Raw genomic sequence first — 72,089 nt, 5'->3', positions numbered from 1 at the left:
TTACAGAAGCCCTAGCAAACTAATACAGATATAGAAAACTTGAATAACACTAACAACCAACTTGATCTAGTTGACATCAATAAAACACTCTGCCTAACAAAAGGCAGAATATACATTCTTTTTAAGTGCGAACAGAACATTTTCTAAGATGGACCATATTCTGGGCCATAAAACCAAGGACACAGGTTATACAAAATATGTTCTCTGACCACAATAGAATGAAACTAGAAATCAATAACAAAAAGTCTTATTTTTTCTTTTTCTTTTTTGACAAAAAAGTTATGATTCAATACTTAACATATATTGTAGCATACAATGTTCAGATGATCATCTTGTAGATTTAAAATTATAGATTTAAAATGAAGAATTGGCAGCACCAGGGTGGCTCAGTTGGTTAGGTAGCAGACTCAATTTCAGCTCAGGTCATGATCTCAGGGCTGTGATACTGAGTCTCACATCAGGCTCTGTGCTCAGTGGGGAGTCTGCTTGAGATTCTCTTTCTCCCTCTCTCTGCTCCTCCTCCTATGTAGTTTCTCTCTCTCTCTCTCTCAGAGAAATAAAATAAAATAAAATAGTAAAATAAAATAAAATAGAACTGGGGAGAGGCTAACAAAAGTTTCTTCCATTTGAGATAGTGTCTAGGCAGAATCTCTTGTAAACTGCATACCATGTCAACCAGAAAAGTCAGGATTAAATTATACAAATACTGGAAGGCATATGCACTCAAAAAATGCATTACAGCCTTGTTTATAACCACAAAAAATAGAAACAATTTAAATATCAACATTAATTATTTTAGTAACAGAAAAAGGAACATGAGAAAGAAAATGTAATCTGAGTAAGTTTTAAGATGTTAATTCCTTACCAGTACGGTAAATCCACAAAGGGCTTACTTAATACTCCAGGAAATTCTTCATTAACTAACAAACAACTTTGAAGGGTGAATGTTACATCAATTTTGGAGAAAATATAAAGTTGAAAAAACTTTTTTTTTTCAGGATTTATTTATTTACTTCAGAGAGAGAGACTGTGTGTGCATGAGCATGCACCTGTGGGGTTGGGGCGGGGGGCAGAGACAGAGAGAATCTTCAAGCAGACTCCCTGCTGAGCATGCAGCCCAAACTGGAGCTTGATCCCATGACCCATGAGATCATAACCTGAGATGAAAGCAAGAGTTGGGTGCTTAACTGACGGAACCACCCAGGTGCCCCAAATTGATAAAAAATTTAATAATCCCTTTATGCCAAAGGATAGTAATAAAACTACTTTAATTTTACTTTTACATAGGAACTCCAACTTACAAAGTAATTTTTCATAAATTACCTGATGAAAGTTTCAATATATCCATAAAATAAACAGGATTTGGGATATGCTGAGTTTTCCGAGGAGGAAGTCAAGGCACAGAGATTAAGAAAATGTAAATGTTGGAGCTAGGAATCAGTTCTTTTAATGCCTAAACCATTCAGTTACTCAAGTATATATAATTGACAATGAACATTTTTTATCTATTTTGATTTTTATATGAAAGATTAATTTATCAATACATTTTATCCCATAATCAAAAATGTATCAAAAGAAAAAAATTACTCCAAATTACATTTGGAAAATTGAATGATATCTTTGTTGCTTATTATGGTCCCAAAATGAATGATTTACAAAACTCAAAACAAAAATCACAATGTCATGTCCAAATGTAGGACAAATAGCTGGCTAATTTTCTCTCACATGCACCTATCTAATTTTCTCTTCCATTGTTAGGGTCCCTGAATCTCATTACAGTGTAATCAATGTAATGAATGCAGAAATAAATAAATAAAATGAAGCAGGCTTTGCCTCACAGCAGATATTTGCATTACATCCATGAGAATTTGTTGTTATTTTTAAATTAGCTGCAGGAGAGCTTTTTTATTGATTCTTAAATGCAAAAGAAATAGTCAAACCAAATAAAATTCCATTTTTAATAACCAAATATTACACTAACAAAAGTCAAGCATATCTATTTCTATTATTACATGTATGCAGATTTTGATACAGGGCAACCTTTAATTTTCAATTAAAAATGAAAACAATGCTTGCCCTACATTTTGACTATTCAGATCTCCCACAAATACAGAAGGTATTAAAACTGCATTATACTTAAGTCTGCATAATAAAGAAAATGATAAACTCAAATGGTTTAATGGCGTATCATTCAGTTTTTCTGACTACTTTATTGCTTACATTAATACCCCATTAACCAAAACACCAGCCAAGAGCCAAAAAGTAAACCATGTATTATAGTGGGAAAAAAATTGAACTTTGGAGTCAGATGAAATGATCTTGAATCCCAACATAATCACTTACTAGCAAGGTGATTCTGAACAAGTTGCTTAGCCTCATTTATAAAACAGAGGTAATGATAGCTATTTCTTATGATTGTATGGCTTAAATAAGAAGTGAAAAAAGCATGTGGGATGGCTTCTGCACATAATAAGTACTCAGTTGTTATTTTTGTCATTAAGCTGCTACTTCATAAAACTAAAATTTTACTCACAGGAAAACCATGGAGATAATAACCAAGGACCTGTTTTCTCTTGTACACACGGCTCTAAATATCTTACATTTCCTAATTCTCAGTACCAATTTTTCATTCACTCATCCAGTAAATATTAACTAAACTCCAACTATGTGTCAGGCATTGTTTTAAGCATTGGGGGGTACAATAGTATTTGTTTATGATACAAAGCAAAACAAATTAAATCTTTGCTCTCATGGGCAATACAAAAGGTACATAACTAAAAATTACAATTTGCTAAATAATAATAAAGGCTAACAGGAAAAAAGAATAGAAACTGCTGTGATTGGGTGTGAGGGTCCAATGTGATCTAACCTGAGAAAGTATTATTTAAGTAAAGACATTTAGGAAGCAAAGGAAGAAACTATGTAAAGTGGTCAGATTATAGTTATATAAGGCTCATTAAGATCTTGAAGGATCATTTAGATTTGGGAGTATATAGAAATTCAAAGAGCATCAAGGACTAGGACCCAGGCCCTCTATCATTTAAAAATCAGAGAAACGGGGCCGGGGGGTGGGGGGGGGAGGAAAGCAGCAAAGAAGACTAATAAGAAAAGGTCAGTGGGATAGGAGAAAAGTTAAGAACAGTAGTTGTCTAGAAAGCCAAGCAAGAAAAATGCATCAGAGCAAAGGAAAAGATCAGTGGTATTAAATATTTTAGAAGTATCAAGTAACATGAGAACTGAGATTTGGATTGTATTTAACAATTTGGAAGCCATTAGTGACCTTGATAAAAGATGTTTCACTAGAGTGGTAGAGCAAAAGATAGACTAGAACTAACTTAAGAAAAGAAATTGAGGGCGTCTGGGTGGCTCAGTGGTTTAGGCCGCTGCCTTCGGCTCAGGTCATGATCTCAGGGTCCTGGGATCGAGTCCCACATCGGGCTCTCTGCTCAGCGGGGAGCCTGCTTCCCTCCCTCTCTCTGCCTGCCTCTCTGTCTACTTGTGATCTCTCTCTGTCAAATAAATAAGTAAAATCTTAAAAAAAAAAAAAAAGAAAAGAAATTGAGGCAGAAAGTATAGAGAATGTTTTCCAGAGGCTTCATAGCAAAGTTAAGGAGAAAAACTAGTGGTGATAGGAAGAAAATAAATTAGGAAGAGTTTTATTGTTTTTAAGATGAGAGAAGTTCCAGCACATTTTATGCTGATGGAAAACATCTCAATGTTTATAGCAGCACTATCAACAACAGCCAAACTATGGAAAGGGCCCAAGCATCCATCAACTGGTGAATGGCTAAGGAAGATGTGGTGTATATAGATATGCAATGGAATATTACTCAACCATCAAAAAGAATGAAATCTTGCCATGTGCGTTAACATGGATGGAGCTACAGTGTATTATACTAAGTGAAATAAGTCAGAGAAAGACAAATACCATACAATTTCACTCATATGTAGAATTTAGGAAACAAAAGAGATGGATGTGTGAGAAGGGGAAAAAAAAAAGAGGAGAGAGGGGGAGAAAACCAAAAGAGACTCTTAAGGACAGAGAACGAGGTGAGGGTTGATGGAGGAAGGTGGGTGTAGGGATGAGCTAAATGGGTGATGGCTATTAAAGAGGGCACTTGTGATGAGCACAGGGTGTTGTACGTAAGTGATGAAACACTAAACTCTACTCCTGAAACCAATATTACACGATATGTTAACTAACTAGAATTTAAATAAAAATTTGGAAAAAAAATGTATTGAAGGCATATGCTTTAGATCAATTAATAATTCAGAACTGTAATTCTTAGACTTCATGGTGACTTGGTAGTAGGTCTTCCTGAATCGGCCTGTTCACAATTTTTTAACTGAAAAAAACAGAAAATACCTCCCCCTCCAATATAATGTACATGATGACTGTAGGTAACACTGCTGGATGGTATATTTGGAAGTTATTAAGAAAGCAAATCCTGGGAGTGTCTGGGTGGCTCACTTGGTTAAGCATCTGATTCTTGATTTTGATTCAGGTCATAATCTAAGGGTGATGAGATCAAGCTCTGTGTGGGGTTCACACTGGGCGTGGAGCCTGCTAAAGATTCTCTCCCTTCCTTTCCCTCTGCCCTTCCACCCCATACTTCCCCCCCTTGCTCTAAAATAAAAAAGTAAAATCTGGGGCGCCTGGGTGGCTCAGTGGGTTAAGCCGCTGCCTTCGGCTCAGGTCATGATCTCGGAGTCCTGGGATCGAGCCCCGCATCGGGCTCTCTGCTCTCTAGGGGGGCCTGCTTCCTCCTCTCTCTCTGCCTGCCTCTCTGCCTGCTTGTGATCTCTCTGTCAAATAAATAAATAAAATCTTTAAAAAAAAAAAAAAAGTAAAATCTTAAAAAAAAAAAAAAGTAAATCCTGACAGTTCTCATCTCAAAGGAAAAAAAAATTGTATCTATTTAAGATGATGCATGTCAACTAAACTGTCTGTGGGGGACAACTTTATAATATACGTAAATCAAGTCATTATGCTGTACACCTTAAAGCTAGACAGTGCTAAATGTCAAATACATAAAACAGGAAAAAGATTAAAATTTTTTAAAAAGGAAACCTGATGATGTAGGCAAAAGAGAGGACAACTGTTATGGCAATGACCTTGAGTAGTTATAAAAAGGAAAAGTAAGCTGGTGCAAAATAGATGGTAATGAAAGGTGGGAAAACAGTGTATGTCAGTGCTAAGGCTCATTGGTAGATATGGCACTGGAATCTTACAGACATTCTTTCTTGAATGCTTCTAATTTCTCAGTAATATAAAAAAGCAAAATCAATAGCTAAAAGTAAAGTCTTTTGGATTTGAAAAAGTAGAATAAGATATGAAATAACAGTCTAGGAGACAGAGTAAAATAAATGTGGGAAAGGAGTAAGACAATTTGACAGAATTGAGTCTCAAAGGCGATAAGTGATAACAAATTTAGGAAGAAATCATGAATGGATAAATAAAAAATGATATATACATACAGCCCTAAAAAAGAACACAATTCCACACAATGCTACAACATGGGCAAACCTTGAAGACTTCATGCTAAACAAAATAAGCCAGCCACAAAAGGACAAATATCGTATGATTGTCCTTACCTGAGGTACCTAGAATAGTCAAATTCATAGAAACAGAAAGTAGAATGGCGGTTGCCAGTAGGTTGGGGAGTTGAGGAGTGAAGAGCCATTGTTTAATGGATACAGATTCTAGTTTGGGAAGATGAAGAAGGTCTGGTGATGGATGGTGGTGGTGGTTATATAACAGTGTAAATGCACTTAATCCCAAAGAATTGTATACTTCAAAATGGTTAAAATGGTAAATTTTATGTTAAATATGTTCTGTCACAATACAAAATGCAATTTGTCAAGCAAAAATCATAAAATAAAATGAAATCAAACAGCATGGTTTTTTTTGCTTCTGCAGTCATGTTCAGTCATGCAGACATAGAGCAGGGGGAGAGTCGGACTAAACATGATTTTTATGATCAAGTAAGAAGTTATTATAATGATAAAGGATGTGATTTAAGACAAAAATGAGGGAACTGAAGGCACAGAGGTTACAGGCACTAAAATGCTGGTAGAATTATACCCAGTAGGACTGAAAAATTATTGGAGCTGAGATAGTCAAGAGCATGAGAAAAAAGTAGGAGCTGGTATTCAGGGAGCTGAAATTGAGATGATGGAGGAATTAAATTATATGTATTGACAGCATCAAAAACATGACCATGGGAGTGAATGATATAGGCAGGGCTAAAGACAAAAGTCAACAAAGAGGAGAAAAATCAAGGACTGAGGAACCAGGGTATTGGAAGTATCATCTACACAGATACTGAAGTCACTAAGAATTAAAACAACCATATTGTGGTAAAGAGTGCCAATAAGCCAAGAGCTAAACATTTCAGGGAATAGAAGATAGCAGAGTAGGGGTGAGGCAGATGATGGCAATAGATGATTACCACAAGGAAGGGAGAGGGCAGTAATATAATCTGATGAAATAAGATTTAAAAGTGAAAGTTTGTAAGGAGAAGAATGATCTGAAATCAGCCAAGAGGACATATAGTCCATCTGTAGGCCCAGTGGTATAAGATACATGAAAAAATATATAGCTATTACTTTGAGGAGGGCTTCAGGTGAAGAAGTGAGCAGATCCAGTTAGAATATGATATTAATGTTATGTTCAGAAAAGAGGTTAGTGATAACGGGGATTTGTCAGTAAATCATGTTACACTTTAATTGGCCAAAGACGAGGAGGAACAAACCTGTAGTCCGATAAAATCAGATTTAATGACTTGATGCAGCAAGGGAAGGTACTGCAGAAGAACCATGGAATTCAGCTTTTAACAAGAGGGAGGGGAAAGCATGCTTTGTAAGGGCTGGGTTCCTGCTTGAAGGATTCTAGGGAACATCTAATGGAAGCAAGGATCAGTTCTGGATTGGTTGCAGTTTCTGAGGTAAAATTTGGAGAAATAAGAATTAACTACGTATTAAATGCTGTTATGAAGTGAGGGTGGCTTAGCGAATGCTTGTCCCCAATAATAGATGAGTATGGCAACATGGATCTAAAATGTAATAGTCACTCAGAAAGGGGAATCCTTCTGGAATTTTACAGTTGCCACATGAACTCTGCAAACATGCTATGTCCTACTAACTCTGTAGCTACATTTGCCCCCAGCTGACCTCCCAAATGGCAGGGTTGCTTTTCAGTCTGAGTCAATAGTCGCTCTCTCAGCCCCAGATAGACTTTGCCTCCTTCATCCATGACTTCCAGAAGGCACATTAGAGGAGATTCAGAGGTGAGAGATGGGGCCAAAATGGACATATCTTGGACAGAGAAGATTAAAGCGTAGGAAATGCTGGAAAGCATTGGCTTCTTGTCCCGATCATTAGTTCTGACTTTCCTGGGACACACTCTGGGGGCAAGTTTCTGAGTATCTAATGGAGTGGAGAAGGTTGGAGGTTTCTCTACAGCTCTCAGAGTCCTGGAGTGCCCGACAGCCTTCTTCTGAGGGAGCCCTATAGAGAGGTGGATCTATTTGGAAAACACTGGCTCTCTCTTGACTTCTATGAGGAAGTAATAAATAAGCAAAAAACAAGGCTAATATAGGTATTACCCCATAGTGAAGAGAAAAGACAGCAGAGGAGGAAATAAAAATTATAAAACAAATTTCAAAATGCAGTTTGAAGTTAGAGGATATAAAGGCAAATAACCCAATATGCAGTATATTCCCTGAAGTCATTATAGTGTTATAGCAGAGTGTAACTGATATTCATAATGATGCCCCTGAATTACTAATAAAATGGAAAATCATGGTGACTATGCTCTTTACAAGGCAATCAGGTAGAGCCAGAATATATTTTATATTTCCTTCTGTTCACAATAAATAATCCATCAATCCTTTTTCACTAACTCCTTCAACCTTTAAATATATTTTTAAACAATTTCCATCAAGAATATTTTTTAAGTGTTGAGACAAAAGATTAAATCCTCAACTACATAGAAAACTGGTCTCTATAGACAAACTGTTACCCCAAAGGTTGTCCAGTGAGTGGACTGGAACATGATACATTCCCATGTTCACATTCTACTTCTCAACAGATTGTAACAGAACAATGTCTTCTACCAATACCACCCTTAAAAAAAAAAATACTGGAGAGTTCAGCATAAAACAGTCCTTGCCTACTGGCACAACGTAACACAGATTTATAGCATTAAACTCACCTTTGCATAGTGTTTGACAGTTTACTTACTGCTTTCATAGGCATTCCACCACAGAGTTTTATAAATACCCTGTGAAGATGTGTAATCTCATTTAGGAAGGGCAGAAACTGTGCTTCAGGGAGTTTAAGAGACTTGTACAAGATCCCATTTCTAATGAGTGGAGGCTGGACTTCCATTCACATCTCAACCTTCATATCCAAATAACCCCTTGGGCAAGGGGAAGAACAGGCAGAGATTATATGAGTACTTTGGAAGGGCAACCAAAACCCAGCTCCCATCATACACCCAGGGTAAAAATGACAGATAGGAGAGAGCAAGAGAATGAGAAGATGTCTGCACTTCAAACATAGGTCAGATACGGGGAGCAGCCCAAGTAGGCTAGGGCAAGTTTCCATCTTTTTTTTTTTTTTTAAGATTTTATTTATTGGACAGACAGAGATCACAAGTAGGCAGAGAAGCAGGCAGAGAGAGAGGAGGGAAATCAGACTCCCTGCTGAGCAGAGAGCCCGATGCAGGGCTCAATCCCAGGACCCTGGGATCATGACCTGAGCTGAAGGCAGAGGCTTAACCCACTGAGCCACCCAGGCGCCCCAAGTTTCCATCTTATTTTGAGCAAATTCCAGCCCTGCAACTGATCTTACTCAGGCAGTATTCATCTGAGTTTGACCTTGGAATATTCCTTCTATTGGTCTGATTTGACTTGAACCATGGTCCCATATCTAAATTTAGTGTTTTCACATTAACCAAATTATATAAGTTCATTTATATACAAATTGGATACTGTCCAGTATGTCTTGTGTGGAAATCCTGCCTTTATTTTCACTGTTCTCATATTTCATTACCTTACTCATCTGGCAATGTACTGGTTGTGTCTAAGGCAGAATAAGATCTCCATTTAAATAAAAGATCCCTAAATATTATAAGCATACCTCCCTGATTCCTGTAGAAATTATCTTCCCAAATCACTATAGGCAAATACACTAATCTACACATCCAAATGCATATTTAAGAAACCTAAGGACACCTTTGAAAATATGAGCAATAAATAGATGTTTATTAATGGACATGGAGAACAAGTGGAATTGAAATGAAAGCATTACAGTCTATAATGTGCCTCAAATATGCTTCAAATACTGTATCATTTATTGCTTTGCTTAGATAATAGTAAGCATTTGTTGTATACCATGTTCTGCCCACATGTGGTTTGCAGGAAGACATATCCATGTGAAGAAACATGACATGAATTCTATAGGGTATGGTAGGAACACAAAAAATAAAATGGCAAATTATATACTAGATTATTGGAAAAGCTGTATCAGCAAAAACACCTTATAATCTGAATCCTGAAAAAGGATTGCTATGGAAATTGAGAGGAATGGAAGCTACCAGATGAGTGTGTTCATGATAAAACTGCCTATGACAGGAATCCAAAAATGTGGAACAGAGAGGAGAGCTAGGTTAGGAGACAAAGAAGAAAGACCATGAAAAACTCTCTGTGTCATAAAAATGAGGTAGAACTCCGTTCTTTCAACAACATTCTTACCAGTCAAAAGCAAGCTAACTGTTATAACAACTCTCAATTTCAGTATTTTGAAAGCAACTTCATAGCAATATTGTAACTGACACAAATGTAATAATACATGTGTGGGTGGTAGGGTAATGTTTGCAATGGCATGGTAATGAACTAATTGTCAGATCTTACTCATTGTCCGTATTTTTTATTTGCTTGATGATTAACACTTTTTCCCACAGGCCAGTGATTCAAGATAATTACATGGTTCCATGTTTGTTAAGTATCCAAGTTCAATAAGTATGTATGGGAACTGAAATATTTATTCTACATCTGTTGGAAATACTTTATAATAATTATTGAGCATCTAATATCCTCTAGGGTCTGAGCTAAGTGCTTCGTATATGTGTAATTTAAATACTTGTATTAGGTAAAACCATTTTTCCCATTTCTCAGATGAAGAAACTGAGGCTCAAAAATAGTTCCTCCAGGTTGAATCACTTTATGAATGGCACATTTGAACTTGAACCCAGGTTTCAGAGATAACAAAAACGGTATTCCATAAGCATTAAACTACTACTAGAAACACAAATATAATTATAATTCTTTCCCTCAAGGAGTGCATGATTTAGTGGAATGAATAGTCAACTGCAAAATAGACAATAGAGGCACACTATAAAGGCACATTAGATAAAAACCTGTCACAGAACTGAGCCACTGAGGAATGTCTTCCATGGAATGGGACCTGAAAAATGAAGTATAAAAAGGAGAAGGATATTTTAGGGTAAATGGAGAGAAGTATAAAGTCTCTGAAAAACCAAAAATAATTCCATGTGACTTAGAGGGCCTGATGGATGGCATCAGAACCCTGCATTAAGACACATCCTGTTCATAGACGGTTGGAGCCTCTCTGTTGGGGCCATTAGACATACTCTACCTGGCAACAATTTAGTCCAAAAGAATATAAAGCTAGAGGTCAATGACCTGCTAAAATCCCTAAAATATGATCTGTAAGAAGAGCCTCCAGTAAAATAAGATCAGGAAAGTATATGGTTTCTAAGAGCGGTAAACTTCTGCTGGTATGTACCATGAATGGGTTGGTCTCTGTCTAGGGCAATAAGTACAATTTACCCTTTAATACCTCTAGGCTTTCACCATTAGTGGTCAGGCATTTCAAGTTAAGAGCTCCAGCATAACCGTAAGTTAGTAAAGTTTGTAGAATCATCAGAAATGATCAGAAGGGTTTTCGAAATTATAATTTTCAGGATTGCAGAATACCATTCAATGTTATAAATTCTAGCAAAAGGGACAGAACCAGAAAAATGAGTGCAGCTATTAAGAGAAATAAATAAAGTTCAACAGGGTTGTCTAGATCGTGGAGTAATGGGCTAGTTAAGTATGATTCAGCACTAACTTTAAAAAGTTATTAATTGGGACGCCTGGGTGGCTCAGTTGGTTAAGCAACTGCCTTCAGCTCAGGTCATGATCCTGGAGTCCCAGGATGGAGTCCTGCATTGGGCTCCCAGCTCCACAGGGAGTCTGCTTCTCCCTCTGACCTTCTCCTCTCTCATGCTCTCTCTCACTGTCTCTCTCTCAAATAAATAAATAAAATCTTTTTTTAAAAAAAGTTATTAATTGGGGCACCCCATTGGCTCAGTCAGTTAAGCATCTGCCTTTAGCTCAGATCACTATCCTGGAGTCCTGGGATGGCGACCAGCATTGCACTCCCTGCTCAGCAGTGAGTTCGCTTCTCCTTCATCCTCTGCCCCTCCCCTCAATTCTCTCTCTAACTCAAATAAATAAATAAAATCTTTTAAAAAATTTAAAAAGTCATTAATTTTTAAATTTTAAGTTAACCTTCAAGTAACCTTGAATAAATCCTCAAGACTAAGACTTTCAGCTTTACAAACTTGTGTCACCAAAACAACTCAACTCCCTCCCCCCCAAGCACCACCATCAATAGGAGGAAAATTTCCATGTGGCGGTTGCTATTTTGGGCCCAGGTATTTAAACCCCTCCCCCAACATGCTCCTGTTTAGACAAATGAAACAGAGATTGAGCAAAGAACTGTACCATACTAGAGCTCAGAGAGGCTACTTCATCTGTCTCTGAAATAGAGACCAAGAGCTGTGGAATCTCCAATTACTTATGTTTCTCACCCATTGACACACACACCTGTACTTTTAATGTATCTAAACTTTTTTAAACCCCTGATGTCAAAATAATGAAGATACAACACTTGGAACAAACAGTTTGCTCCATTTACAAGTTAAATTTAACCTCTCAGATTAAATTTTGTATTATCCTACAAGTACCTTCCTAATTACTAGCAACATTCTACAACTAAAAAGCCAAATCTTTCACAACTATCCCTTTATCTGTTTAGTTCCATAAATCCGACTTTAACTGATCAGTTATAAATCAAGCTACACAGAGAGGCAGAAAATAGGAGGAAAAAAGAGACTTAGTTGATAAATGAAAGAGAATGTCATAAAAGTTGAGGTATAGGAAAATCATAAAGGATAAGGCAGCATTACAGGACTCATTTCTCTGGCATATATTACTTCTCAACTGAAATTGTAACTAAGCTTCAACAAGCCATTCCTCCATGTATAATCCAGCTGCTTCTATTCATTAGGGCACATGATAAACCAGTTAATTCCATAGAAATTAGCACACTGTCACACTTCCTTTCTTGTCAGATGAGTCCTCTGATTGGAGGCAATGGCATGAAGAATACCAAGGCAATGGCTCAGGCAACTTTAGCATGCTATCCCATAGCATAAATGCACCAACAGTGGTGCCAGCAGAAGCACATAGGGCAAGAAATACAAATCCATACCCAGATCATGAAAAACTAAGCTTTGTCCCCTCCATGATGATCATGCAAGTATCATGCAATCGGCTTTCGACCAGGTAACTGGCTTTTACCCCCAGAGAACAGTCCAGGATGGGTACTGTATACCAGTAGCATTTTCTGGGTCAGCCTTGTTGAGAGGATGTCTTATGTCATTAGCATCTCCTTGTGAGACAACAGATACCATCATCAAAAGTATTTTTTGGTAGTGTAAGGGTAGTTCTTTCAGATAAAGGAGAGATTCTGGTTTTGCCAGCATATAAGGATTTGGGTCAATCTTGTCTACATCTACCCAAATCGTTTTTTCCCATATTTCAGTACCCCCATGCTTCTCCTTTATTGTTCTTACTTTAACTAACAGACCTGACAATGCTGAACATTTAATTGGGGCTAAACTCCTGTGCCCTATTATGGCTAGGTCCATTACTTTGTCAGGTTTTTTTTTTTTTAAGAGTTTATTTATTTATTTGACAGAGAGAGATCACAAGTAGGCAGAGAGGCAGGCAGAGAGAGAGGGGAACGCAGGCTCTCCGCTGATCAGAGAGCCCAATTCGGGGCTTGATTCCAGGACCCTGAGATCATGACCTGAGCCGAAGGCAGAGGCTTTAACCCACTGAGCCACCCAGGTGCCCCTACTTTTGTCAGTTTTATCTGACCTGCCTATTTAGCACTCCTAAACAGACTTTGAGGCTGTTTGGCTTTTCTATACAAATCCTAAGGTTTAAATTCTCCATTTCCATGTATACACTCTCTACGACCCTAACTTCTATCATTATTATTGCCATGATAGGAACTAAGTTCACAGTTGATCTCTCAGTGACTTGCCTTACCTGGACCTAATCCCATGCCACTACTATGAATATTGAGATGATCATACTGCTACTGTAGGACAAAATTTATCCATGTCCCATACCCCCTAGCAAGAACATTCTCTTAAACTAAGTGAGCAGTTCACTCCCAGTATCCCTTCTAATCCCTGGTTCCAATTACTGGGCCAAAGATAATGAAGTCTCAAATTTGTTATGTGAGGAGAATTTCATGAATGGGTCTGTTTACAAAGGTGTGGAGAGGTTGTAAGGAAACCATAAAAAGTAGTGCAGTATCCTGGGGGCCAGTAACAATGGGGTAATGCTAACACCTGCAGGCCTGAGCAATGAAGGTCATAAGGAATATCTACTATAAACTAGGAGACAGAAACAGAGAAATACACACACAGAGAGAGAAAGAGAAAGAAGGAGGGAGGGAGAGCATTGTGTAGGCAGGACTACCTAAAAGGAGTTGTAAATTTTGGACAAAGGATACATTCATTTTCTGGCACAATGCCACAGTGTAAAAACTAGAGGAATAATTTTTCCTCTCTCTCTCTCTCTCTCTCTGACCTATACTGCAGGTGCTCCCACTGTCCAAACCCTAACCAAAGTCGGAGGACAAGAAACCCCATCAAGACAGTCTATCCAGTGTAGCCTCTCAGGCCACAGTAAATGGTTTAAGAAGGACAGAGTGGATTTGGATGGTCAAAGGAAAGATCTTGCATAGTAGCTGAAATTCTCCATTCCAAACAAATTCAATCAGATGTAAGAACCAAGCAACACACATTGTTTTTCCCACTCATTCCCCTCCCTAGCAATATTTTCACCTACACATTTGCAGATCCTTAAGAAGTAAGTCAAGCTATGTACTTAGAATAAAAATTATCCATACTGTTATGCTTTATTATTAGATGCTGTGCCCTGAGTACAAATAAGAACAAAGCTTAGATCAGTAAACACAAAATCATGGTAAATACTATAATCAAAGTACTTTCACTCAGAATAATTTTTCATCTTCTAGCTAAATAAAGAGATAAGAATAAAAAAAGATCTGATATTTATATCTCATGTATTTCTATAATCATTTACTATTCTTCCATCTTCTCCACATTTTTCTTCTTTTGAATAGCTTTATTTGTGGTCTATTTTAAAGATATCTTCTTTCACTGTAAACATAATACCTGTGTTTTCAGTAAACAGAATTTATTTCAATTTCTATCCCTAATATGTAGATCATTTTGATCTGTCTCATAAAGGCACACATTCAATGTTCATAAACACAAGAGCAAATAAAAACTATGAAAGGTTAGCTGGTAGTTCCAGGTAATATAATTCTAAAATATACCTAAAGTCTCTGCCTAAAAAATAAGTTAATATATAGCACATTCATTAGAGTATTAGTTGATGAGATCTCTTTTAAAAGTGATACATCCGGGGCGCCTGGGTGGCTCAGTGGGTTAAGCCTCTGCCTTCGGCTCAGGTCATGATCCCAAGGTCCCGGGATCAAGCCCCGCATCGGGCTTTCTGCTCTGCAGGGAGCCTGCTTCCTCCTCTCTCTCTCTCTCTCTCTCTCTCTCTGCCTGTCTCTCTGCCTACTTGTGATCTCTGTCTGTCAAATAAATAAATAAAATCTTAAAAAAAAAAAAAAAAAGTTTAAAAGTGATACATCCTAAAGATGGCAGATAAGTTATTTCTCAAAGGGAGCATTGTTCTGATTAAACTAAGTGTTTAAGTAATCAAAATTAGCATCCTGATTTTATAACATTAATTGGATATCCACCATGTGACAGATACTATGCTAGAAGGTCCTAATCTAGTTGAAGAAACTAATTTTGAAGCAAGTACTTATAAATCCATGTGAACCAAGGAACAATCTATCAAATCATGCCTCTAGCCCTTCCCAACAATTTGCTTTTTCACAACTGTGTAACTTGACTCTTATCTGCTCTGCTGACTCTTCTCCATCTTCCCCAAAAATATGTTCTCTTTTTTCTCTCCAATCATATTTCATCTTCAAAGTTTAACTCAAGCTCTGTGTGATAGAGACTGCCAACTCACCACCAAATTAATTTTTACCTTCCTGCTGGGAATATATCTTTACCAAATTTCTCTATCTCCCTTGCTCACAGTTGGGGCCCTAAGAATGAGGACTGGCCAATGAAATGCGAGGGAAGTAGCATGAGCCACTCATGGATATAACCTATTAAGAGTCTTGAAATCACTGCTTCATGCTCTTTCCTACAACCAGGAGACCAGGATGGTGATATACAGATTAACTTTAGAAGTCGTGTATTAAGTCTGCAATTTCTGACACTAGCCTGGATTTTTGATAACTATATGGAATCAAGAAGCCCTTGGACTGCTACATGAGCAAACAATGAATTTCCATTATGTTGAAACTTATATTTGGGGTTCTTTTCATTACAACAGTTCAATTTAATCTACATCTTCCATTAAATTACTTATGATTATTCTCATTCACACACATCGAGCCCTTGTATATTATACATCTTACAACACTCATTTATGACCTCTTTTTTTTTTTTGGTATAACATTTTATAGGTAGCCTTCTTGTATTTTCTACTTCCTTAATTCCTTAAACCAGGAATAATCTTATCCATGAGCATAAACCAGGAGTTCTACCATAAAGGGACATGATTATAAGGAAAAGCATTAAGTAAAACTTTACTGAGTAGTGAATTATTAATTTCCCCCAAAAAAAGATCTGCCCAACTCCTGGGAAGTAACTTTTAAACTCTTAGAATATCCTGAATGGTAGGAGTGTCTTTGGTATCCAGATAGTTTATGCAACCTGGTAGACTCTCGGTGAGTTTCTAGATAGATTATCTTAAAGAGATGACTCAAGATGTTAGCTGGAAACATCAGAAAGACTAACCATGTGCTCTGAGCTGGAGTTTTGAATCATGTGATAGCAGCCTGACAACCAAGGAACTGAAGGGGTTGGAGACGGAGTTCAGCCATATGCGTAATGATTTGATCAATCATACCCAGGTAATGAAGCCTCAATAAAAACTCTAGACACAGAAGCTTCTGGGGTTGGCAATATGGCATGTGTATATTGTCACACACTGATGCAAAAGTAACATGCCACTAGGGACATGGAAGTTTCAGGCTTGGAACCCTCCAAATGGACATTTCTTCTACATGTCTCTTCCTTTGTCCCATTCTGATTTGTACATTTTTCTGTAATAAAACCATAAACATAAATGTAGAAGTTTCATGAGTTCTGTGATTCACTCCAGCTAATTTTCATTTCTGAGGGAGTCTATGGGGGCTCTAAAGTTGTAGCCAGCTGATATGAAGTCAGGATGGTCCTGGGGACTCCCAAACTTTCAGCTGGGGTCAAAAGTCTTGCAAAGATGTGGCCTCTAGACTGGAGGATTATGCCCTTAACTTCAGGTTTAGCTAACTCTTAGTACGTGCAAATTCTAAATTTAAATTAAAAAAAATCAGTATGAACTCACAATTTTTTTTTACTCTTAAAAAATAAACTTTACATGTTTTCACACTTTATCCACTGAAAAGGCCTAGAAAAAATGATTACCTAGTAGTAATAATTCTTCTAGTTCCCAGATCATGATTTTTAAATAACATTTCTGAGTAGGCTTCTTTGACTATTCCGTATCTAGAACATAAGCATACACCACAGATTGGATCACTTTGCTGTGCCAGAAAGTAAAAAGCTATCAAAGACAAATGGGGTCAATATCAAAAGGACATAGAAGTCAATATAAAGGGGCTCACAATAACCTCAAAATGGGACAATTTGAACATCAAAAGGTATAACAACAACAATAAATTGAAACACATCAAATTCAATTATGAAAAACTTCATGACTTTATATTTTTCTAAAGAAACTCAGTGATCACTATTAGATATTGCTAGGGCACCAACTCCTTATTCTGAACACTGAAAAATAAAGGGGCAAATTAAGCATTTTTCTTCTTTTCCTTTACAAATATAATTCTGCAGAGCAAAGTAGTTGAGGTAATACTTTTATTTAAAGGAAACTTCCAGGTAAAAATGACAGAAGGAATAACAAATTTAGAAAGTCATCATTCTTATTATTTCTCTTGCCTTTCCTTCCTCTTCCCCTTTTCCTTCCATGTCCCTATCCTTCTCTTCCCTCTCACATCATCCCCTTTCTTTACCAAACAATCCAATCCAGAGTCATTAGTCTGGCAATTGCAAGTAGGCACCCAGACTTGAGGGCGAGGGAGACCCAGGCTGTTCTAGAGTGGAATGTCCTAAGCAGGTTAAGTGTTTTCATTGTCTTTTGCTACATAACAAGTGACCTTAAATTGAGAGACTTAAAACCACACATCTATTATCTTACAGTTGCTGTGCATCAGGAGTCCAGGCACAACTTAATTGGGTCTTCTGTTTACAGTCTCACAAGGTTGATAGACATCAAGCTTTCAGCAGGAGCTGTGGTGTTATCTGACTAGAGAAGGATGCACACTCATCTCACTCAAGTTGTTAGCAGAATTCAGTCCTTTCTAACAGTGTAAAGGCATCAGTTTCTTGCTGGCTATTGACAGGAGGCCACCATCAGCTCCTAGAGATTTTCCACAGTTCCCTTTCACACAGAATTCCCCAACATGGACACTTGCTTCCTTATAGCCAGGAAGGGACTGAGACTCCATCAGGATGGCCCTACAACCTTAAGCAATGTAATTAGGTACTCATATTCACACAATAATATACATCCCATCACCTTTGCCATATTCTATTAGTTTGAAACAAGTCACAGGTCCCAACCACACTCAAGAAGAGTGGCTCACACAAGGAACTAGACACAAGAAGGCATAGAACATGGGGTTACCTCAAGAGTCTGTCCACCACAATAAGGATAATGTTTGCATAAGAGGGCTGTTGTATTTGGAGTGTCAGAACTCAAACCACATGCAAATGAGTCACCTGTTACAGGGACTCCAAGCCTAAGAATCCATCCTCACATGGTGGGGATGTCAGAATCTAGGTAAAGTGTAGAGGACATCCCCACACAGGAGGGACAACAGGGTCTAAGCAGAATAAGGATGACATCTTTATACAGTGGGGATATCAGAACCTGAACAGAATCAGAGGATATCTATCCACTGGGGTGGACCACTATGGGGACAGTGAGCATGAACGTTGTGAGGGCAACTTCAACACTCAGATGGTAAGTCATGGTGTATCAGACTCAAGGAGATTGAGAAAGTTGTCCTTTGGAGGGATGGCTTGGGAAGAGCTGTCAGAAATGGTACAGGGTAAAGAAGATGTCCATGCAGATTCTCAAATTGACTAAAATGTCAGAGCTCAAGCTGGGGGAGAAGCATCTGCCCAGAAAAGGGTTATGGGAGTAATGAGCAATTGGGCATATAAGGAGAAGTAATCAAAAAAGTTTAAAAAAAATTTTCTCTCAGAGAAAAGAGGGAGGAAACTAGAATAAATCCCATACACTAGATGACAGTAGAAGTATTAGAGTGATTTTCAATATATTTGGATATAAAGAGAAATAAATGTTGATGCAAATATGTGTGTATACATCTATGTAGGTATGTAGGTCTGTTCACTGAGAGGAACCTGGGCACAGTGATGTTCCACTAGCATTGAGCAACCCCAGTATCCAATCTTGGTTTTTAAATACTAATCTCCACAAAAGGAACCAGAGATCCTAGGAGAAATAGCTGCTTCCAAATCTGAGCAATAAAAGGCCATGGTATGCCTGGATCATCTTATATCAAAAAGTAGGTAAGTACTTGAAAAATAACATGAGCATGTCAAAAGGACATGGGGCCAATTTTCAAGGAACTCTAGTCCAATGGATTTGACTATAAAAATTTAAAAATATTCATGGATTATAGCTCATTGAGTAAAATAAGAGATTATGTTTGAGTCCATATTGCTATCCCTTAATAAATGCATTTAAAATTTCATGGAAGAGTACAATATTTAAAGTTTCAAAGTATCTCTCATAAAATATTAAGTAATTGTAAAGGATTAAAGAGTAACTTGACAGTGGAGAAACTTGACAAACCCCATCTTCCTTAATCAAGTAATGAAAGATGACATCATCAGCAATGGGGCAAATCAAAATCATGAGTCACCAGATAGGATGCAACAAGAACATCATCGCTTTTGTAGTATTTCAACCAAAGATGCATAATCTGAATCTGCTCACCAGGAAATATCAGTCAAACAAAAAGTTGAAGGACATTTGACAAAATAAGTGGCCTATGATCTCCAAGAAAGCCAAGGCCATGAAAATCAAAGTGTGACTAAGAAACTGTTCCAGATCAAAGAAGACTAAAGAAGCTTAAAGATAACCATGATCCTGAACTGGATCCTTTTGTTATAAATGACATTACTGAAATATTTGGCAAAATTTGAACGAGGTCTGAGATTAGATGATAGTAATATGTCAATATTAATTTGCTGATTTTGATGATTCAGCTGTTACGTAGAAGAATGTCCTTGTTGTTGGAAATACACACTGAAGTATTAGGGAATGGTTGGACATCACATCATTTAGCAAACTTTGAAAGACATAGGAAGAAATAATCTTCTGTACTATACTTCCAATGTTTCCATAAGTTTAGGATTTTTTGTTTGTTTGTTTAAAGCTTTTAATAGGGCGGCCTGTGTGGCTCAATCAGTTGAGTGTCAGACTCTTGGTTTCAGCTCAGGTCATGATCTCAGGGTCAGATGGAGCCCTGCCTCGGGCCCCATGCTCAGCAGGGGTCTGCTTGAGATTTTCTCTCTCTCTCTCTCTCTCTCAAATAAATAAATAAATCTTTAACTTAAAAAAAATAAATTACAACCACAATTAAATGATGAATCAGGACAATAACTATCCACAGGTGCTAAAACCACAAAGTATCTTATAACTATAGCATTTTACAATTTAAAGTCCCATACGATCTTCTGTAAAATGGAGGGTTTAGGCTAACTCCACTGACTAATCTGAGTGTCATTAATCATTAATCAACAAAGGAGACCAGGCTTCGTGATATGATGTAGTACAAAGCACATAGTAGCCACTATGAAGTATTCTTCCCTCACAGTTTAGATCTGAGTCTCATACTGCCTCTAGTTCTAATGACCAGTGAGCAGGAAATAGGGAAGAAAGTAGATTTAATAACACCACAAGGAAATAATCAAATCCTGAACGTGGAACATTTTACTGGACAAATCAACCGGTTTCTCCAACAAATCAATTATTTTTTAAAAAGTGGTATATAAGGGAAGACTTTTGTACAGTAAGACTTTATAGACATAATAACTAAATGTTAACTATGGACCTTTTTTTAACTTTTATTTCAAAATGACATCACTGTGGTCACAGAAAAACTTAAAGACTAGATATAAATGATTTGAAGCAATTATTATTAAATTTGTTAGAAATGATTACTATATGAAAGCTGCATTTTAAATTTCTCTTTATGTGTCAAAAATGCAGAGCAGTGTATGTGTATATAGAATGGTATGGTGTTTCAGATTAACTTTAAAATAGACTGACAAGATAAAAGGTGATAAAACATTTGGCAAATGTAGATAATTTTTGAAGAGGGGTATAGGCTCATTATATTAGTCTCTTCTCTTCTGTGTATTTTTTAAAATTTACATTTTGAAAAAATTAAATATCTGTGTAAAAAATTAGCCTGTTCTTTTTCTTAAAATGCCTTGAATATAGTTATTCTCCTTTAAAGATATATACAGGACATCAAATGTTCCAATGGAAATTTGGGCAAAAGAAGAAAGGACACAGGGAAGTTTTGGATTGTTTTAAATGGCTCAAAACTTTGAATAATATGGACTTTAGGAGGTTACATGGCATGGATCAATGGAGAGGAAAACAGCTAGCAACCTGAAGACAGAAGATATAAATTTGCATTACACATATATACCCTTCCTGACAAAAGGACCCCTTGTTTAACACTGGGAAGAAGCATTTTCGGCGATATCTTGCTAATGGAAGACTAGTGGAGCAAGATTATGGTGGGATATACTTTAGATTCGATTAAGTCCAACCTGTGTATAGGAAATAACAAGGTGAATAATGACAGCCATAAATCACACACCTGGCCAGCCTTTCAGAGACTCTTGATTCTGCACATAATGCTTCAGTCCCAAACTAAATCAGAAATTCCGAGAAGCTCCTTTGCTTCCAGCCCTAATATACAGAGTACCAGCAGACTTTTCAGAAGGCTTAGAGCAGAGGTTATTACTATCCCTGAGAGAATAATTCAACTATTATAGCATGAAATTATTGTGAGGATGTCCACAGATTTTCTACAGGTCCAGATTTTGGAACAGATGGCCTCAGAGGTCAGGGATGGGCTATCTGCTAAGGAAATTAGTTATCAAGACTACTGGAGCCATAGGATTAAATTCTTTATATTCTAAAGAGTTACAATGTTCCAGCAAGGTAGGGAATAAATTTTTTTTGTCAGAAATCAATTAAAAATTTAGAAATATGTTTCATCAAAAAACAAAATTACTGAATAAACCAAAAATACTTTTTAGACTTTCTCTCAAAAACTTGTTTTACTCTGGGAGCGCCTGGGTGGCTCAGTGGGTTAAAGCCTCTGCCTTCAGCTCAGGTCATGATCCCAGGGTCCTGGGATCGAGCCCCACATCGGCTCTCTGCTCAGCAGGGAGCCTGCTTCCTCCTCTCTCTCTGCCTGTCTCGCTGCCTACCTGTGATCTCTATCTGTCAAATAAATAAATAAAATCTTTAAAAAAAAAAAAAAAATTTGTTTTGCTCCAATCACAAAACTCATTTTTACAGTGGAACCTGAAGAATATCTTTAACACAGTAACCACCCAATAACTGGTCTAATATAAATGAAAGCAAGATTGCAAATAGAAGGGCATAGAAGCTCAAACCATGAATATTTCCAATTTAAAAACAGCAACACAAAAATCCCTATTGAATTCTTTCATCAACAATGGACAGGGATCATTATGCCCAATCTAAAACTGCTAAATCTGAATATCAAAGAGTTTAATGTAGCTTGCCCCAAAGCACTCAACGGTTACTACTTAATAGTAAAACAAACAGCTGCAAATTAAAAACCAAAGTTTCCAGCAGTCTTTGTGCTAAACCTTTTCTTTTCTCGCTTTTCCCTTAAATGGCCAAATAGGGGAATAAAGGTAATCTCTGGAAGTGAGATAGATGGACAGAGCAATTGAAAACAAATCTAGAGCGCATCAAGTTTCCTGCAGAGGAAAGAAACATTACAGAGATAACACTGTGTGTAGAATGAATCTTCTGGGCTTAATATTTCATAATAACTTTTTTTCCAGCTGAAATTTATTTTAGAAAATTCAAGCTAAAAACATGTCTTTTGGATCCAGGTGTGTCCTTTACCTTTGACCTCAATAGGAGTTCTACACATATGAAAGTAGAAATTGGCTTTTTACAGTAGATCGATAAAAGCTCTCTGGGAGTGAGCAGCATGCCTCCCAGAAATACTTCTGTCTTTACATCTCATAAAATGACCTTGATATCTGAAAGGAAAAATATTCTATTTTCCCATCCACTTCTTTTTTTCCCATATCACAGAAACTGCAGATTGCTTATACTATGCAGTACGCCATGACAGCTGGGAGAGAGATTTATCACTTTCTGATACTTGTCAGTTTAGAGAGGACTTGCTGCTGTTCCATTTCACTTGCATGCATCTCAAGAATAGAGAAATTGGACTCAAATATTCAACGTAAGTAGATATTCCATCAGGGAAGTCAGTAAATATGTCCTCTGTCCTGTTTTCTCATCTTTCCTGTCTTCATTTCCATCTTTCCTTCTCATTTAATTCTCTTTATCACATAATTGCACAAAATTGGACATACTATATTAACAAATTTCACAACTGTCCTCACCAAATTTTAACTATCAGCACTTATTATGGATAAAAAAACATCTTTGGGGGCAAGTCGATACAAATAATGTACAACTTTCAAATAAATTACAGTAGATTTAAGAAAAACATTTTAGATCTATTTTCACAAATCATAATTTCCTGGAAACTATTTAGACTCAAAGATTGCTGTCCCTGGCTTTCCATGAAATAAATAATTTCATTATTTAGCTAGCATGCCATGGCTGCATGAAATAAGTAACTTGAGGAAAGCTTATGTAATGGGAATTTGAATGTCTGGATCCACATAATCTCAGAATTATATTTTTTTAAAAAGCCAGTAACTGGGACTTAAAAGGGAAAACAACATAGACCCCAGCTTAAAAATCTTGACTGTCTCCTTTAATTTTCTCAATTAAAATTCATTTCAAGGCCATGCGTGTGTATACAGCTAGAGCAGTGCTATGGCAAATCCAATGCAAACTTGGCTTTTTCCAGGTGGGAACATGAGGATGTACACCTTTCCTCAGCTTTATTTTAGATTTTATACTACAGTACTTCCATGTCAGGCACTTTAGTTAGTGAGTTCAGGCATTTGCTAAGCCCAAAACTTAGCCAGCTCATTCTTATATCTAAATATTTGTTTATACATCCTTATGGTTGAATTATCTATAACTGTGCCCTCAATATGGTGGCCGTTAGCCACATGTGGCTATTTACATGCTCATTATAATTAACTGAAATTATATAAAATTAACTTTATATAATTAAATATATACATATGGCTCCTGGGTACCGTACAGGCTGCCATTATAGAATTCTTCCATCATCGAAGAAGTTCTGTTGGACAGAGAGTATCTACATTGCTTTTAACTTTGTGCATACTACCTCTTTCTGTCTCTACAAACACAAACTCTCTCCTGCTAAATCTCATACATCCTTCAGAGCTGCTACTCTCCTGATGACTCTCTTATTTCAAGGCTACTTGTTATTCCAATACTATCCTGTATTACTAAGCTCTTCTGTATAGATCTTTTCTTATCCATGATATTCATTCAGTCTTCAAATACTTATCAAATACCCTACATGGTAGGTACTGTTCTTAGTTCTGGGAGATGATATTTTAAAATAGACAAGGACATGAGCTTCTTGAAACCAGAGCCAATACTTCTTTGATTTCTCTGATACTTAGAACAAAGTAAGGACACAATAAGTGAATGAAAGAGATACTTATTAAGCAGTTATAGAAGTCTAAGTGTTAAAAAAAAAAAAACAACAAAACAAGAGAACAATAAAAATAAGGAATATTTTGACAGGAAGAAATCTGATGCCTTCCCACTGGGTCTACATCCTGAATGTTCATCCTTCCCACTGAGTCTACATTCTGAACCTAGGGTATCAGTTTCAGCAGGGGAACTTCTTTTAACATCACTGAATTACTGAGGCAATTGGCAACCATATACACTAGACTATATGTTGAGCTCTTTCACAGAAGAGAATATTTGTTTTAATCATAACAGGTGCTGTATTTTAGTTACACTAAAGGCTAAGGTACTTTACCAAAGAGATTTTCAAAAACCCATGGTTATATGAGATATAGTTTATTTCTCTCTCATATAATAATCTCAAGGGGAGCATTCAAGTTTGCTGGGATAGCTCTGGTCCACAAGGTCCTTTGGGATTATAGGACCCTTTTATCTAGTTGCTCCACCACACTCCCCTAAGGTATTATTTTCATCTCCATGCTTGAAACTGGATCAAAAACACATTATGTTGATACTCAAAACAAGGAGAAAAAGAGAGGAAATCTGGATTATTTTTAATTATTTTTTTTTTTTAAAGATTTTATTTATTTGACAGACAGAGATCACAAGTAGGCAGAGAGGCAGGCAGAGAGAGAGGAAGGAAAGCAGGCTCCCTGCTGAGCAGAGAGCCCGATGCGGGGCTCGATCCCAGGACCCTGAGATCATGACCTGAGCCGAAGGCAGAGGCTCTAACCCACTGAGCCACCCAGGCGCCCTGGATTATTTTTAATTTTTAAGAAAACAAGGCAGGAGTTGTCCATATCACTTCTATTCCCATCCCACTGGTGATGTAGGAACTCTCAACCAAAAGAATTCTTAGTCATGTAGGAACTCTCAACCAAAAGAATTCTGGGAAATGTAGTCTCTAGCTAGATGGCTACATGCTCCCAAAGAATGGAATGATAGGAAGAAAGGGAGTCTGCCAGTGAAATTACTTTAGCTGTACTATCTAGACAAACTTTTCTCCTAGGTTATTATTCCATTTACACATAACACATTAAGGAAATACCAAAAGAATAATTCTGAACATGGTGAAGAAAGCGCTATCATAGTCTGTTCAGGATTCACATTGGCATTTTCTGAAAGTTTACATATACCCTGGAATAAAACTAATAAAAGGAATGCTTACTAGTTAATAGTAGGTTTTAATAAATGCTGTTGACTTACTATATTACTATTTTCTTAAAATATGTACAATATATGAATTCAAAGAAGACCAGCAGAATGCAGCATATATAGAATCGTAAGCACACAACTCATTTAGCATAAACTCGGATAGAACTATGAAGTACACGATATAGATCATCTCTTCTTTTTCTCTATTTCAATATTCACCATCTTCCCTAGAACAACAACTCTTTCTTGAAAGGCTCTTTAAATAAAAACACCGATGCTTTGAAAATTCTTCTCCCAACAGAGGAAAGATTATATCTGAAAATCCTTAATACCTGAGCATGAATTTGTTCAAGTGATATTCTCCAAGGAATATTCACACTTTCATGGAGGGCAGAACATGGAGAGGAAAAGAACAACTCAAACAACCGATCTGCGGTGCTTGTATTTTAGGATTTAGACTCCTATCTGAGAGAAGTACTTAAGGTAATCTGATCCTTACTGGCTCCAAGTCACGCAATATAAGGATTACATAGGGAATATAAACCATTATAATCTACAAAGAGCTTGACCTGCCTGTATTCACATTATTGGTCTAGTAATGACTGCATCCCCTATTTCTTGCACAGCTTCAAGTCTGTTTTTCCCTGAGTACAACGCTTTCCCACCAACTCTATTTTGACACTGCTACCACAGACAAACTATTCAGCTTCACGTTCCCTTAAACTACATTATTATGTTCTTAGAATTCTGGTTTATGACAATGACCCAGACACCTATAAGCATACTGCCTGCGGCCAACCTTGAGAAATATATCTTACTGAACTCAGTCCTTGGCAATGTCACTCAGCCTCAAATATTAATCTACCCACTTGTCCCAGCTGGAAGCAACATTGCAATTAACATAAATAGATAGACAAATAAATAGACAGATAGATAGAGAATAGAAAGCAATATGATTCATGTTCACTTCCCGAAATTCAAAGACTGTTCAACCATATCCAAAGGTTGGTAAAACCTTGTGATAGTACTAGGAGCTTTTTAGGAGTAAAATCTTAATAAAGAAAAATATGATGCTCCAAGTTTTTATCATCCCATAAAACAACAATATATTATCATGTCTCATATTTCTGACTTGACTGGAAAAGCCAAACAGTTTTTGCTTGAAGTATCTCATTGATTATATCCAGAAAGCACCTGGGGCTAAAGTCATGTAAAGGATCGATTGGAACAACATCCAAGATGGCTGACTCACATGGCTGAAAACTGATACTGGCTATAGACTGGGAGATCAACTGAAGCTGTTAGTTAGAACTCCTACACATGCTCTGCATATGTGGCTTAAGCTTCACAGTACCATGGCTTCATTCCAAGAGCATCTATTCCAAGATCCCAAAAGTGGAAGCTGCCATTCTTAAAAGATCTAGGCATGAAAACTGGCACAGCATCAACCCTTCCATACCCTATTGTCAAAGAGGTCCCAGAGCTCACCAAGATTCAAGGAGAAGAACACAGACTCCACTTTTCATGGAGACATGTCAAAGAATTTGTGGACACTTTTAACTGGTCATGCATGATGGTATACTCACTGCACATTTAAGGAACATCAAAGACATCCTTAAGAACATTTTGGTCGGGGGGTACCTGGGTGGTTCAGTTGGTTAGACGTCAGACTCTTGATTTCAGCTGGAGTTGTGATTACAGGTCATGGAACTGAGCACCACGTTGAGCTTCAAGGGTAGAGTCGGCTTGGGATTCTCTCTCTCTCTCTCTACCCCTCTGCCCCTCCCCCCACAGCAGTCTCTCACATGCTCTCTCAAAAAAAAAAAGAACACCTTTTTGTATTATCAGATAAATAAACTAAATGTGATATTTCAGAACAAAATAATTTAAATTACTTCCAATGAAGTTCATCTGGCCTCTAAGGATTTATAAAAGTCCTATTACGATGATTACTTTGTAGGTTACGAAGTTATATTCAACAGAAGCAAAGAGCTTGATAATTAAAGTGAGATTGTAAGGTAGCAATAGATACAAAAAATAAGAATTTAGGGGCACCTGGGTGGCTCAGTCCGTTAAACATCTGCTTTCAGCTTAGCTCATGATCCCAGGGTCCTGAGATGGAGCAAGGAGCCTGCTTCTCTCTCTCCCTCTACCTGCTGCTTCCCCTGCTTGTGCTCTCTTGCTTGCTTGCTCTCTCAAATAAATAAAGAAAATCTTAAAAAAAAAAGAAAGAAAGAAAGAACTTAATGGTTAAATTCAGAATAGCCTAAATTGTAAATAAAGGTGAAAAAGTCTTTCATGAAAAAGCAACAAGGATAAATTTTAATTAATATAGCATGTTCATGATTCAAAGTGAATTTTAGAGATCTGAATTTCTCCAAAGCTATTCTAATTAAACATAAAACATTTGTAAACAAAAAGTCACAATGGCAGAGACAGGCTGCTTGTTGGTCCCGTTTCTCTTTCTGGGCCTCATTAAAACTACATACCATCCTCCTGCCTTTCTTGCAGTTAGGAATGCCTATGTGATTGGGTTCTGGTCAATGGCACATGTGCAGAACAGACGGATGTCACTTCCAAAATGAGCTCTAAAACAACCTGTACAACTCTGCATGTTTTCTCTTTTACCTTCTTAGCTAGGCAGATCAAAGAGATACAGTGGAGCGAGCACTCACAGAAGTCTCTTGGGGTCCACAAAGACAAGTCACCCTCTAGTAGAGAACTGCCCTGTTCACATCTGCCTTGAGCAAGAAAAGTCTTTTGTTGTGCTAAGCCACTGACTAGTGATATAGCCACTAGCACTAAATACACTAATTAGTATAGAAAATAAAAGTATCTCACCTCCCTCTTAAAAGAGACAGTGTAATCACCTTCTTTGAAATGCTTGATGTCTTTTAGAAATTCAAAGTTGACAGACACCATAGATGTCATCTGGCTGATCTATTTTCTCTATGCCAATCACCACACACTGCCACCAATGAATGAAACACTTAAAAACACCCAGACTCGGAGCAATACACATTATAGGAAGCAGGAGCACGGAATTCTGTGTTGCCATGACGACACAAGCATAATTCTATTTCAAAAGGATCACTAGTTCCGTTTAAATATAAACTTCTCTTTCAAGCAGGGTTTTTAAAATGTTGCATGCTGAAAGGAAAGTATTGAACATCTCACTCCAAATAACTGATTACATCCTTTGATACCATCAATACCGACTGCAAGTAAGAAGTCACTTCGGTTTCTTCAGGTGTCCCCAAACATCAGTGCCAACAACAGAATCAAACTTCAGACGGCCTATCATTTATGCCACCAGGAAATAAAGTAGCTTTTCCTTCAGTGGCAACAGTTGTAAAAATTCGGTAGTTTCCTCAAAATGAAATGTTTTGATCTCATAAACTAACCTCATGAATAAACTCATAACCCAAAAGTCTTGCTGTTTTAAACAAATACAAAATTACATGATACTGATGGTCTTTGAGGCTATGTGATAGCAATAGCATAGATATATATTATTTTGGAATTATACATAACCCTACAGATCATTCAATCCAAATTCTCCATATTGTGGATTAGGAAATTGAGACTCATTCATGCTTAATGATCCAATCACAAGATTAATTGATACTATTTTGTAATAATACACTTTTTTTGTACTATTGCCATTTTGATACTATTTTTACACTGTACAGTGTTTTCTGTTAAGAATAAGCAAAGTACGCCCATTTCCGGCCATTATTTTAGGATGCTTCCATGATCAATACTGTAATCCCTAGGGATTTAAAAAACCATATTTTGGCAAGATTCCACTTCAGTGTGTAAAAGTAACTTGTAATGTAATCTTTTTAACTGTAAGGAGTTTAATGAAAAAATAAATTGATCTTTTAACTGTTTCAAAATCCTCCCCATCCATTAGTGTTATGAAAAAACTGAGACTGTAAAACTTTATCAAGTTTTTATTAATTGTAAAAAAAAAAATTATCTTATATAATGAAAAATGTTTATTATATATCTAATTATAAATGTAAAATAAATTTAAGTACATAGCTTTATTATTCCAGTTGTATGTATTAATTGAGCTACCCAATATTAAAGTCTTATTTTAATGAATAGATGAGAATGACTTTAATTAAATTACTGATGTACCTGAAATGTAATTTAGATATTTATTTCATAAATAGCAATTACACTATATTATGTTTAAAGCATTTCTACACTGGCTGAAAATAATTAGTTTACCTAATTAGGAAGATGTACTATTCAAATGTCACTTACTATTAATTTTCTTAGCAAACTTCTTTTCATTAAGAACATAAAGGTAAATTTCAGTTAAATCCCTCTTCAAATTAATGTAAATTCATAATGAATGAAATTCTAAGTAAAATATTTTGTATATTAATGACAATATTTAGATGATGAGAAAATAGTAAGTGTGGAGGAAAATATTTATCATGCTATTTTCTAAAATGAAAAGAATAGGAAACTTGAGTTTATAAACAAATATGTCCTTTTCCACCAGCCCCTTGTCAACTCTATTTTTTAAGCTTCAGCATTATAGAATAATCTAGAAACTAGATCTATTTCAATATTCTGCCTCAACTAATTCCTCATATATTTGACAAAGATAGATCGGCAAAACTGTGGACAGAGGCAAACATCCTGAGAGTGTATGGGTTTCCCAACTTTCATGGCCACCATAACCTTCTTTTTCTGGAGCTTTTGTTTTCTAACTATCCATCTTCTATCACAGCCCAAAACAGTAAGATGGTAAGGCAGACCAGCTCCACCGAAAAAAAAACAAAACAAAACAAAAAGGTGAAAAAAATAGATCCAGTCTTACTGACCCTATTGGCTATATAGCATTAGGAACTAGAGCTATTAAAAAAAACAAAAACAAAAAACAAAAAACAGCAAACAAGCAAAAAAAAAAAAAAAGAAGAAGAAGAAGAAATGGGATACATACCAGTCAGCTCATCCACTATGCCACTGTATCGAATTTGATGCTTATATAACAAATGTTAAATTTGATCCTTCCTTGATTTAACACTTTTCCCATCCTGGCAAAGTTAGTATAGCATTGGAAATAGATTATAATTTTCTTTCCACAAAACAGAAATAATAAATACCCAAAAGTCAAAAATAATTTTAAAAGCAGGAGAAGGTCTATAAATTGTCCCTTTATCAAAATAAAAAGACAGGGTGTCTGGGTAGCTCAGTCAGTTAAGTGTCTGCCTTCAGCTCAGGTCATGACCTCAGCGTCCTGGGACTGAGTCCCACATCAGGCTCCCTGCTCAGCAGGGAGTCCGCTTCTCTTCTTTCTTCCTCTGCTCCTCGCTCATGCTGTCTCACCCTTTCTCTCAAGATAAATAAATAAAATCTTAAAAAAATAACAAGACCATCTCTTTATTTGGACACACACCTGTACTGAGTTACTGACAGAATGGCGTAAAAATGATTCATGATAGTAATAATAATAATCTGGACTATATACTGGCTCAGGATATTTGTCTCTATCTCAGGGTAAAAGTCCTTAACACAGTCACAAAATGCTATAAGTTTGCTTTGGTTTTTGCTTTGGTTTGGTTTGGTTCAATTTCCGAATAGTGCTTCTGCTCACATAATATGGTGGGAACCAGGGGCGCCTGGGTGGCTCAGTCGGTTAAGTGGCTGCCTTCATCTCGGGTCATGATCTCAGGGTCCGGGGATCGAGCCCCGCATTGGGCTCTCTGCTCAGCAGGGAGCCTGCTTCTCCCACTCCCTCTGCCTGCTGCTCTGCCTACTTGTACTTTCTATCTGTCAAATAAATAAGTAAAATCTTAAAAAAAATAATATGTTGGGAACCAGTAATCAATATTAATGGGAAAATTTAAAACTTAAACTTCATTTTTAAAATTACTTCTATTTTTAATATAATCAGAAGATCAAATTGTCCCAACAACTACCATCATCACTCTCTAGAATACCAACATCTAACCCCAGTGTGGGGATTTAGAAACCAATCCCCTTCTGCCAGTTAAGTGGCCTTGCTGAAGAGGCTGTCTATTGCTTTTCCCTCTGTCTCCTTCCTCCTTCAACTCCTCTCTGTAACTTAGCCTGAGCACATCAGCATTTCTCTACAGAAAAGCAGCAGTCATCTATGAAGATATTTGATGTGCAAAACTGAAAACTAATGAGGTGAGAAAGATTAAGGTTTGTGAGTAACTCATCAGCTAGGAACTAAACAGGAGTAAATGAGTATAAAATGGCTTTGAAATATGTGAAAACAAATAGTTGTGCTCTGGGTATTACTGACTAAATTTTCAAGCACTAAAAGAAAATAATGCTTCTAAAACTCACCCCTCAAAACTAATTTCAGAATTTCCATATCACTCTCTTCTGGATGTGTCTTATAACATTTGCTTGTGTAAGAAAGGAACTATAAGCAGCTTCTGTCACACTCTGGCCAGTGTTTAGTGCTTGTCTGACGGCAGTCCCTGAGGGACACTGGCCTGGCCTTTCATTTCCCCTTTAGAAGAATAGTGGACACCATGCCAGATTAGAAGCCCCACTGATTAAGAAATACAGAGAAAAGGGCATCTGTGACTTTTGAGTGATAAACGCCTCAGGTTTGATTCATAAATGAGTAGTCTGATTTATTTTATTTAAGTTTAGTTGGTAAGAAAGGGATAAAATTTCTTAACCCATGAGATTTAAGATATTTATTGTTACTTGAAGAGAGAAAACTGAGAACAATAAAATCCAATTCTCTCACCTTTACCAATGCACAGAAAAACACCAAAACAGACTAGGGTAACAGCCAAAGAACTGAAGTAAAATCTACCAATGTAGGTCATGAAATTTATAGATTCCCTTCCTACCTGAAGAGAATTTAAGCATGTAAATGAATTTAATTATAAAATAATACATAAATTTCTGGATCTCATGAAATATTATTTTAAGTATTCTATAATATGGTTGGACATACTCTAAGAACTAACTTGTGTATAAAACAGACATGTTTATGAGTTTGTGTGTAACTCTCTGCAACAGGTAATAGAAAAGTTTCACCTTGTTATATTTTTCACTTGGTCAACAAATATTTTAGAGATAGTTACTGCTATTCAGAAGTTTAAATATTGTGCATAAGGACATCCAATAAAATGGAATGCTTCAGGTTAGCAGCAGCACATAAAGAGCTTTAAGAGAAAAAAGACGTAAAAATTAATAAAATATAGACTCCTAAACAGCATTTTTTAAAAAGCTTTTATTTATTTATTTGACAGAGAGAGAGAGATCACAGGTAGGCGGAGAGGCAGGTAGAGAGAGAGGGGGAAGCAGGCTCCCTCCTAAGCAGAGAGTCCGATGCGGGGCTCCATCCCAGGACCCTGAGATCATGACCTGAGCCAAAGGCAGAGGCTTAACCCACTGAGCCACCCAGGCACCCCTCCTAAACAGCATCTTTAATGCAGTGGGAAAGTGCCAAATTGTGCACATACAGCATTTGAATGAATAAAAGACTACATATACCACAGACATCTTCACATAAAACCAAAGCCTTTGATAGCTGACCTCAAAGACCTCTGTGTATAACTATGCCTACTATATTGTTGTATATATGAAAATTAGTTACTCAAATCATTCTGGGTAGCCCTGAGAATATCTGAGAGCCTCCTTTTTAGAAAGAAAATGAAGAGTCACACTCAACGGACAGGTTGAAAATGACACCATTCTTTTTGCTTATTACTTCTCACTCAGTTCCTGCTGGTTGAGGTATGGAAGTAAAAGAAACAAGTACTTCTCCAAAGATGTTTATGCACTCTAAAAGCTACCAAGAATTTAACTAACTAACACCTACTTTGTTTGTAGAAGCTTTTAAAAAAGCATCTTAAAGGACTGCTTCATTTTCATAGATACTTAGAGTCTCCCAGATCAACCCTTAAGAAAAGCCAAGGATATTTCCCTTATGCCCATCATTAGCTTGTCTCTGTCTGACTCCTAAAGACTCTGCAATTCTCAAGGCAGCCAAGGACCACCAAAAAAAAAAGAAAAAAGAAAAAATATAGGAAGCAGAGAAATATCAGAAAAGGAAAATGGCAAAAAACCTCAAAAAGATTTTTTTTTTAAGTGAGAAGACAGTTGTTTAGAAGAGTCTTTATTCCTCACTTTGAGATGATCATAATTTCACTTCCTGGAATCGTTCCTTCCTCTTTATCTGACTCCCACCATACTGCTTCTTAGCCCTGAGATAATACCTACTCCATGTGCCTCCTATTTGGGTGCCTATCGGGTCCTGGAGTTACACCCCTTTGCCCACCCTCCTTGACACACATGCCCTATGCAAACAGAACCACACCTTCAGATATCACATAGATTAGGAAGCTGAGGCCCAGACAGAACGTTGGCCATTATATCAAAAATTGATTTTTGTCTTCTGGCCAAAAGTGGGTTTTTGATATTTTGCACATGTTGTCAACTAACACTCACAGAACACCAGGAAACTAGTAAGCTCTATCAACAGAGATGCCCAAGTTTCTCTGGGGGCACCTCGATTTACCATTTCTCTCTTTTTTTTTTTCTTTCCTCCCTCCCTCCTCCCCTCCAGCAACCCTTAGTTTGTTTCCTGAGATTAAGAGTCTCTTATGGTTTGTCTCCCTCCCTGGTCCCATCTTGTTTCATTTTTAAGAGAGTTTACAGTGATAATTCTTGTGTCTTTTATGAAGACAAAAAGAAAGGGATAAGGAAGACTGGCATTTCAAACAGCATTATCTAATTGTTTCAGATAGCAATAACCTACCACTTGCTATTTCTATTTCTGATTATTTTATGTCCTTCTTAAAATTCAACTTTAATGAAAAACAAACAATTCAGAATTTTTACCTAAGTAAGTTCCTAAATGAATCCTTTTGTTTTCTTTTTCTCCTAGAAATAGAACAATAGTTCAAACTGAGGAAAGAACAGAGCAGATCCCTATTCTTAACCTTTATCTGTTAAATTTCTCTAAAAACCCCCCAATTCAAAATCACATAACTTGTCCTTGTTCTTTTGCACCTGTAGAATGTTTTCCAACACAGTATACCCTGTTGTACATATTAACTGTATTTTAACTTACATATATCTTTTTTGATTAATAGTTCAAGCCTGTGGATCATTCATTATCTGACTAGTCAAAGGAGTCCTTGAAATCACTGTTATATTATGGGGAAAGAGATTTTTCAATAAATGGAATTGATAAACTATGAGACTGAGGACCTCTGCTGGCAATTTTGAGGCATTTTTTTCAAACCATGACAATACTAACAGGAGAGAAGGTGAAGGGATCTACTTAATCTGACATATTCCTTTTTACTTAGAATCCTTCAGCTGCCTTCCTAAAACTTATTTACTGTTCCTGTCACATCTTGAGCAATATGAGTCTATAAACTCCAGAGCAGTTGCTTTTACTTTTTGAAAAAGATACGTAGAAGGTAAGACGACTGGATGAAAATATTAATTTTGATATTAATGTTTTAAAACAAATTAAAAGTGCTAAGATAACGCCTCAATCTTTCTTCTACATGGTAGCCACATATATATGTATATGTAGATGAAGGTAGAGATACAGACAGGCAGATGTAGATACATCTTCATGATAGAGAAAATGAAATTTAGTATCAAAAGTGAATAAAATTTTAATAACATAATTACTAAGATATTTCCAATTTTTTCAGAAACTAAACTTATTTTCTATGTAATATATACCTAGATATCCTTGGAAGCCAACGTCCAGAGCAATTTTTTACAGCTTGAAAATGAAATTGGACTGATTTCCCTTAAGTCCATTTGATCACTAATGTCACTTACTTGTGCATTCCTTCTATTATTTATCAGTTCATAGATTATTATAACTGCAAGAAACCTGAGAAGTCATGTAGTCTCACCCTTTCATTTTACAAAGAAGAAAAAAAAAAAAAACCTGAGGTGAACAACAGCCTCTAATTGTTCCTACCAAGTCAGGGCAAGATGACCAATCAAAACTTCCTCAGACCATATTTAATTCCATCCTCTCAGTAATCAGGTGAGATAGTGTGAGGCATTATATATATTAAAAATATAATCACTAACTTTACTAATAGCTATTGTTAAATGATATTTTCTATAAGGGAAAACTGTCAGCATGTTGCCGAACAAATGAGAAACACGTCATTGTTTCATTTGGAGAAATTACAAGTGTGTTCCCCCACCACTAAACAGAGGCTGAAGTTTCTGTGAAGGAGAATAAAGCAAAGTGGACATGCCACTGAGGTGGTTTGGGCCTGTCAGGTGGGTATACAACAAGCTGCTGAGGGAGGATGGGCCTGTCAAACGTCGGCCGGTCATGTAGCTTTTTTCACTTCAAAAAAAGCAAGAGTCAAATGTCTCACCTCCTGACCCTTCTATTTATTAACTACACTCAATGGTTCTTACTGAACTGGACTGGTGGATATTTATTAAAGGAATCCCATCCCAATACCCATGTATCTGGGTATTAAGTTCCCGGGACATCAAGTGATCAATATGATATGCATCAGAGAAGTTGAAGTAAGTTTCCTGGACACCTGTAAAGGAGCCTTAAAAATGTTGGGGAGGGGTGGGGTGAGCCTGGTGGTGGGTACTGTAGAGGGCATGTAGGGCATGGAGCACTGGGTATGGTGCATAAACAATGAATTTTGGAACAATAAAAAAAATAAATTAAAATAAAAATCTTTTAAAAAGTGTTTCTTGAGATGGCTCAAATCTGAAATTACCTCTTCTGGTCATTCTGAATAAGCAAGGGTAAGAATGCGTTGGAAAGATAGTGCATGCCTACGTGTATATGTGCATTTGCCTGTGTGTGTGTGCATATTCATATATGTTTGCATGAATGTTGTTCTGGGATTATCAGTGAAAAATCAGACTTCTGGGTCCATGTGTACGTTGTTCTAAGTTTTTCTCTCTAAAGCCGTGAATTTGTAGATATGCTTTTCTCATTTTTGTTTGGAGAGAGGACACAGTCATAATCTCCTCTACCTCGCAAAGACAAAAACAAAAAACCGAGGCTTGGAGAGAAGTTGTGAAACATAGAGAAGCCCCAAGACTGAAACTCAGGTCTCTCTCCTCTAAACCTGATGCTCTCTCGACTCCACCATACCAGAGAATCATAATCAGAGAAAACTGCTGGAGCGAAGAAGGGCTTACAGTACTGAAATAAGGAATAATGTCTTTTTAAACGGGCATTTAACATTACACACAGCCTTTTCACATATATTATGTCATTATCATCTCATTTAATAAGAAGTGGGTGGAATAGAACAGAGGATTGTTCGTGGGTAAAAAGGAAGGAAGAATCGGTCTCCTTCCTTTTTTCCTGCATTGGTACTACTTTCTGACATTTAGCTACGGTCACAAGTGTCTGCCTGAAATCTTCAGCAGAGTTTCAGCTCCTGGCAAAGAGTGAAACAAATGGGTCCCAAACCCAACATCTACTACTCTGTGGCTCTGCCAGTGTCTTTCTAAGATGCCAAGAAAGAGATTCCTGACATAATTTAGAAGAAATTTATTCTTTATTCCATCAGTCTCTTTAAAAGCACCATTTTTGGTTGGGCTTCTTTACCTGAGGCATCTAATTTTCTCTTACAAAAGACTAAAGAACCTTAATAAAATTCAGCTCTAGGAAACTTTGGTTTGAGTAGAGTTAGAAGATACCAGAGGACTCTGCTAGATACTCCCAAAGCAGTGACACAAAATGATCTAATGGGAATGAAATTTAGAAGAATGAACATCTTAAGGATGAAACTTACTATCATACTTACAGAATTCTGAGACTTTTTTTAACATTAGTTAGCCTATAACGCATAATACTGTTGATGCTGTCGTTTTTCCAAAATAGGTTGTTATTAAGAAAATGATACGGCTTACAATCCATAGCAAAGCAAAATAAAGGAAAAAGGGCACCCACAGATGAAGCTAATAAATGTTTCAGAAATGGGTGTCTAAAAAGACGCAGGGAAAAACAAGATCCTTCAAAATGATAGGGGTCATGATGCAACAAAGCTATAATCTAATCATTTATACTAGCCTCTATCTGAAGAAAAATATGTAGCCAGAAGGAGGTGTCCTACCAGCAACTTAAGGGGTAGAGTCAAAGAAGACAGATGTGTAAGTTCACTTCCAAAGGATGGTGCTCCAAAGGATGTCTCTCCTCCTGTGGCTGGTGCAGCTCATGTCATTTGGAGAACAGAAGGCCTAATGGCCTCAGATTAGACCCCTTGTTCTAATTCCAAACTGCATTAATCAGAAACATTTCAATGGTGAGTGAAAAAGAATCAGCTCAAGGAGATTAAGTAGGAAAGGGAACTTTCTTGGTTAAAATTTTTGGTTAGAACATTTATGGAGAGAGCTGGTCCCAGGCCCTTCAAGAATTCAAACACTGTCATCTGTTCTTCCTTACTTGTTCTCTACTCCTGTCCCCTCCAACATCCAGTCTCCAAGCTCTCTTTTTCTTGGTGCATTTACTTCATTCCTCCTCTCTGAGGCAGAGGACAGAGGGCTTACTTAAAATGATCCAAAAGGAAAAGGAAAGCTCTTTTCTCTCATACACTTTATACTGGCCTAGCTTGGGCCATTCTAGGATTATTATTTTTCAGTCAAACACTACAGCTGAGGGAATGGGGTATTATGACAGGCACACTCTAGGTTCCATTCCCAGCCATATGGCCTGCTAGAGGGATATTATTATGGGCAGTTCCTAAAGAGCTACATGGAATGAGTAAGAGCAGCTCCCAATGGGAAAGAGGACAAAGAAAACAAGAAATCTGCAACAGACACATTCATCACCCAAACTTCTACTTAAGGCTTATTTCCCACATAGACCCTCCTGTTGAGACAAGGTAATACCACCAACAGAATTATTTCTATCCATTCCCAATTATTGTTCTCAGCATCTGGTTTACATTTCAAATTCTTCAGCATTCAATGAATTTGAGTCAGTCCCCCGGATGCAGCCAGATATAACCGAACAAGATGCTAATCGAAAAAGATGACCGGGTAAGTAAGAAAAGTGTTCTCCTCCCTCAAGACACTTGATCGCTATGTACAAGAAATTTGTTGTAGTCACGTGTATAATGTCCATTGTCGTAAAGAGTGCTCCATGGAGTTGTATATTCCAAAATTTGCACAAACAAGAACTGCAGCCCTGAGAAGAAACTAGTATAAGCACCCTGGCCCTAACGGTTGCTCTGGAAGCGGCCAGGCACTCTAACCCAACACGTGCACTTCTCAAATCCAACCGAGTTCATGAACATCATCAACAACATTTATTAAGTGCCTACTTTGGACATGTACCTGAATAAAGAGAATCTTTGCTCTAAACCAAATTTTCTCCATCTCCTTTAAAAATAAAACAAGAAAAGGGGGTGTTCAAATCCTTTGAAGAGAAAAAATAATCTTATGAATATTTTTAAAAAGCTAAATGGTATGGCCCACCAGCCTTAAAATATTTTTATATTTTATATTATATATATTTATATTTTTATATTGTCTTAAATTAATTTCCTTCCTTCCTGCCATCCTTCCTTTCTCTCTCTCTCTCTCTCTTTCTCTCTTTCTTGAAAAGGAGAGAGAGAAAGCATAAGTGAGGGGCTGGGGTGGAGGGGAAGAAGAAGAGGGAGAGAGACTCTTAAGCAGGTTTCATGCACAGTGCAGAAGCTAACATGGGGCTCATTCTCAGGACCCTAAGATCATGACCTTAGCAGAAATCAAGAGTCAGATGTTTAACCTACTGAGCCAGCTGGGTACTCCTATCTTAAATTTTCTATAGTTAGTTTCGTTGTATTCTCTCCAAGAAACCTTCATAATTTTTTCAAATAGGAGCACTGTACATGAATTAATGTAATAAAATAATCATATTAGCATGATCTAGCACAGAAATTTTCATATTCCATTGAATCCTACAAGTTTTGAAAAAGTATCTTGGCAACTTCCTAGAATACGGGATGGGTGTGTTAAGTCTCTACTTCTCCCACCTGCCTTCTTCTTGAGGTCATTTATGATTTTGTCAGTGTAATGCATTGACAATTTGTTTGAATAAAGGATTCTACTGTTTTCAAATGCTTGAAAATCACGGCATTAATTCATATTCTAAATTACCTCTTAACATGAACGTGATAGGTATACGTTACATTCCTAGGACAAGTGGAAGGAATCATAGAACAGGGCACCAAAAAAGAATGAAATCCAAGGGAAATGTAAAAGTCATCAATTCTGCCAAGAAAAGGAGTGTTAGGCAAAAATGGAGCTCAGATTTTTAAGTGGTCATGGAAAATAAAGATAAAAAATGAGGAGACAATTCAAAGGAGAGAACTGGTGAGGAGGTTTCCCTCCCAACTGCAGGATTTATTGTCTGTTGTATTCTGGAGCTGGCCCAGAAAAACAAGTCTGTAGCAGTCCTAGAAGAAGCTATATTCCACATTTCTTCAGGTTTCTCAGATCTCAAACAAATAAACCAAATGTTTCTTGACCCTATGTCCTACTTAGAAAGACAATATTCTCTGCTTCTGTCTTTAGACTTCCCAAAAGCAGTCTATAATCATTGTGCCCACTTTTGGACCTCTAAAACACCCTTCAACCCACTCCACTGTGTCTTTTGCTTCTGCCATGCCTTTGGAAATAATAGTTGCTGATTTAGTCAATGACATTTTTATCTATAATCCCAACGGGAGTTTTTCAGTTTTGCATCACTGGACTTTGGAGAGGCCTTTGACAAAATGGATTTCTATCATCTTCTTGACAGTCTCTCCTCCCTTGCCTTTTGTGTTAGGAAAGGATGAATGAAGAGGAACCAAAAGCCTTAAAACAAAAACAATGTATATAAAAACTCCAAGGCACAAGGGAAGTAGTTCAAAGAATTAAAGGACAGCCATTGTGAATGGACTATCTAGTGTGGGCAAGCATACCAGAGGAGCAGGAAAGATGGGTAGAAACTAGGTCATGAAGACCATTTTTAAGACTTTACATTTGGGCGCCTGAGTGGCTCAGTGGGTTAAAGCCTCTGCCTTTGGCTCAGGTCATGATCTCAGGGTCCTGGGATCAAGGCCCGCATCGGGCTATCTGCTCAGCAGGGAACCTGCTTCCTCCTCTCTGCCTACTTGTGATCTCTCTCTCTCTCTCTCTCTCTCTGTCAAATAAATAAATTTAAAAAAAAAATCTTAAGAAAAAAAAAAAAAAGACTTTACATTTTATCCTAAGAAGGAAGGGTGAAAAATGAGGAGGGATATAATCTAATTTGTTCTTTTAAAGACCTCTCTGATTATGGTCACACACACAAAAAAAATGGTGCAGTGGAATGTGTGGACAGGCTACATAGGAGCCTATTATAGTAGTTCAACTAAAAGATGATAGTGTTGGGCACCTGGGTGGCTCAGTGGGTTAAAGCCTCTGCCTTCGGCTCAGGTCATGATCCCAGGGTCCTGGGATCGAGCCCCGCATCGGGCTCTCTGCTCAGCAGGGAGCCTGCTTCCCTTCCTCTCTCTCTCTGCCTGCCTCTCTGCCTGCTTGTGATCTCTGTCTGTCAAATAAATAAAATTAAAAAAAAAAAAAGACGATAGTGTTTTAGAGTGGGTTGGTGGTGGTGGAGATGAAGAGAAGTAGCTGGATGCCTCTTTACCTGATTTTACTCTGACTTTTCTGGCCACTTCTTTCTTTCCATGTGATTCCCAAATTACCACTCCTAAAAGATTAATGTCCCCCAAGATTAACTTTTTTCCATACTTAAACCTCCTTTTTTTCATTCCATTCCTCACCATTGTTTCTAAATTAGACATATAATTAATATCACCCATGTAGATTTCAAAGTAAAAATAGATTCAGAACTTGTTTCTTCTAGCATTTGGCATGTGTGGTGGACATGAGAATATGCCTCTCAGATCTGACTGCAGGGAGTCTAAGTACCTCACGTCACCGAGGACCCCAGTTGCTGCACTCTGAAACTGTTGCTAATATTAGTGTTGAGGCTATGACAGATGTCGCATTTCCCTAGTTAATTAATTTCTTCTACTTTGAACCCTATATTGGCAACTGTTTCTTAAATGACCCAAACCAACCCAGCTGTATGAAAAGTAAACCAACGTAAAGGTAGTCAGACTAAGATTTTAGGGCACCTGTGTGGCTCAATTGGCTAAGTATCCAACTCTTGATTTCAGTTCAGGTCATGACCTCACGATCATGAGATTGAGCCCTACATCAGGGTCCATGATGGGCATGGAGCCTGCTTAAGATTTTCTCTCTCTGTCTCCCTCTGCCCCTCCCTTCCCCATACCCATGCATGCATGCTTTCTCTGTCTCTCTAAAAAATAATAATAATAATAATAATAATAATGATAAAATTATATTAAAAATAAGAAATAAATTTTAAAAATACTTGGACTAGTTACCTACTACCTGGCAATTGAATAGGATGTCATCCTGGTTAGTAGGCAGGCACAAATTGCCCTTAACATAGCACAAATGTTAAAATTTTAACAGTAGTAAGCTGGGGAAATGTCCCAGTGGAAGAGAATACTATGCCATGTGCAATGGTGGGCATTTGAAAAACAATCCTACTCATTGCTAAGCGGTTCTGACATGCAGAAGGCTAATGAGAGACTGAGGGCTGGTCACAAGCTATAAATGGTTGAAAGTGAAAGCACTGTGTCCTCTCTAATAGCCCACAGAATGTCCCTATCTCAGACAGAAGAAGAGCAGACATAGCTGAGGGTAAGCTATTCTCAGAATCCCAGAGATGTTTGTTAGTTGTTGTTAGTCTCAGAATCCCAGAGATGTCTGAATGCTCAGGCAATGCAGGGGCATTAAGTAAGTCAGATTTCTGATGAGGAAACTCAGGATCCTGAAACATGAGATGGGGCCATCTGAGTAGATGCCCCTGAGGTTGTTGACAACGTAACCCCTGAAACCGATGGATTTACACAAATGGTACACCCTTCCCTATTAAAATCTATCACTTGTGCTTTGTGGAAGATGATATGGAGGCTTCCTCCTCACAAGGCATTTCATGTTCCTCTCAGGAACTTCCTATTTGACTGACAAGGCTGATAATGACGAAGGGCTAAACCCAAGGGAACCTGATTAGGAACATAATGGATCTGATAAGAGAGGAAAGAAATGATACGCCTCGAGAGTTGCAAGAATTTCTAAGCATTGACAAGCAGAAGCTAAGGTAGAACTTCTAGATTGATATTTGAAGGCACTTGATCAAGCCAGGAAGGTATATAAGACTGGAAAAGCAAGAATTCACTGATTTGGGGGCATTTTCTTGGGACATGGGATTTAGTACCTTATAACTTCCAGGAAATGGCCAATTCACGGCTCAGATGGCTCTTAGAGGACTGGAAAAAGATGATGTCACCAAAGTAGAAATGCTTGATTTCTTACAGCAGAAAGTAGACAAAGGAATAGAGAAACTGGCAAAAGAGGAATAATATGGGAGGCCAGAAAAAGGATTACAGGATTATGTTCCATAACCCAGAATACTAACCATTCACAAAGGCCATCAGGACATGTGGTGGAGAGAGGCAACAAGCACCACTGAGAAATTCAGTGGTAGTTCTCCTTGGCACACCAAGTATGATGGCAAGAAATGCATTCACAGAACTGGGCTCGTTACTATCTTCAGAGATAAAGGGATCCTGAAGTAGTTGAGGACAGGCAGCATGATGTTCAAGCAGCTACAATTACTAGGAGGACCAGCAAAGTCAGAGAGGCAACCGAGGCCTCTGGACCTGCAATAAGTTGAGTCAGTTTTAGAGAACTTGGAACCTCAACGAGCAGAATTGATAGGCAGCCAACCTAGGTGCTACTTAACATGTAACCAGGAGGCCAGGGGAGCAAGACATTATACTGAAGGTGACCACTCCAATAAGAATGTACAATCCTTTGCTCAGTTCCTGGACCTGAGCTGATTTGCAGGTCTAGAATGGAAACCAGTGGCCTAAAAAGACAGCCAGACTCCTAGAAATAAAGTCCTGCATTATATACCATGATGATTCTCCCAGTCCTTCCCCCAATGGGACGTACACCCATTAACTTGGAAGAATGTGCACTGGGAAAAAAATAAATATTTATTGATGATTTAAGAGAAGAAAGCAGGCTATCAGGAAAGCCAAAATAGTTAAGGAAGGTTTTAAGGGGGAAATAGGCTGAATCAGTAAGACTAATTCCAATGTACTACTCATCTTAAAAAGCTGTAAATGAAGTTATACAAAGTATGTTTTATAACAACAGTGGGATTCAATTTAAATGAATTCAGTTCAAAAACAGAAACACGGGACGCCTGGGTGGCTCAGTTGGTTAAGCCGCTGCCTTCAGCTCAGGTCATGATCCCAGGGTCCTGGGATCGAGTCCCGCATCAGGCTCCTTGCTCAGTGGGGAGCCTGCTTCTCTCTCTGCCTCTGCCTCTGCCTGCAGCTCTGCCTGCTTGTGTTCTCCCGCTCGCGCGCGCTCTCTCTCTGACAAATAAATAAATAAAATCTTAGAAAAACAAAAACAAAAACAGAAACATAACTGAAAGTCTCCAGTTATTAAGAAATTAAGTAGCACTGTTCTAAATAAATCTTGGGTCAAAGAATATTCAAAGGGGAAACAATAAACTATTTTGAAATAAATGAAAATTAAAATATATCACAATTTATGAGATACAGCTATTGCCTACATAAAATATTCTTTGAGTCTATACTAACTTTATTTAGTTTATATTTATTCATTTAGTGTATAGAACAGAAGCTGTATGAGGGCAAAATTTCAACATTTTTCTCCTTTGTATCCCCAGTTTCTAGTATAATGCTCAGGCCCACTTAAAGAAATATATATGAATATATGAATCTCACCACTGGAAATAACCACTACAAAAATCTAATGCATAGCCTTCCAGAATTCCCCAGACATATATAAAAATATTTATCTTCTTTGTTACAATAATGGAATAATACAATCCACGTCAGGTTGTAGGGTATTTCCCCAATTAACAATATTTTGGGAAATTATTTAAGTGTGAATAAATAAGGATATACATCAATTATTAGTGGCTGCAAAATATTACATATACTTATCCTGATTGACTTAACCAACATCTACCATTTTCTATTTACCATTACTATTAATATCTACCATTATTAATATCTACTAGTAATAGATATTACTATTAATATGTACCATTTCTATCTACCATTACTATTTTCTGATTTTCTATACTAAAAAAAAAAGTAGTAAATGACATACACATAAACACACAACATACTTATCAATCTTTTTTTTTTAAAGATTTTATTTATTTATTTGACAGAGAGAGATCACGAGTAGTCAGAGAGGCAGGCAGAGAGAGAGAGGAGGAAGCAGGCTCCCTGCTGAGCAGAGAGCCTGATGTGGGGCTCGATCCCAGGACCCTGAGATCATGACCTGAGCCGAAAGCAAAGGCTTTAACCCACTGAGCCACCCAGGCGCCCCAACTTATCAATCTTTTAAGGATAAATTTCTACAGGAAGAATGGCTGACATTAAAAGAATGTACATGTAAATGATGCAAAATGATAAATTCTAGAAATAATGTATAAATCTCACAGCATACCAAACTAAGAATATATATATATATATTTATATATATATATATTTATATATATATATTTTATACACATATATATATTTATATATATATATTTTATACACACACATATATATATATATATATTTTTTTTTAAAGAAAAAGCTATTGTCTTGATTTTGGAGTCAAGTATATATTAATACTTGTATGCCTATAATTTATAATTTGTCCCTTTTAAGGAAGTAATTGTTGAAATGACAATATTTTTCCTGGCTTCTTAGTAGTCCATTAACAAACTATTGATAATAAGTGAGCATTTTATGATTTGCATAATATTTATAAACCAGCTGTTGTTATTTACAAACTGTTGATGAATGAAACTACAGTACCAATAAGAGCTAATTGTTGAGCTGAATGAATTTGATCAAGCAATCATTTTGCAAATGCCTTGGAACTTGAGCCAACTACTTGATACAAAAATATTTACTTATAGTTTATATAGGTAAAATTCATCTTTCTCCTCTCCTACAAATTTCTTATCGCTACTTTGGAAGGTATACTATGGAAAGGGGGACTGATGACCTAGTCAGAAAGCTTGACAAATTTTTTCTGGAGTCTGGGGATCACAACTGCCTGACATCAGAACCACACTTGATAAATCTGCTTGATGGCAGAACATGGCTGACTTCGCTGTGAAGGCAGAGTCAAGAGAGATTGTTCCAGTGAATTTGATGTATCCCTGACAAAAGAAACAAATGGCCTGGGTGTTGTCCTGCCCATGACTGCCTTCGCACATGAGATAACCCAGCAGAGAGTAAACCTAGATTCCTAAGAGCTGACAGAGAAACTATAAACAGTCAGCCAGAAAATGTACTCACTAGCATCAAGGAAATATAGATGTGAGACCTCCAACAATGGAGGAAGGAAGGTGTGGTGCTCTCCAGAGAACACACAAAAACACTTTGCCAGTAAAACTTGACATTATACACCTGACGTGGCTAGAGGAAACTAACAAATATCAGTGCCAGACAAGTAGTGTCAATAAATGTATTTCCCCTCTCCACACCTCTTTCAGCTCTAAAGGAGGAGCAGAGAGGCAGTCTCCAGAGTGAGAAAAAAGAAGAAGCACTCTCTGAAGATATAAAAGAAAGAAGCTAATTAGCCACCTCTTTCCACAGCTGGTCTCGCAACCTAGGGAAGGGGAGAATCTTTAGCATCAGTGAACTTGAAAATTCTATTTCATGAAAATAAATTTTCAAATGACCTGAGATTGTCTGTGGGACTAAAAGGACCTAAAAGTAACCTGAAAAGTCATGAAACTAGCTTTAAGTTTATTCATAGGGCAATAAGAGAATTGACTCCATAGAAAGGTTTTTAAAAATACTGGAGATAGAAAATACATTGCTCCATGATTGTACACTCTCTCTGTGTCCCACTCTCTCAACATAATGTTTCTACACTAAACCAAAACAATTATTTTTATTAAGCAAAATATAATAGCATCTATAGGCTACAAGTATTTGACAATCATAGTCTGTAAAATAGCAACTGATATATCCACAATATGAAAAAGACAAGTTCTTATTATGGTGCTTCAATTAAAGAGGCGTTGTTAAGTAATAGAGTCCAGCTTTATAATGTGAATACCAATCAGTCTAAAAGTACTGGTCAAACTCCATTTTTGTGCCCATTTCTCCTTCTTTCTCCCTCAAAGGAGTATAAATTCTGATGAAAGAGGCATTAAAACACTTATACGGTCTAGTTCCAACTAAAAGTACAATAAGAGTTTGAAATTTTAAAAAATATATTAGAAGTTGGTAAAGCTTACCTTATAAAAACTTCCATTTTTTTTAAGTGTATCTTAATATTCAAGTAAACTTGGTTTTGTTTGAATTTGACATGGGCTTATTCTTGGAAATAAATAGGATATGTGGCACTAGAAAATTTTGAAAAAGAGCTACCAGTAGAGACAGCATAAATTACCTATTCAGATCAGTAAACGGCCCAAATCTCTTTACACTTCATAAAACTTTCAATTATAGAAACAAAAGAAAACAGCAACATAAAACAAACGAAAAAAATCAACACCACAGAGAATGCTAAGAGCATATGCAGATTTTAACCTCTTCAATGTAAATATGTATTTTATGTATCTAATTATCTTTAACACTATGCATTCTGTTCTCATCTTGGGCTCACCAACACATAAGAAAGGAACTTTAAACAATTTAAATTCATTATTATAAAAAACATTTTAAGAAAAACAAATTTATTAAATGTAGTAATTATTAAGTTAGTCCATTATTAATTGTGAAATAATAAAGTTATCAACCACAAAAAAATCTTAAGATTGTATTTCCTTACTAAATTATTTTTGTCTCAAAAAACAAGTAAAAAAAAGTTAAGAGACAACAAGAATCATAGAATACTATCTGATTCTTTTTGAAATAATATTTAAAAGGAAAGGAAGTAAAAAAGGAGGAGGGAGGTAGAAGTTGAGGAAAAACAAACGAATAAGCAAATTAATAATACGTCAAGTGGTAAATAAACTAAAAATACATAAAATGGTTGTGGTTTCACTAACAACAGCTAACATTTTGATTTACAGAGTCCCATTAAAGCTAAATCAATGAAACTCACTAATTAGATTTTATTGACACTACGGGGTGGGGGGGAATCTCCCTATGTCCTGGAGTTCCAAAATGGAAGAATAAATCCTGGAGCCACTAGAGGCCCTCTTGCCAATAGGAGATGAGAGCCAGGCTGAGAAGAAACACAAGGGGAAGCAGAGATGAAGGACAGAGAGAAAGATGCTACCAACATCTGGGACGCCTTGGATTTATCAGGGTAGAACATAGGCTTGAAACTTTCCTTTATGAGAGCCAATAAAGTCCCCCTTTTTTTCCCCATACCAAATTGTTGTTCTTTTATACACTTGGAAATCCAAGTGTCCTATTTAATACAATTCAGAAGTGAAATTTATGCTAAACAAATAGTTAGAAAATGCAAAGAGACTAGCTGAGTATTGGTGGGGTGGTGGCTCCAAAAATGTTCATGTCATAATTCCTGGAACTTATGACTATGTCCCTCTACATGGCAAAAGGGAATTTGAGGTGGAATTAAATTAAGAATTTTGAGATGAGGCAGTTATCTGGATAACCAGGATAATCATAAGAGTTCTAAAAAGAGTGAAGTGGGAGGCAGAGTCAAAGAGAAAGTGGGTCGCCTGGGTGGCTCAGTGGGTTAAGCCTCTGCTTTTGGCCCAGGTCATGCTCTCAGGGTCCTGGGATTGAGCCCCGCATCACATGCATCGAGCTCTCTGCTCAGCAGGGAGCCTGCTCCCCACCCCCCCGCCTGTCTGCCTCTCTGCCTACTTGTGATCTCTGTCAAACAAATAAATAAAATCTTTAAAAAGAGAGAGAGAAAGAGAAAGCCAATTGCAAAGACTGGGAGAGAAAAGCAGAAATTAGAGGAATGAGCTTTGAAGACAGAGGAAGGATCTATCAGTCAGGAAATATAGATGGCCTCTGGAAAATGGCAACAAACTCTGTCCCACAGCTGCAAGAAGAAATCAGTCCTCACAACATCTTGACGTCAGTCCAGTGAAACTGATTTCAGACTTCTGACCTTTATTATAGCATTAGAACACATCTGTGTTCCTTTAAACCACCAAGTTTCTAGTAATTTGTTATAGCAACCATCAGAAACTAATACTGTTGGACATTTCATGGAAGCATTTTGTGTGTAATCCAATATCTCCTGCACGATTAAGACCAGTATCCCTCCAACAAAGCTAAAATTAGATTTGGGGTACACTGAATTGAGACACAGAGTACTGAACTCAAATATTTTCTCTACCTCTGACTACTGAGAGATCCTGGGGAGAGGGTCACCCTATAAGAATGAGCATAATCCGCACCCAAATCTTGGTTTCTATATACCATTCTCCATTAAAAGAAGCAGGGCCCACTAGAGAAATGTCGAATTCTGGGGCTGGAATTGGAAAGTACCAAATGGGTCTGGAACATCCTTTCATGTTGGAAAGTAATGAAGTACTTAATGAATGAAAAGGATGTGCCAAACTGACACAGAAGCCAGAATGACGGAACTTCAATTAACCATATAAAGAACAATGTGAGCATCAAAATTAACACATTACATTACAGTCCATTTTATAATATATGAATTTGTGAGGCCATATCAACATAAAGAGATAAACAAGTAAATAAGAATCTTACACTAAAAGGGGAACTAATAAATATAGAAGAATGCTTAAATTAGAAAAATCAAATATATGACAACCGTCACCATTATAACACAATGAATTTAGCCAAAATGTATCAATGGATACTGAAACAAATGGGTGAAAGTTTGACAGAGAATGGGATATTTACATAATTGTATATTAAAAGAATCAAAGAAATTACAAAAAAAAAACAAAAACTTACATTAAGCTTGCCCTGAAGTCTAGTCTACTGCACACAAACTCTTCTCAATTCCTGTTAATTATAAAGAGAACTGAGTAAGCTAATAGTGAAGAAACCTGACAGACACACTTCAATCAAGGAGTCAAAGTAAACATCACCAATAATGGAACAAATTAAAATCAAAGACCACCTGATAGGACAGAATGAAAAGAATGCACTGTCACTTCCGTGATTCTGGGACATTCCTGCCACATATACATAATCTGAATCAAATCAGAGGAAACATAAGACATAACCAAATTGAGGGTATTTTATCAAATAACTGGCCCATAAAGGTCATGAATGACTGAGATTCAGGGCTGAAGGAAACTGAAGAGAAACAACAACTAAGAAAAGATCCTTAAACTGGATATTTTTGCTATAAATCATCCTATTGGGACAACTGAAAAAACATGAATGGGATCAACAACAAGCTAGAAGTAATGCGGGAATATTAGTTTCCTGACTCTGATGATTATATGATATTTGGGTAGTAATACATCCTTGCCTTTGGAATTACACATTAAGTACTGGTGTGTAACAGGCATCATCTCAGTAACTTACTTTCAAATGGTTCAGAGAAAAAAGCTTATTACACTACTCCTGCAAATTTCCTACAAACTTAAAATTATTTCAAAATACAAAGAAACACATTTAATACTATGTTAATTAAAAAAATAATAATAAGCCCAGAAGATGCAGTTAGATTTGTGTGACCCTGGTGCCCAAGTCAGTACCATGGACAGACAAGGTTGCTTATGAAGTCTTGATTATGTGTGGTCTTAATAACCACAAAAATCCTAAAAATGACGTATATAATTAAAAAAATGATTTGTGGAATTTGAAGGTGCCTGGACATAACTGCTTCCTCATTTAGACATCTACTACTGACAATGATGCATTTCCAGTCTCCTGCTTTGGGAACATAATCTATGTAGTAGACGTCAATGGTTGTCTACTAGTATCTCTTCCTCCTCCATCTTTCTAACACAATTCCACTCTCGTTCAGGCATCTACTCCTCACACCATTACCAATGGTTTAAAAGGAAGCTGATGGACCTTAGCACTGGAACTGGGCCTCATGTATTTAAAAGTAATCCCATCCTCCATAGTAAAGGTCAGTTCATTTAATCTAATTAGTTCACGCTAGTCCCCTAGCCTCAAAAATTGATTCAGGAATTAGCTTGTAACCTAATATGGACCAGGAAGTCATAAAGGAATTTTTTCTGGATGTTTCTGTCAAGAAACTTCTTTGGTTTAAAAGCAAAATAGACTATCCCTCATCTTCTATATGCCCCATTATAAGGAGCCTTGAGCCTCCAAAAGGCATTTTGCCACCATGAGGCAAGTCAGCCTAAAGAAAACCCATTGTACTAAAAGGAACAAAGTCAAGGAAAATGAAAAAAAGAAAAAAGAAGAGAAAAGTTATACTCACTAAGTTAAGCCAACCCTGACACCCATTCTGCTTTTGTGCATGACTTTGTGAGGCAATTTAAACCAGTGGGATGGAATCGAATTTTCTATTACTTGCTTCCAAAGTATGCTACAATTTGTAATCTCAGGTTTGAAAAGGTGGCATACACAAAGTCAGTCTTTCCTGGCGATGTCTTGTTTTGTTCTTCTAAAGCCTAGTAGAAGAGGGAGAAGAAGACAAAGGAGGACCAGAGAAGAAAAGAAGTTAATCTCTAAGTTGAAAGCAATCTCGTGTTGCATAGATATTTACATATATATTTAGATGATAGAAAAGTATTTTACTCATTTACAAACATGTATGTAGCACTTACTATGTGTCTGGCACTGCTTATATGTTTTATAATGTTAATTCATTATATATTTTATAATGTGAATTCATAATTTATAAGAAGATGTTATTGCTATCATTTCCATTTTCAGCTGAAGAAACTGAGGCCCATGGAGGTTAAGTACCTGGTCTAAGGTCACACAGATAGCAAGTGGCAGAGCCAGGATCCAAATCACTATGTTGTATTGGAAGATCAAACAGAGAAAAGATCACCAAAGGAGAACATTTCAGGGTTATACATATATCATAGGATATGGCATATTGTTAATTCATAAGCAAACCTAAGATCTGCATTAGAGAAAGTAGATATTCCTCAAATATCAAAAGAATATAAATGAAATTATTAGTCATTCATCAAAAAAAGTTACTATATGTCCATGTTTATCTAAAACACCAACACTTGAGTAGATAGTAGCCCAAACTCAGTAATTATGAAATATGATGTATTATAGTAGAAAACTGTTAAATATAGAAAAAAAAAATCTTCCTGTTAAAGGAAACCTGTTAAAAGTTTTGCTTTTTTTTTTTTTTTTTTTGGTTAAAAATAGACCCTGTTTGGAGTATGTAGCAGGAAATCTGAATAATTTTAGTTGTCAACTAGGAAATAGTACCAGGCATAATTTTTGTTTGTTTGTTTAGTATTTTAGGTATTCTTGCTCATTCAGGTCTGCCTGATTGACACCTGAACTTCATTTCTTAGCACCTTTACCTGCTTAGTCTATGACGTCCATAGAAGGTTCATCTAACAACACTTTCCCAGGTTGAAAGGGTAGGCAAAAGGAGGCAGACCTCCCAGCTAAAGAAAGTCTATGTTGGCCAGCAGTCTGTAAATGACTTAGGGACCTACCTGCCTCTTCTTGAATAAATCCATCTTGAATTTGCTTTTCTTTTAAAGCTGTCCCTTATGTGTAAAGTTGATATAGAAAACAAGAGACCTAAAGATAGAACAAAGAGATGAGTAAGAAGGGACCTCTCTTCAACCTCTGAACTACTTAATGATGCCTTCACATATTTAAATGCTGCAAGGTCTAAATTTTAAGAGGGTAAACATAATTATGGACATTGGGAGGGTATGTGCTTTGGTGAGTGCTGTGAAGTGTGTAAACCTGGTGATTCACAGACCTGTACCCCTGGGGCTAATAACACAGTATATGCTAATAAAAAATAAAAAATAAATATTTAAAAAGAAGGTAAACATAACATTGAGCATAGAGTAAGGTTAACAGCATAATTTTAAGTGTTTCTGCTTGCTACAAGAAAATTGATCAGAAACAAGTCTTCAGTAAAACTTCCCCAGGTACCGTTTAAGCTGCCTGGCTCATTCCAATCAGTCCCTGAGCCGAGATCAATTCCAAGGCAATCAACCTTACTATTGAACTGTTTTGTGACTGTGTAGTTAGCATCTTCATTTTATCTATGTCAAATGTATGTTAGCTTTACTTTTTAAATTTTTTTTCCATTTCTGGATGTCAGAAAACATGTTGTTACATTTATATTTCCCATAGGAATATACAATATAGCAGCCATTAAACAAAGACGTTTAAATAAATGAATTTAAAAGGCCACATGACAGGAGTCCCGAGCAGAGAAAGGAATTCATTGCCTTTATCCTGCCTGCCCCTGCCCTGTGGAAGAGAGAGCTCGGAAGGCAGTTCCTGTTCGCAGTCAGGACTACCTTCCTGCTCACACTGGGAACTGGCTGCTTCCACTGATAGCAGGATACTTGGGGCAGAATGCCCTCTCTCTTCCCACAATCTTGCCCATTTTTAAAAATGCATCTCCAACTGTTCCTTCTCTGACGTAGAGAGAACATTAGCTAAATTCACAAGGACTGATTTTTAGTCCCAACTCTTATTCTAATTTGCTGTGTGTTCTAGGACAAGTTATTTAACTTCTCTGGGTATCAGTTTGTTTGTTCAAGTCCAGGTTTGAACTGCAAGGACTGATGCCCTATCTGGCCAGTATCCATGTTTTCTGTGACCGCCAGAGTGTTGTTTATGGCTGGGTTTTTATTTGTTTTTGTTTTTGTTTTTAATATTTTAAATTAGTTGCCAACATTTTAGAGAATTTTTTTTAGTAAAAATCTCAGAAAATATTGAAAAAACATTTTCCCAATCCTATAGCACTTCTAAAATAATTTTATTAATTAGTTTATTACAGGTTTATCATTTCATCTTTGCTTTTATCATGTGTCGCTAGTCACAACCATGACTTATTTGATGGTGAGTAACTGAGCAGGAATGCATTCGCAATTTTAGGTTCCTGTGGGAAAATACAGTGTGTTTATAATGCATTTTCCAGAAAAGAATCAGAGAAGTGAGGATTATCCTGTGACTTTGTTATTTTATAAATTCACATGCCCACTAAATTAGATTTAACTCTTGGTGTAATTAGTTTTGATTTCAGAGTTTCCAACGTTTGCTGGTATGATAAAATTGAGATTGTGGCTAAGGTTAATATTTTTCTAACAGTAAGTCTGGTTGGTAGCTGTGGAATAGAAATAGTTGAAATTTTTATCAGGGCCAGGCAAACTTGGTTCTGTTTTCTCTCAGCTGCTTGTCTTTTACATTAGAAAATAGAGGAAAGGATAGCCAAAAATCTTAGGAATGCTTACCAAGTATCTGAAATTAGTTGTCAAACGCCATTTAGATAAATTGCAGAAAAAGGAAAATGGGCATAAAGGAGTAAGATAGATACACGGAAAATTCTGCAGGGGAATTTTACTTTAAAATTCATTGCATGGTTTAAGTGTGTGTATAAGTGTACCTCTATGTGGATTTCTTATACACATTAAATAACACAAATTACGGGCACCCGGGTGGCTCAGTGGGTTAAGCTTCTGCCTTCAGCTCAGGTCATGATCTCAGAGCCCTGGGATTGAGTCCCGCATCAGGCTCTCTGCTCGGCAAGGAGCCTGCTTCCCCCTATCTCTCTGCTTCCTTGTGATCTCTCTCTGTCAAATAAATAAATAAAATTTTTAAATAAATAAATAACACAAATTAGATGGACATGAGACCTTAAAGTAAGTAAACTGCAAACATATGAATAATGCAGCAGTGCTGTTAGTCTTTGGGTAGGCTTGCCTCTTGGAATTAGGTTAGATACTGTCATCATCTGAACTGGAATTGACCATGCTTTTATTTAACGAGCATCAGTTATCTGTGTAACAGCCTGAACGGTAATTGTAATTGTAAGGCTAGTGAATCTGGAGAGTCTACTAAAATCTGCTCAGAGAGGGGCACCTGCAAGGCTCCATCTGTGAAAGCTTCTGACTCTTGATTTCCGCAGGGCTCATGATCTCAGGGTCCTGGGACTGAACCTCACCTAGGGCTCTGTGCTCCGCGAGAAGTCTGCTTCTCCCTCTCCCTCTGCTCCTCCCCCTGCACTCCCTCTCTCTTCCTCTGTCTAGAATAAATAAATAAATAAATAAATAAATAAATAAATAAAATCTTTTTAAAAAATAAGTAAAATCTTTTTAGGGAAGCTAGACATCTAGATAAATAGACAGATACGAATAAAAAATGAGTGGCAATCTGCATGATGTTTTAAAAAACTAGACCCGAAGGATAAAAATCCCTTTGTCTTTAGTTCATGAGCTCTTTTCATTCAGGTAAAAGAGTTCCCAGGTAGGATGGCTAACTTTATGTATCAAATTGACTGGGCCACAGGGTACCCAGTTATTTGGGTGTTCCTGTGAGGGTGTTTTGGGTAAGACTACCATTTAAGTTGATAATCTGAGTAAACCAGATTGCCCTCTCTAATGGGGCTGGACCAGCCTCCTGGAAGCTGTTGAAGGCCTGAGAACAACAACAAAGACCCGCCTCCAGGAAGTGAGAGTTCCTCCTCCCTAAGTACCTTCCCGCTGGGACATCAACTTGTTCCCGCCTTCAGACCCAAACTTTGGCTCTTCCGGTCTAAGCCTGACAGCTTCACACCTGAACTACACCATCAAGGTCTCCTGGGTCTCCAACTTGCTAACTCACCCTGCAGTCTTAGGACTTCTCAGCCTCTAAATTCTAGCAAGCCGATTCCTTAAAATAAATAAATGGAAGAAAAGCCAAAAATCGCAGGGATGCTTATGTATGTCTTTATCTCCTATTGCTTCTGTTTCTCTGGAGAACCCTAATACACTAGGCCATTCACATTAGTTCACTGCTCTGTTCATCACATAGGTTTCCATTTTAGAGAAGGGTCCATGATGCTATCCTATGTGGAAGGTAGCAGGCTTTAGGAACATCCAACTCTTCTCTATTTTCTTTAAATTGTTTTATTAACTCTATGGTGCTGATTTGGTCTCAATAGGTAGACCACCAAAAGTATTTTTTCCAGCTTCTTCTCTAGAAATTTAATTTTTGACCAAGGAATTTGCAAGATTTTTAAATGTTTCTTTAGAATATATCTATCTCCCAACACTTTTTCTTGGATGGACTCACAATACGAAAGTGCTCAGAACAAAGGCTGCAGAGCAAATTCTGGGTTTAAAGTGGGCACATGTTCCCCAGGACCTTTCTGAAACATAAAATTTTGATCAGGCATCCCTTCCTCTTTCCCCTCTGCCCCACTCCTTTGGCACCATCACTACATTTCAGAATTTTCCACATTATATAATATTTAGGGAACAGATGGTAAGCATATTCTAATTTCAATTTCGGAATCAAATTCATTAGTACTGGCTGTCTTATCCATTACATTGAGAATTAACAAACGAATGTAGACCTTTGACAGAACTGAGTAATTAACTCTCTCTGTGGTGGGTGAGGCAGAAAGCGGTGGCTGTGAAAGGTAAGCATTCACCGTCCCCACTTTTAGATTTTTTGACATCCTTTTAAAATACACATGAAGAACAATGTTGCTGGATAATTTGTTGAGATAATAACTCCTGTCTTATCCCCTCTCCTGTATGAGACTCTCTAAAGAAATGCAATTTTAATATCATTACTGTTACCCAAACCCTTAGAAATGGGAACTTCCCACATTGTATTCTGATTTGCTTTGTTTCTAGGGCATGTTAACAGCTTTGGGTTTCAGAGGCAGAAAGAGGTTGTCTGGCATCAAGAATTTTTAGGCTTTTGTTATGGGCTCAAAGCACCTGTGGTTACTATGTTGGGTCATCCCAGCAGGGAGAGGGGGAAAGAGGTTGTGCTTGGAGTAATTTTAGAAAATGGCTCCTGGGAGACTAATGAAGAAATTGGAGGACTTTATGGTTTTCATATGGGGTGCATGTTCATATACCTGTGTGCCCAGTGCCAGGGACAAAAAAGGTGAGAAAGCTTTTGGACATCTGTGGAATCCTGGCTTCAAAGACACAAGACTCTTCTTCACAGAGAACAGTGTCTGCCATGAAGTCCGAGGTCAGCACTGTGAAGCCACCTGAGTCCTTCCAGAGCAGTGGTGCCTCAAAAATGGTAAGGAAGCCACTCTTCCCAACAGCATCACTTGATAAGAGGAATACTGAAAGACAACCAACACAATGGATGTAGGACCAGGATCTTCTCCCATTTTTCACACACTTGAGTGTTCACACAACTCTAAAGAAAAGTCATAATCTAAACCCCCACCCCCACACACAAAAGATTACACTAAAAGTAAGGGTCTCCAGTCCACATTCTGCTTGTAAAAAAAAATGTTGTCTATTGTTCTCCCACCCCCAATTGAAAGTCAAAATCATACCTAATACATGAGAATTATTTTTAAAAAAGAGAGAAAAAAAAAACAAGATAATTTAACATAAGGTCAAATTCATTGGCATCACTAGAAATTCCACAAAGTTCAGCTAAGAGGTCAGAGGATCTCATGGGTAAATGAGAGGAATGAAGAAAGGATTGAGGCACTAACAGATTAAGGCATTTGTCCAAGATCGCACAGCTAGTGTAAGAGAGCGAAAATACTAACATGAACCCTTTGCTTCCTATGAGACTTCAGGGCCAAGGTGATTCAGTATTAAGAAGCATGATTCCTGTCACAATTTTTTTTTAAAGATTTTATTTATTTATTTGACAGGGAGAGAGAAATCACAAGTAGGCAGAGAGGCAGGCAGAGAGAGAGAGGGGGGAAGCAGGCTCCCCGCTGAGCAGAGAGCCCAATGCGGGACTCGATCCCAGGACCCTGAGATCATGACCCGAGCGGAAGGCAGAGGCTTTAACCCACTGAGCCACCCAGGCGCCCCTCCCGTCACAATTTTAAAACTAGGTAAGGGACGAGAGATCAGGTGACCCCGATGCTTATTAGGAAGGAGTGAACAGAGAATCATCCAGAACAGAGGGGCACAACCGTAACAACCCATATCGTGTGTGACAGGCAAGGCACCATGGCAGACTGAGAACCTGCAGATGGAATCTAGAGTCAGGCCGAACTGAATTCTCCTCACTTCTCTGAGAAATGTGGGTAATGTGCCCAGGACGTGGTAGGTACCGTGTCGTGTCAACATACTCTGAATAGAGGTTCAGTGAGCCTGGGTCAGAAACTTAGGAAAGACTGCGACAAAAGATCAAAATATCCCGGCAAGTTTCTTGAAGAAGGAGATTCAGGAAAATAATTATCTAGAGGTGCCTTCACAGTTTTGACCTGTGGTTTGTATTAAAAGCAGGTGCTTTTTAAACTTTTATTTACAGTATTTGTCTTTATATGTCTATATGTGTTATATATCGCAATATTACCGAATTTCTGTCAGTTTCTAAACTCCTATGAGACTTTGATCTCACCAATTCCAGTTTTGTTACGCCCATTAAAAATCAGAAACGGATTCCTGAAATTTGGCAGGAAATTAGCATGTTCCAAATTTTACTGTTCTCTCCATCTTGCAGTCAATACTTTTTCTTTTTAAAAAAAGTAAAGGAAAAGAGAGGGGGAATAGGGTTACTTGAATATTTTTTGCTTCTTAATGCTATCCAACCAACCCAAGTTGGAGATTAAATGATTCTCTAAACCTTTTAAATGAGAAATATCATTTCTTACAAAATTTTTAAATCTTTAGCAAATATCCAGTGCACTATTACATAAATAAAAGATTTATAATTCTGCTCATACTTAGTTTTATCTAAGTTTATTAGTTATGGAAATATATATCACAAAACAAGGTCCATAATGGACCCACACAGACACACATCCCTATGTGTGTTTTATCACCGCTTAGCAACTTTTTCGTATAAATACCATAATTGAGAAATAAGAAACAAGAAGGCTTCTACTTGAATCAGTTTTTACATTTGACTAATTTGATTCAGATTATATAAAATAGATTAGAATGTGGCTGAATAGTCAGCTTGTTAATTGTTCTCTGAACAAGTTCTCAACGTGTCAGTACTATCTAAATAATGAATAATTATGATTATGATTTCAATATGGAATAACCTGCCCTTGGCTTTTATTTCTTGAGAGATGTAATATCACTTCAATTGCTTTCAATCATATGTGACATCTTCTGTACATTGATAGATGTATTATTGATACACACGCTCTTGATGTGGCAAGTTCTTTCTTTTATCTTTGATTAAAATGAATTACTACATTGCAATAGCTCCTCTTCCAGTTCCATGAATTACTACATTGAAACAGCTACTCTTCCAAGTGTCAGTTGCATAGCCAGCATACCATTCACTCACCACAACATTTCAGTTTTAAAAAGCATGTTCAACAAATGTATCTATTTCTTTTTTTTTTAATTTTATTTTTTCAGGGCTCCAAGATTCATTGTTTATGCACCACACCCAGTGCTCCATGCATCTGATTCTATATAGGCAATCCAGTTTCATTTCTCCTGATATAAAAGACATATAAACTTCTACTGCCCTGAGGTAGAAATTTATTGGTTTTGCCCACCTGACTCTCTTTGGACTTCTGATCAGAGCAGCCTAATTTTCCTTTGCATCATCTCCCCTAACCCAGGTCCAGTCTTTGTGATGTGAGTGGGGCTGATCTTACCAGTCCCCCAACTGCCCCATCTCTAAGAATAGGCTTCTGAACAAAGTTGACCCAGGAGTTTAGTCCATGACTCCTCTGCAGTGAATAGCTCAGAGTGAGGGACCAACCCAGTCAAGTGAATCAGAATCATTCCCTATGGCTTTTGTTGGTGCAAAGAAAAAAAAAAAAAAAGGGAAAAATACAAATTAAGAATGAAACACAAAGGGGCGTCTGGGTGGCTCAGTGGGTTAAAGCCTCTGCCTTCGGCTCAGGTCATGATCTCAGGGTCCTGGGATCGAGCCCCGCATCAGGCTCTCTGCTCGGCGGGGAGCCTGCTTCCCCCTCTCTCTCTGCCTGCCTCTCCGCCTACTTTTTAACCCCAATTTTCAAAAAAATGGAAAGGATCTTTAAAAAAAAAAAAAAAAAAGAATGAGACACAAATCTTGATGACAGTTTTTTGACTCTCTGGATTCAGCTGTGAATAAATACAAAATCTGCTCTTGGACCACTCAATTTATATAAACCATTCTATTTTTAAAAATGGATTGAGATGGCTTTTCATTTGCATACAACCAGAAGACCTCTGATTAATAAGCCCATGACCTGATTCTTTTCCATTTAGATAATGTATTATTCAAGATAGGATAAACTGGTAAAATAATGAAATTTGAAATCTCAGTTACTTAACATAACAAAGATTTTATTTTGTTCATATCACAGTCCACTACTAGTTGGGCTGTCTTTTTTTTGTTTTTTTTTTTTTAATGGCAATGGTATTTTAAGTGGCAGATAGTGTCTAAGATACTTCCAGTCTAGAAGGGAAAGAAGGAGAAAACATCCTGGCTCCTCAGTGGCTTGTCCTAAATACGACACAGGTCACTACTGCTCACAGGCTAGTATCCAATCTGACCACTTAGCATCACCTAATTGAAGAAGACAGAAAAATGTAAGGGAGTGTATCCATATTCAGTGGAAATAACTGTCTATATTAGTCAGGGTTCTCCAGAGAAAAAGAAAAAACAGGGCGTGTGTGTCTGTGTGTGTGCACGTGTGTGTGTGGAGAGAAAGAAATTTTAAGGAATTGACTTTTTAAGAAATTTTAAGGAATTGACTCACACAATTGTAGGGGCCCATGAATTTGAAATCCACAGACCGACAGGCTGGAAACAGGCAGAAGTTGATACTACAGCCTTGACGCAGAAATTCTTCTTCAGAAGTCCTCAGTTTTTGCTCTGAAGGCCTTTAATTAATTGGATGAGGCCTACCAACATCACATAAAAGTCAACTGATTATACATGTTAACCACACATACAAAAATACCTTCATAGAAATACCTAGATTAGGGATTGATTAAAAAAACCATATACTATAGCCTCGCCAAGTTGATGCATAAAATTCACATCCCACTAAATCTGCCACAGATTAAATGCCCTTACAATTTTCTTCTTATAATATTATAATGGAAATAAACATCTCTGCTATATGTTGGGAGATTACAGTTCATGTCCTGTTGTTCAACATTTCTACGTTGCTTCTCCCATGCCAGGAGGCTAAATGCTGTAACAATATAAAAATATTTCCCTGATTACTAGAATGCTAATTCATTTCTTTAATCTTAGCTAAGTTCCAGTCCTATATTTTTAACTGTTTCCATTTCTATATTTATTAACATATCCAATTAATACTTTCTTAGTACCTGCTATATGCTAGGTATACCAAAGGTCACCTTTTCAAGTCAAATATCTGCATTTTCCTACTGAAGGGGAATAGGTTACTATGGTAAGCACCTAATGCTTTGTGACAAATCATCCCAAAACTTGGTGGCTCAAAGCAAGAAAAAATATCTTTCATGGTTTCTGTGGGTTGGCAATTTTAAAGTAGCTTGATTGGATAGTTCTATTTCAGGGTCTTTGATGAGAGTACAATCAGGTTTTAACAGGTGCTTTTGTCAGTAGAAGGCGTGATTAGGGCTGCAAGTGCTGCTTCCAAAGGGGCTCGCTCCTTTATCTGGCAAGTTGCAGAAGACTTCAGTTGTTCTCTACATGGGCCTCCTCACAGGCCTGCCTGTGGGCCCTCATGCTTGGCTTTCCCTGAATGAGAGACCCAAAAGAACAAGGCAGAAGCTTTAATACCTTCTATGACCCAGACTTGGAAGTCACACACCATCACTTCCGCTGACCTATCATTCACACATACCAGCTCTGAATCATATTGAAAGAAACTACATAAGAATGTGGATTCTAGGAGGCAAGGATCATGGGCCATTTTGCCAGCCGGTGACTACAATAGCGTATACCAGCCCTTTGTCTGAATTACCTTCTTTTTTTGTTTAAGGTTAATCCTTTTATTTTATTATTATTATTTTTTAATCAGAGATGGAGAGAGCACAAGCAGGAGGAGCAGCAGGCAGAGAGAGAAGCAGTCTCCCCGCTGTGCAGGGAGCCCGATGTGGGGCTGGATCCCAGGACCTTAGGATCAAGACCTGAGCTGAATGAAGGCAGCCACTTAACTGGCTGAGCCACCCAGGTGTCTCTTGAATTACCTTCTGCTTAGAGATCCCACTGACTCACCCAAATCAATACATGGTTCTGTAATTCATATATTCAGATCTTACTAGGTCATGATCTGAGATTTCAGTTAAATTTAGGATGGAGCTTATTTGGTTAGGTGAGAGTAACATGTGGGAAAAAACACTCCTTCCCTCATTGGATTATCACTCTAGAAATTCTCAAAAGAGGTTCAGCTGGAGGCTGTGGACACCAAACACACCAAACATAAAGCACGCACGTGCACGTGGGCACACACACACACACACACACACACACACACAGTAGTCATTCCTGTCAGCACCAACATTACCATAGAACCCACCACCTCTTACACAAGTAGAAGTGGCCTGTCTTTGGACACAAAACAACATAGGTAACTGCTATTTGGGCAGTTATTAAGAAATTCAAAAACTATGTAATAGTGGCTTATTTCTGTGTCTTAGTGTCCCTGAAACTTCCATCTTACTAAAATTAAAATATCCAGAATATTCTGTCTTAAAGATATAAATATTAATAAAATGACATTTTGTTTATTTTGTTGTAATGGGTGCAAAATTGAAATGTAACATCAAAGGTCATAGGAACTCTTGTGAAGGCTCTAACAGAATGAAAAATGTGATAACTGATATCATGGGCATAACCAATTCTGAATTATGTAATGTCTGCAGTTTAGTTCCACTTCCTATATTAAATAGCTTTAATAATAAAACAATTATATGTTAATAATTGCTTTGCAAAAATTAAATAGGAAAAAAATTCTTTGAATTAACAAATCCTAACCATATAAATTCAAGAAATCATCCTCAGTTTTCTCCTCCCAAGTCTACAGGACTTCTAAACCCATTTATATTTGGCCCCAACCCATGGGTTGAGAATCTATCCAACTTCAATATTAAACCAGGTAGTTCAACTAATAATGCAACATACTTATTTAAAGAGATGTTCAAAATAAACTACTTATAAAAATCTGAGTTCACTGACCAGAGAAATGGTTAATTTTTTTTTCAAAATTAAGCAATTAGTGCTTTATTACTTAAAGGGAAAATTGATAGCACAGAAAGTTCTAATGATTCAATTAATGGAAAATTATAATGCAATTTCTTTTAAATTGTTTTCAACATCCTAGTGTACCACTAGACTTACTCCCACTATCTTTACTTTCGAAGGTATTAATATCAATGGACTAATTAGAAAGAATCAAAATGGAATCACTTATACCCAATTCTCCTTTCCCAAGGCTTTATGTTGTAGCTTTATGCAGCCTTTGGATGGAAACCAGAAAAACCATTTGTTCTTGACTTATAAAAAAATTAGCTTATCCAACAGTACATTAAAAAGATTATCCACCATGACCAGGTGGGATTTATCCCTGGGATGCAAGGGTGGTTCAACATTCACAAATCATTCAATGTGATAGAACAAATCAATAAGAGAAGAGAGAAGAACCACATGGTCCTCTCAATTGATGCAGAAAAAGCATTTGACAAGATACACCATCCGTTCCTGACTGAAACGCTTCAATGTATAGGGATAGAGGGAACATTCCTCAACTTCATAAAATCTATCTATGGAAAAACCCACAGCGAATATCATCCTTAATGGGGAAAAGCTGACAGCCTTCCCTTTGAGATCAGGAACACGACAAGGATGCCCCCTCTCACCACTCTTGTTCAACATAGTATTAGAAGTCCTAGCAACAGCAACCAGACAACAAAGAGAAATAAAAGCTATTCAAATTGGCAAAGAAGAAGTCAGACTCTCTCTCTTCCCAGATGACATGATACTTTATATGGAAAACCCAAAGAACTCCACTGCCAAACTACTAGAAGTCATACAGCAATTCAGTAACGTGGCAGGATACAAAGTCAATGTACAGAAATCAGTGGCTTTCTCCTACACTAACAATGAAAATACAGAACGGGAAATTAGCTTTTCCAGTTCTTTTACAATAAACAGAAATAGGACAATGGCATGTCAAATGTCATTAGAAGCTGAACATTCAGAAGACAATAATAAAACCATACCCAACTAATCTAAACTGTCAAACCAAAATAATTTTTTTTTATTTCCAATGTCCAGGAAAAAAACACCAATGTTTCAGTTAAAAGCAAGCACAGAGCATAATTATGTTGTTGATATGACTATATAATTAATCCTATCAAATTCTAATTAAACCTTAATGGTTAAGTCTCTGGGATTTTCTTCAGAGTTCATAAGAGGCAAGAATTTCACCTGACATGATTAAATCACCCACAGAAAGTTTACAGTGACACTGTGAGAAGCTATGCTACATTAAGCGACAAGAGACTGTACTTTCTTGACTTTTTTTAAATAAAAGGAAAATGTAAAGCATGTTCTCAGGTTTCATAATATTTGCTGAGAATGATACAGGAGAAATAGTGAATATTAGTTATCTATTGAAGTGTAACAAATTGAATGCCATAAAGCAACATTATTACCTCACTGTTTCTGTAAGACAGGAATTTAGGTACAATTTAGCAGGATCCTCTAGCTCTAGGATTTCTCACAAGGACCTTGGAAGGCTGCAATCAACCTCTCAGCTGGGTCTACAGTCATCCTAAAACGTCACTGGTAGTGGATCTCTTTCCAAGCTTACACCATCGGCTGTTGGCAGGATGTGTTCACTCTCTGGCTGCTGGATTAAGGACCTTATTTTCTCACTGATTGTGGGCCAGATGCTGCCCTCACTTCTCTACCATGTGGGCATCTTCATAATACAGCTCACAACATGACAACTTGCCTCATCAGTGCAAGCAAGTAAGAAGCACCAAAGACCCGATCTGCAGGCAGAACTAAAATCACAGACTTTTACAGCTTAATCTCAAAGTGACATCCCATCTCTTTTGCCTCTTCTGTTTATTAGAAGAAAGCCACTAGATCCATCACACACCAAATATGAGAAGATAATAAAAGAGCTGAATAGCAGGAGGTGGGAATCCTTTAGAGTTATTTCAAAAATGGTCTACCATATGGTGCTACTACTACTAAATTTTAGAGATTGTCTGAGTTGAATAGTGTTCCCCCAATTTTCACGTCCATCTCAGCATCTCAGAATATGACCTTATCTGGAAACAAGTTCATTGCAGATGTAATAAGTTAAACTTAGATCATACCTGAGTACAGTGGTCCATTAATCCAACATGACTAGTGTCCTTATTTAAAAGAAGAAGAAGAAGAAGAGGAAGACACAGAGAAATACACAAGGAGAATGCAGGTGATAACAGATGGGAAACTTGGAGCAATGCATCTACAAGCCAAGTGATACCAAGGATTTTCAGCAAGCACCAGAATCTAGGAAAACACAAAGAAGCATCGCACCTTGGAGCTTCCAAAGAGAGCATGTCCCTGCTGACACCTTGCTTTCATATTTTTAGTTAGCTTCCAGAAACTTGAGAGAATAAATTTCTGTTGTTTTAAGCCACCAGGTTTGTCATACTTTGTTATAGCAAGCCCTAGGAAATTATACTATTTGCAAGTTTTACACTTCATTTATTGCGGGGTAGACAGACTTGTATATGGCCTCAGATATCTACCTCCTACTGCTTATACCCTTGCATTATCCCCTCCTCTTGAGTACTGTGGGAACTGTGACCTTCTAACCAACAAAATATGGCAAAGGTGATAAGATGCCACTCCCACAATTACAGTATGTCGTACTGGATTCTGACTTGCTAGGGACTCTCTCCTGCTGGCCTTGAAGAAGCAAATTGCCATGAATCCTACCGCTGTAAATAAATGAACTCTGGAACAATCTGAGAGAGCCTGGAAGCGGAGAATTCCAGATGAGAACATAGGCAAGTGGTAGCCTTGACTAAAACCTTGTGAAATCCTAAGCAGAGGACACAAAAGAAGACATGCTCAGATTCCTGACCCACAGAAACTGTGAGATCATAAATGTGGATTGTTTGAAACTACTAAGTATGTGGTCATTTGTTATGTAGCAACAGAGAACTACTGTTCAACTTGATTCTTTTCATTTTAAGTATGATGATCTCATTTGAATTGTTATTATTGTCATTTGGTGGGGGGAGAGGTTCTCAATTTCTGTTTAAAGACTTTATTTTTTTAAATAGTTTTTAGGTTTACAAAAAAACTGAGAGGGAGGTACAGAAATGTCTCCCATACCTCCTGCCCTCACACATGCCTAGCCTCTTCCGTTATCACCATTACTTGCCAGAATGGTACAGTTTTTACCAAGGATGAACCTACCTTGACACATCCTCATCACCCAAAGTCCGTTGCTTAAGTTCAGGCTGGTGTTTAGATAGGGTTTAGACAGATGCATGATAACATATATCTATCATTATAATATCATACATATTATTTTCACTGCCCTAAAAATCCTCTGTGCCCTGTCACTATTTTTTAATAGTTTATTTCTCTCAAATTATCAATCACTTTTTGATGAATCAGTTGACTACCTACTGCTAACATTCAACACTGAAAAGTAAAAATTTCTATTTAATTAAAAAGTCTTTTATGTATTTACTATTACTCTTAGTACTAAGAGAATTCTCGAAGTTGGGAGGTGAATTGAGATTCTTGCTATATGACTTTTTGCAATGTTAATAAGATACTATCACACAAAAGAAGATTCAATTCCCCAATCACTTTTCTCAACTCAAATTACTCTGAAAATCTAATTCATAACAGCATATCATGATGTCATTGGGCCCTTATAGTGTAACAAGTAAGTCATAAACATGAAGTCAGGGGACCATTCTCAGTTGTAAATGTTCTAACAGATGATACATAATATACTTGTTTCTCCTTTATTAAAATTTTCAATTATTTTATAAACTAAACTGCAAGATATAAAAGTTCTCATTAATAATATTCAAAATGATCCCCAAAGACACTGAGATGTGTACCTCTTCTTCTCATAAAACTAGTAGAATAAAAATAAGCTAAAGTGATATTAAAGTGAATAATGTTGGGCGCCTGGGTGGCTCAGTGGGTTAAGCCTTTGCCTTCAGCTCGGGTCATGATCTCAGGGTCCTGGGATCGAGCCCCACATCAGGCTCTCTGCTCAGCGGGGAGCCTGCTTCCTCCTCTCTCTCTGCCTGCCTCTTTGCCTACTTGTTATCTCTCTCTGTCAAATAAATAAATAAAGCCTTAAAAAAAAAAAAAGTGAATAATGTTGACATAAAGATAACTTTCCTAATGAAAATAATTTGCTACATTTGTTTCATTTATAGTAACTAGTTATATAATAGGCACAACTCCCCTTTGTTACCAGCTTGGTATGCTGATAGGTTTCAATCGTATCCCTAAAGCATGGATGAGTAGGCCTTTCCCATCCCCATCAGTTTTTAGTTATTCTCTAGAGCTTTACCAAGCTCCCAGGAATATCCCTATGTGCGCTTAGGCAAGAAGCTACACTTATCCCATGTTAAGGTGGACACTGACCTAGTCATCAACTCTGGACTGACGTGCTAGATGGGTCCAGACTTTGCTCCTGGCAACCCCTTTGATACTCCACACAATCTATGTGCAGACCTTAGAACCCCAAAATTCCTCTATGCTTATTGGAAGACAGAGACATGGAGGGGCAGATAAGAAAGGAATATCTTCCAACCCTCCCTAATGACTAGCCCAACACCCAAGGACAGGCAAGGTGTTTCTTGATAAACTATATGAAAAGAAAACTTTCAGTAATTTTTTTTTTTTTTGGTGAGACCTTCTGTTTTCAATATGAAATTTGCCACAGTGCATCTTAAAGCTGAGAGCAAAACAATGATATGATAATGTAGTTTTTAAAGAACTATTGCCCAAATATATATTTACTTGGTGAATTTCAAAATACAACATTTAAATAAAGTCACAATTCTACACTGCCAACAAAAAGGACACTAAAAATATTCACTAAGCAAGTTCACTTCTAGATATTTACCCAAGAGAAGTAAAATCATGTCCATAAAAAGACCTGCTCAGGTTATCTGATTTCCAGCTCAGCATATTAAGAGCTTAGAAGTTGTGGGCGCCTGGGTGGCTCAGTGGGTTAAACCACTGCCTTCAGCTCGGGTCACGATCCCGGGGTCCTGGGATCAAGTCCCGCATTGGGCTCTCTGCTCGGCGGGGAGCCTGCTTCCCTCTCTCTCTCTGCCTACTCGTGATCTCTCTGTCAAATAAATAAATAAATAAATAAATAAAATCTTTAAAAAAAAAAAAAAGAGCTTAGAAGTTGTCACTCTAACAAGTAAGAATCTGAACTGAAAATCAACAACCCTTTTTAGGTCCATCAGAGAATTAAGGTCAAAGGGCAGGCCTTGTAAAGAAGGACAGAATGCTCTAATGTGCTTCAAATGGTTCAAAATGGGATTTTTCTCCAATCTTCACTATGAGAACCTGGCCAAGCTCCTGATGGTAAACTCACAAAAGTGTGAGCATGTGCCCCCTTCAGCTGGCCTCCCTGGAAGTCTAACTCCCAGAGCATCCACACTGAGCCTCCAGCAACTTGTCGGTTACACTTCAGGATTTCTTCCCCTGATACTGATTCTCAGGGTGGTTTCTTCTCACGAGTTTCTAGCTCCAGTAAGTTGTGGTTCTCTGTGTCAGCCTGTCTGGCTCTCCACTGTTGGAGGACACAAGCACCAAGTACTTTGTACACATCATTCACATTTAATCTTACAATGTTTCAATTCCATAATTCTCCCCCATATCACAGTGACAAAACTGAAGCTTAGAACATTTGAACAGTAATTCAAACTTGAAGCAAAGCCACGTCTTGAGCCTAGGCTGGCCCACCTCCAAGCCCCACGCCCTGAAACACCACACTGTATGGTTTATTCAGAACTACTTCCTGTCACAAGCCTTGGGACCTCTCAGGTTGGCTACCTCATGGGGGTAGGGGAAAATGGGAGTTGATGAGAGAAGACACGGTGGTAGCAGCCTATTAAGGTAAGACTTGTTACTTGTAAAAATAGATCAACACAGTTCAATATGTCACCTTGGTTCGATGACTTCAGAAATAAAGTGAAGGAAAATCAACAGACAAGATCCAGACTTTTCCCTTAGATTGGACTAATAGTAATGAGCTTGAAGAGACCAAAGAACATGGAAATTCTGTGATTGTGGCAGGTATGTGCGCCCACACTAAGGCGTATGCATTTTTCTGGGAGGAGGATCGTGGCTTCAGATTCTCAGGCAAGTCTACAATCCAAAAAGTTTAGGATGATCTCTAAGATCTCTGTCAATTCCAGCAGCTAGTGCATCTTTCATTCTTCCTCACCTTAACTTTTATCCATTATTGAGACAACTTGCTTTCCTTTCAAAATCTACAATATTCTGGCTATTTTGTTTGTTGTTGTTGTTGTTGTTGTCGTTGTTGTTTAAAGAGGGAGAAAGAGAGATAATCTTAAGCAGGCTCCACACCCAGCACAGCACCCAGTGTGGGACTTGATCCCACAAGACTGATATTATGATTTGAGCTGAAATCAAGAGTTGGGCACCCATGCGACTGAACCACCCAGATGCCCCCCAAATGTATATTATTTTATTTATTTTTTTATATTATTTTAAAAGAAAAAAAAATCCACATTGGGAAACATGACACTTGAAAAGTTCCCTGGTGGATCTTTGTCTTTTGCCTAACAATTGGTGTTTTTATATATGGTCACTATGCCAAGTTATTGAAGCTAAAAAAAAAAATCTGGATTTCTTTTTAGTAATTTAGAGAAACTTTGACAGGCTAAGGTGGAATATAGAACTTTTTTTTTTTATTTCTTAGAGGAAAGGCTTCCTGTGTTCTGAGAAGAAAATTTTTTTAAGCATTTGTTTTAGTCAGGTAGTTATGACAGAATCTTGACACACTCTCAGAGAAACCCTGAAATGGGTAAGTGACTCAAAGGTGGGCTCTTGAGACCGGATCTGTGAAACATGAAGATTCCTTGGGGATTCTAAGAATCACTAAGGAGGCTATTAGACATTTATTTAGTTATGCATATGGGACTTGACTGTGTTCACTGAGTCTTAAAAGAGGAGTCTCTCCTGAAAGACAGAAATATGAAAACAAACAGGTAGTGATATACTGGTAAATGCTGAACAGGGTTTCCAGGAAGGAAATTTTAAAACCCTGATTTGTAGTGTTTGCCAATCTCTGAAAGATATTCGGAGACAGTAAGAGTCAAAATCATCTTAAAAGAACAAAAAGCAGCCCTGCCATTCATCAGGCCAGAAGGACGGGCACGTGGTGTCAGCTGCAAAGTTAACAAGAGAAACTGTTTCCTTACAAGGTTGTCAAACATCCTAATGACTCCCTTCATAAGTGATCGCTACTTTCTCATCAGAGACAATCCCGGATGCCCTTTGCTAGTCTCAACTGGATGACCAGTTGATTTTTCTTTTTTGGTTTTTTAAAGATTTTATTTATTTGACAGACAGAGATCACAAGTAGACAGGGAGGCAGGCGGGGAGGGGGGTGGGGGAAGCAGGCTCCCTGCTGAGCAGAGAGCCCAATGCGGGGCTGGATTCCAGGATCCTGGGATCACGACCTGAGCTGAAGGCAGAGGCTTTAACCCACTGAGCCACCCAGGCACCTCTGGATGACCAGTTGTTAAACTCTTCTACCATCGGGGCATGCACAACCCCCGGTTAATCCCTACCTCCCATAATCCCACCCCAGAAACAGCAACCAATCCAGAACAGATAACCTCTTCCCTTAGATACTCCTCAGAATCCTCTGGCAGGAACTCAGCACTAACTGACACAGCGACACACTGTCTTCTCGCTTTTGTCTGGGTGACACCGCACTCGGGTGCTGCGAGCCAATCAGTAAATCAGATTATGTCAGACTCCAGACTCTAATATTTTCAGAGTGTTAATACTCCCACTAAGGTTGATTTTAAACTACCCATGGGATGTCTAAGAACATGGATTTGGGAAAAGATGAGAACAATCATCAGAATTAGATGTAACCATGCCCCAGGTTACTCTCTCAACAATCATAGAACAGATTTTTTTTTATAAGATTTTATTTATTTGAGAGAGAGAGAGAGATCACAAGCAGGAGGGAAGCGTAGAAGGAGCAGCAGACCCCCCACTGAACAGGGAGCCCAATGCGGGACTCGATCCCAGGAACCTGGGATCATGACCTGAGCCAAAGGCAGATGCTCAACCAGCTGAGCCACCCAGGCACCCGGAACAGATGTTTTTAAACCTCAGTCAGATAGATAAGGAAACTGAGGCTCAGAGAGTTTAAATAAATTATTTAACATCACAAAGCTGGTGGCAGAGCCACCATTTAAACTGGTGGTGTCATTCTGATTCAAAATCCTATGATCTTTTACTAACACCACACTGTTTAATATGTTACAATAGTATCATCTCTACCCCTGGGGATAAAAATATATTATATGTTTATAAAAAAAATTAAAAAAAAAACAAAAAAATAAAACCAATAGTATCATCTCTTCCTACAATAATTTCATGGACACAAACCTTTCTAAAAGCTGTACATTCCACTGCTTGTGCAGACTTCATTTTTTCATTCTTTGGTATCTCTTCCACACACTCTAAGGCAGCTGTGTGACTTTAGGCAAAATATTCACGTCTTTATGACTCAGCTTCTTCACCTGTAGGATGGGGACAAATATAGCAGCTACACAGAATTCTTGTATACATTTTTTAATTAATAAATGCAAATTGTTTAGTATAATGACTAACATACAGGAAATACTTTAAAAATGTTAGCTGTTAAAATCATAATGCTATACCTGTAAAGTACTGAATAAACAATGTTGTGGGCATTTGACTTAATAAGTCTCTATAATTTCACTTAAATCATTTTCAGACTTTCACACACAGGTGAGATGGTGTTAAAAAATCTTTCTAGGGGTGCCTGGGTGGCTCAGTGGGTTAAAGCCTCTGCTTTCGGCTCAGGTCATGATCCCAGGGTCCTGGCATCGAGCCCCGCATCAGGCTCTCTGCTCAGCAGGGAGCCTGCTTTCCTTCCTCTCTCTCTGCCTGCCTCTCTGCCTACTTGTGATCTCTGTCAAATAAATTTAAAAAAAAAACAATCTTTCTACAGGGAGCCTGGGTGGCTCAGATGGTTAAGCGTCTACCTTTGGCTCAGGTCATGATCCCAGAGTCCTGGGATCAAGAGCCTCATGTT

Source organism: Enhydra lutris, unplaced genomic scaffold (assembly GCF_002288905.1).
Source record: "Enhydra lutris kenyoni isolate GAN:26980312 unplaced genomic scaffold, ASM228890v2 scaffoldscaffold19, whole genome shotgun sequence".
NCBI lineage: Eukaryota > Metazoa > Chordata > Mammalia > Carnivora > Mustelidae > Enhydra > Enhydra lutris.
The sequence above is the reverse complement of the archived record's forward strand: the minus strand, read 5'-3'. Positions refer to the sequence as shown.